At 41.0% G+C, this 72,089-nt stretch overlaps 1 protein-coding gene across 2 annotated transcripts; it reads right to left on the reverse strand.

Moving 5' to 3' along the window:
- Positions 1–19,233: 19,233 nt before the first annotated feature.
- Positions 19,234–46,430, reverse strand: PLEKHF1 (pleckstrin homology and FYVE domain containing 1). Of its 2 annotated transcripts, XM_027867787.1 has the most exons (3): positions 46,283–46,430; positions 28,671–29,933; positions 19,234–21,133 (listed from the first exon to the last, which is right to left on the reverse strand). In XM_027867787.1, exon 3 carries the CDS (start codon positions 21,117–21,119, stop codon positions 20,262–20,264), a length of 858 nt encoding a protein of 285 aa, XP_027723588.1. In that variant the 5' UTR covers positions 21,120–21,133; positions 28,671–29,933; positions 46,283–46,430; the 3' UTR covers positions 19,234–20,261. The 2 variants fall into 2 exon arrangements, with proteins under 2 accessions (XP_027723588.1, XP_027723587.1); XM_027867786.1 differs by lacking the exon at positions 28,671–29,933.
- Between the last annotated feature and the right edge of the window lie 25,659 nt (positions 46,431–72,089).

Here is a 72,089-nt window from a genome sequence, read left to right on the forward strand (position 1 = left end):
TACTCTGCCCTGGTGAGATGATATCTCCAGTATTTATTCAGTTTAGGAAATCATATACTAGGAAGGACATTTACAAGTTGGAGAGTATCCCCGGTGTTGCTTGTAATAGTTAGCAGTGAGGAAAGGGATTCAGATTTTGTGTCAAAATGTATGTGGGGGTGTAAAGCACAGAATTTTTCCTCTCACACAAGAAATTAAGCCATAGTTTCTGCCCTTCAGGAATCTGTAATCTAGTTGGGGGAACTTCTTCACATAAAGTGATGAATAACAATATAGTGCTGTGGGTCAAATAAATACTGTGGGTCAAATAAAAGTACCAAGAGTGTGGTAATGGCTTCATAATGAGTATTTTATTCTATTAGCATAGAATAGTTTATCTCCACTCCTTCCCTATGGCCAACACATCATACAAGTACATTTGGGACCGAGTATACAGTAATGGCTTTGATCTCTGTCTCCAGGCATCCCCCTTCCCTCCTCCCCACCCCCCACATAAGTCATAGATAGTACTTTGGCTCACAAGGTGATTCCACTTCTCTCAGGAGAGCTGTTGTCTCTACCAACTCACCCAGTCGGAGAGTCACTGAGCACCCCCAAGGGCACTAAGGCAAAGAGGAAGTGCCTTGGAGAGACTGTGTAGCATGTGTGGGCATCAGAACTGGGCACAGAACTGGTTTCAGTCGACTAACTGCCTGGTGAGTGCGGATGAAGTTCTGTGATCAGCTGCAGAAGCATTCCAAAAAGCCTACTGGCTTCTACTCCTTCCTCTCTGACTGTCCCTCATGCTGAATAATCTCATTGTACATCTCTACTTACATAATGGGAACTTAAAAAATTTTTTTTATTCATTTTGAACTTAAATATAAAAAGACAATAAAAAGGAGAACATTTCCATGTACATACCACAGCTTAAAAAGAGGATTCAATATAAAACCATGAATTTCCGTTTCTCACTCTTTATTTAAAAAAAAAAACAACAACTATGTAATAAATACTACTATGCATCATTTTCAAAGCTACCTGCTTTTCTGTGCTGCTTTCTAAGTTTTCTTTTGTTTTTTGCTGTGTACTTTTAAATTTTTTTCTCCCTCCCTCCCCACCCTACCCTAGAGAAGGCTACTATTAGACACAAATATATATGTATGGATGTGTGTGTGTGTGTGTGTGTGTATAAAACACCATGCTATATGTATTTCTATTTATCAGTTCTTTCTCTGGAGGTAGATAGCATCTTCCTCCATAGGTCCTTTGTAGTTGATTTGAGTATTTATGCTACTCAAAATGACTCAGTTGTTCAAAGTTGTTCTTAGAACAACATTGCTGTTACTGTGTACAACAATCTCTTGGTTCTACTCTTTCCACTCTTCATTATTTCATGCAAGTCTTTCCTTCCATGTTTATCTAAAACCCATCAGCTCATCATTTCTTACAGCACAGTAGTATTCCATCATAATCATATACCACAACTTGTTCAGCCGTTCCCCAATTGATGGGCATCCCCTCAATTTCCAGTTCTTTGCCACAACAAAGAGAGCTGCTATAAATATTTAAGAACATGTAAGTTCTTTTCCTTTTTGCCTGATCACCTTGGGAAATAGACCTAATAGTGGTATTGCTGGGTCAAAGAGCATACACAATTTTATAACTCTTCAGGTATAATTCCTGATTGCTCTTCACATAATAGGAACTTAATAAATTTCATTGATTTTTTTGCTATTTTCTTTTGTTGTATCAAAAATATTATCTAATAATTTCTTCTGTTTTGGGGGTGTGGCCCCACATCTGGAGGTGGCTAGGGTCAGCTCGGGGGTGACATAGTGCTGGCTCTGGAGTCAGGAAGACTTGAATTCAAATCTGAACTCAGATGCTTAGTATCTGTGTGTGTATTATATATACATATGCATATGTATATGTGTATATAGTATACACACAGAGCTAATGCAGGAATTTATTTTGCTTAGCTATACATTTTCGTAATGGGTTTTGTCTTTCTCACTTTCTCAGTGCAAGGGGAGGTGGGAGGTGACAGGAAGATAGGAACTGAAAATAAAATAAAATTGAATTTTAAAAATAAAATATTTTTAAAAAATGAAACACCTAGAGAACAGTTACTGATGCTTAGTAGATAATTCCAATAGCTAAGTTTGAATTTAATTGTCTTAATAATATGAGGGAGTTGGACCAGATGGCCTCTAGACTCCCTCCTAGCTTGAGTTCTAAACTCCTAGGAGCCCAGCTAAGTCTCTGGGCAGTGTGGTCCAGTGGGAAGAGCACTGACTCTGGAGTCAGAGGATCTGGGTTTGAATTTCACCTCTGACTACCCTCTTACAACCTATGTGACCATGATTGTGGTCACATATTCACTTAAGACAACTCACTTAACTTCCCTAGGTCTGAGTTTCCTCAACTGTGAATGACGAACTGGACTAGTGGCCTCAGAGGTCCTTTCCATCTCTAGAGTTATGATCTCATACGCGACTTCTCTGAGCTTCCATTGATCTGTATAAAATTGAAGGCTTGGGCTAGGCAACTGAACAGGTTCTTTCTATCTCTAAATCAAAACTCTTATGAACCGTATCTTAAGATGGGCAGGGCAGGTATTAGCTCCATTTGGTGGATGAGGAAACAGAGGCCCAGAAAGGCTCATCAATGAGAAAGCCTAGACTGGATCCCAGGACTTCAGTTTTTAGACCTGTGCCACCTTTACAGTGACAGTGTCCAGGTGAGTGGGGCAGAGGGATCCCACTGCTTTCCCACTAAGAAACTCAGGGCTTCCTATACTTCTGTATTAACTACCCTCAGTACTGGCCTTGGAAACAAACCTCAGGAAGCTGGGGCCTGGATGCCGGCCTTGTGACCATACAACCGCTATGGAAATAGCCCCACAGTTGCCAGATTTCCTTGGGAGAGTTTGGTGGATCTACAGACGACTCAGATGATGATTAGGAACCAGGCCAAGTTGTTCTGGCATTTAGAGGACGTCAGTGGTTTGTGAGCAGCATAAAGTTTCCGTGTGTATGTATCTGTGGGCAAAGACGCTAGGAGCCACCCTCAGTTTCCAAACCACAGCATGCTGATGTGGGGAAGAGGAGAGAAGTCACGTTTAAAGCACAGTTGTTGCAACTGAGAGATTCCACAGAAAGTCTCTTTCCTGGTCATTTTCTTGTATTGGGGGAGACTATGTCTTTCATATATCCATGTTAGATGGAAGGCTAAGCCCTCCTAGATGTAGGGGTGGTAGGTCCCTAGCCATCTGGGGAGCAGTCCTTCACTGAACATAACTACCCACGTCTGAAAAAAGCCTACTTTCTTTGGGCCAAGGTATTTAGGTGGCTCAGTGGACAGAGGGCTGGACTGAAGTTAGGAAGAGACCCGAGTTCAAATCTAGTCTCAGATATTTACTAGCTGTGCCTTCCTTCAGTCTCAATTTTCTTATCTGTAAAATGGGAATGGTAATAGCACTTCCCTCACAGGGTTATTGTAAGGATCAAATGAGAGACTATATGTGAAGTATTTCACCAGTCTTAGAGCACAATTTAAATGTTAGCTAGATGCAGTGTTGTACAGTGGCTGGAGGGCTGGTCCTAGCGCCAGGAAGACTTGGGGTCCAATCCTGCCTCTCACACATCCTGGCTGTGAGACCTTAGCTTAATTAAGTCACATAATGTGTCGGTACTCTAGATAATTCTCTAAGACTCTCTAAGTTGCAGAGAAAGTGTCAGCTTGCTTTGGTAGAGGGAATTACTCCTCTGGGAGTTCCCTATGTCAATGAGATCACAGGTCTGATTCCTGTCCCTTTCTCTTCTTGGGCCAGTGAGAAGTCTGGCAGGACGCTGTAATGATCCTTAGGGATTAGAAATTTCCCCTTGCTTTTGACCTGATTCCTGAGCTCTTCCCTCCTCCTACATAGTTTTCATAATGGCACGGTTTCAATTCAATCTAAGAAATGCTTATTAAACACCTACTGTATGCAGGGCCCTCAGCTCAGCCCTGAGGAATATACAAGGACCAATAAGACAAATCTCATGATGCCCTGCCACTGTTCACCTGCATGAACTTGGGAAAACCACCCAACCTCTCTGGGCCTCAGTTTCCTCATCTGTAAAAATGACAAAGTTGTCCTAAGATGGCCTACGAAGCCCCCTCCAGTTCTAGCTCTCTGATCCGATGAGCCTGTAAGATCTGGGTTAGAGTTTAATCTTTGAGGCTTGCTAGTTGTGTGATGCTGGCAAGTCAGTTAATCTCAGTTTCCTCACCTATAAAAGGGGAATAATAACACCGGTCAGGCCTACCTCACAGATTTACTGTGAGGACAAAATGAAATCAATAACATTTACAAAGTCTTTTGTAGACTTTAAAATATTATGTAAATGTTAGCTGCTGTTATTATTATCTCCCCTGTTAGACTGTGGGTGCCTGCCCTCAAGAAGCTAAGATACTATACAAAAAATAACTATAATATAAATTAGATTATAGGTACAAAGAAGAAGCTGCTGCAAAATCGAGGAGGGAGAGAGTATTTATGGCTGGGGAAGGTTTCAAGGACCATCTTGAGTCATCTTCTCCATGAAGGATGAGAAAATCTTCAACTGATAGAATGCGTCCATCCAAGACATGAGAGACAGTTCAAGCAAAAGTGTAGAGACAGGAGAGGGCAGGCTGGGCAGATGAGAGATGGCGAGTAGTCCAGTTTGGCTGAAACTTGGAGTGTATCTTAAGAGGAATAGTTGGAGATAAGGTGGGCTTCAACCTACTTCTCCAGCTCCTGGAGGCTCTTGGGCACCAGTTGAAGGGGTTTGCATGTCATTCTATAAGTAGCTTCCTAGCCACAGTGAGTGATATGCTGAAGCCAGATGGGAAATCAAGTCATTGTTTCTTAGCCCTAGCCAGAGAAACAGGTTATATTTGAGAATTATGTGGTGTTATAGAGTCTTGGACTAGATGATCTTAAAGGTCCTTTCTAACTCTGAGACTCAGTTTCCTCATCTGCAAAATGATGGGGCTAGAGCTGAAAGTGAGTTGTCCAGAGTCACACAAATAGTTTGATGGAACCTGCCGGTCTTTTCTGTTTTCAGGTAGGCTACCAGCCTGGAACAGCCCAGTGCTTAGGTATTGAAAGGTGGGTGAGCTGAGGGTGAAGGCCAGGTTACTGTGACTCACTAATCAGAAGGTACTGGCTCTGGCTATGACTTCAACTAGTTCCTGGTTCTGAAGCAGAAACAACAGTATTTCTACATAGATGACTCCTAAATCTATATATTTAGTCTGAACCAGTCTGCTCAACTCTAGTCTAAAATTACCAACTACCTATTGGATCTGTTCACTATGCCACATGGGCATTTCCAACTCAACCTGTCCAAAACAGAAGTCATCATTTTCCCCCTTAAAACTTCTCCTCCTCCAAACCATCTTATTTCTGTAAAGGCCATCACTATTGCTCTAGGCACTCAGGTTCACCGCTTTAGCCCTCATGACCTCTTCTGCCTCTCCATCACCCTTCATGCCCATATCCAATGAGGCATCAAGTCCTATAGATTCCATTTCCATAACATTTTGTGCATCTTCTCTTCTCTCCTTCAGCATAGTTAATATCCTAGTTCAGATACAGACCACTTCTCACCTAGACAATTGTAATAACTTCCTAATTGGTCTTCTTGCTTCCAGTCTCTTCCCTTTCTAATTCATCTTAATTCATTCACAGTTGCCAAAATATTCTTCCAAAGGCACAAGTCTGACCATGTCACTCCACTGCTCAAAAATTCTCAGACTTTCCCTATTGCCTTTAGATTAAAATACCAATTCATAAGTCTCACATTTAAAGCCTTCCACAATCTTGTTCCTATTATTCACCTTTATACCTGCTATCTTTCAGGTCAAATTGGCCTCTTGAGTGTTCATAGAACTCAACATTTCATCTCCCATCTATCTCAATGCCTTTGAAAAGACCATCCCTCATGTATGGAATACTCTTTTTCCCTCCTTTTTTTTTGCCTCTGACATTTGAATTCAATAAGCATTTATTAAGTACCCACCATGTGCCAGGCACTCTATTAGGCACTGGAGATTCAAAGACAAAAATGAAACATTTCTTCTCCTCGAGGAACTTACACTCTATTGGGGGAAATAAAAGGCACATAGAAAATTGAATATGAAATGTATACAAATTAATTTCCAGAGCGGGAAGACACTAGCAACTGGGGATGATCAGGATAGGCAACCTGTAGGAGATGGTACTTGAGTTGAACTTTGTAGGAAGCTGGGGATTCTGGGAAGTAAAGGTGAGGTGAGAGTGCATTTCAGCCATTGGGGTCTATACAAAGGCATGAGGGTGAGAGATGGAATGTTGTGTAAGGGGAATAGAAAGCAGGCTAGGTTGGCTAGAATGTAGAGAGTAGGAAAGAAAGTCATGAGCTGGAAAGGTAGAATGTGGTAGAATCACATCATTAAGGGCTTTAAAAACTAGAAGAGTTTTTATTTTATCCTAAAGACAAGAGGGAACCATTGGAGCTTCTTGAGCAGGTGGGTAACATTGTCAGAACTGTGCTTTAGATATATCAGTTTGGCAGATTGTGGAAGATAGAGTGGAGATGAGAGAGACTGGAAACTGTGAGCCCAGTGAAAAGGCTCCTGCAATAGTACAGACAGGAGGTGACGAGGGCCTAAAAAGTAAGGTGGTTGTGTGAGTGGAGTGAAAGGGCCAGTCATGAGATCTGTTAAAGTAGTAGATCTGATAAGACTTCGCAACTTATGGGATATGAGGGTTAAGGAAGAAGTCTAGGATGACCCCAAGATTGTGAATCTGGGTGACTGAAAGAATGGTGATTCTCCACAAATGGAATTAGAGAAGTTAGGTACAGGGATGGGTTGGGGGGAAAGGATGAATTGGTTTTAGACATATTGAGTTTGGCATGTCTATTGGACATCCAGTTAGAGATGTCTAAGATAAACAGTGGGTGATATGGACTTAGGAAAGACTGGGATTAGGTAGATGGATCTGGAAGTTGTTTGCACAGAGTTTGAACCCATGGATGTTGATGAAATCACTGAGAGAGTGTATAACTCAGTATCGAAGGGTTGGGCTGGGGTTCGGGAGGTTCAAGGTGGTTGTGGTGGTGGTAATAAGTATGATGATGTTGCAAAAGGTGACTGAGAAGGAGCAGCCAAGAGTATAGGAGGAGAACCAGGAGGGAAAAGTATCAGAAAAATCCAGGGAAGAGACATTATCTCAGAGAAGGTGATGATGGTGATGGTGTTGACTGCTGCAGAGAAGCCAAGAGGGCGAGGACTGAAAAAAGACCAAAATACATGGCAATTAAGAGATTTTTGGTAAAGAGATCAAAGAAAGAGGAAATGACTCACATATAAAAAAATTTATAGCATCTCTTCTTGTAGTGTCAAAGAACTAGAAACTAAAGGGGTACGCATCAACTGGGAAATGGTTGAACAAGTTATGGCATATGAATATGATGGAATACTATTGCACTGTAAGGAATTATAAAGGGCAAAGTTTAAAAGAAACCTGAGAAGACTTATATGAATTGATGCAGTGATCTGAGCAAAACCAGGAGAACAATTTATACAATAAAAACAGCATTGGATAGACAAACAACTTTGAGAGACTTAAGAATTCTGATCAAAGTAATGACCAACTGTGATTCCAGAGGAATCATGATGAAACATTTTACCACACCCCGACAGAGAGCTGATGCACTCAGAGTATAAATCGAGACATAGGCAATATGGAAATTTTTTTTTGCTTGATGATAGACAGATAGACAGACAGATAGATTGATAATCTATATCTACATACATGTATATATAAATGTATATATTTGTTACAAGGGAAAAAGAGAGATAAGGGAGAAGCTTTAGTTGAGTAATGGAGTTGAAAACCAGATTACAAGGGGTTGGACAGTGGGAGTGAGGCAATGAATAAAAGAGGCAATATGGAGGCTACAACCACAGCTAAGTCTTTCTAGGAGTTTGGTTGTGAAACGGAAGGGAGATATAGAATGAAAGTTTGAAGGGATGATGGGATCAAATGTTTTTTGGTCTTCATTTGTTTTTAGGATAGAAGAGATATTTAATAAGTAAGGAGTCAAGGGATGTGGAGAAATTGAAAATTAGAAAGAGAGAAAATGACTGAAAGGGGTAAGTTCCTAGAAGACATAGGAGAAAATGGAACTCTTAGCTCCACTTGATGCTCAACTGAGATGCCTTTTATGCAAAAACTTTCCTGATCTCCTTCTCTCATCTTGACCTCCAGCTAACAGTGTTCTCTCTCTCCTTAAATTATTTTGTCTTTACTTACCTTTGTACGTGTTGTTCTTCTCCCTCCTCAGCAGAATGTACAGTCCTTGAGAATAGGTACTATTGCCCTCAGTGATAAGGCAGTGGTTTGTTGAACTGAAACAAGTTGAGACCTGACCTTCAGATCAGCAGATGTCAGGACTTTAGAATAGCACTTGAGGAAGATCTGGGAGCTTTTACGAGAGAGGCCCCAGCGAGTCAGGTTAATTCAAGAATCTTGTTCCTTTCCTTCTTTGTAACTCTGGTCACCTAACCTTCTAGCTCTCTCAAAAATTTATTGAGATTCTAGAAAAGAAAGGTTAAAATAATCTGCCCTGGCTCAGATGTCCTTATCCCAAGGACACCATTGAAAAAATTGACTAATAATAATAATAATAAATTGGGCAAGATTGCTCCCAAAAGACTTTATCACCAAGAAGTTGCTTATTCCAGCTTTCTGTGCTCACATTTGGAAAGAGGGGACGATATTATCCCCTCTAAATGTCTTTGTATCAAGGGAGAACACAGAACACTTGATCTAGAAGGGACCTTAGATCATTCAGTCCAACTCTTTTATTTTGTATATAGGGAAACTGAGGTCCAGAAAGGGAAAAATGATTTCTCTGAGGTCATAATAGAGTTAATGGCAGAGTCAGAACTAGAACCTAGGCTTTCTGCCTCCCAGTTCCTATTCTTCACGCTCCAGGGGTAGGGAACCTATGGCCTTTTATTAAGGGGATTTGTTCTGTGAAGTTTGGATTTAGTCAGAGGGCCACACTTGAGGACCTAGAGGATCACATGTGGCTTCGAGGTGGCACGTTCCCCACTCTTGTACCATACTATGTGTGTACGTATATATGTTTGTATATATATATATATACACATATATATACACACATATACTTAAATATATATTTATATACACACATATACATATATTATATATTCATATGCATATGTAGGTATGTGTATATATATACTTTTCTCTTTTTTAATGGAGGGATAAAGAGGCAGCCTGTCTCTTTAAGGAAGAACTTCAGGTCAAAGGAAGAAGTGGGATATATGACATCCTGCTTGCTCTTCTGTCCCTCTTAGAAATGACTGTAGATATAACCTTTGGATAATTTGGTAAACATCTGTGAAATTCAGCAAGTCAGGAGTGAAGACAGCAACTTCAGCAGAAATAGCTCTTTGAGCAGCATATGCCTCAGTATCGGCTGGGGCACTCTGTCCAAGTAGAGAGGCTCTGATCAGATGTGGTGGAAATCTGTCGCCCACATGGGCCGGAGCTGAAGGAAGGGGCACGTTCCCTCTTTCTCCTATTGTGCCTGCTCCTGCTGCCACTATCAGAAGAATCAGGACCCTCCCCCCCATCCCCCCAAGGAAAGGGAGCTTGGATCCTTTGCATAAAACTCTGTGTTGTCACTATGTTTGTTGTGTAGGCTGCTCATTGGAAGTAGGGGGTTCCAATAATACTAATTTCATGCTGCAAGTTTTGGGAGGTAGGGGCCATGACTTATCTGAACACTATCCCCCACAGATCCTACTATAGCAGATGCTTCCAAAATGTGTGTTGAATTGCTTTTGAACTTTATAAAGGGCTTTTGCACTATGGGCTAGTAGAAAGAGCATTAGATTTGGAATTAATCCTTGGGTTCAAATCCCAGCTCAGCCATTTACTCCCTCTCTGACCAAAAGCAAATCCTTTCTCCTCTATGGATCTCAGTTTCCTCATCTGTAAAATGAGTGAATTGGCCAAGCTGATGCATAAGGTACCTTCCTCCTCTAAAGCTATGCACCTATAATTCTGGCAGCCCATAGAGTAACAGAGGTCAGGACAAATTATTAACTCCATTTTATTGAGGTGTAATCTAATAAGATCTAGAGACTGGCACATGTCTGCAAAGGGCAATAATTTCTTTGTATGTAGTGGGGCAGTGAGGGAAGGTTAAAAGGGAGGACTAGTGGCCAAGGTAATGGGCTTGCGTGCAGTTTGAGAGTTCCTTCATGACCCAATCTCAATCTGACCCAGAGAAGCCACTTCCTCAGATGTGGGCCCCATCACTGGTATGTTACTGTCTCCTTCCCCTGAGAACAGCAGAAGCTGCGATGACCCTAGCAGCCAGAAACACACATCCTGTAGTGAGGTGTGTGGTGGAAGACAGGCTTAGGGTCCCCATGTGAGTGCTGGGGTGGGTTAGTGAACAGGGGGAAGGGAAGTGAGGTAGAAAGTAACCTACTTTGTGAATGTGACCCAGAAAGAAGGGCTTTGGCTAATCCTTTAAAGACATTACTTTAGCACTTCCCTCCATTAGTTACTTAGCCTGATGGCTCCCAAGGTTCCAAAATTCCATTGTCTTTCACTCTTTTTAGTTTCTGGGTTCCTACTCTGTTCCTAGCAAGGCTGAGACCTGATAGGATTCTATTGAACCCCGCCATTTATCCATCTATCCCATTCCCATATTCCAGCACACATATATACATCAACCACCTTTACTACCCTTCCCACCATGCATACTATGAAGTTGGTTTAGGAAAGTGGATGGGATGAAGAGAGAGGAATGAATGATTAAATTCATTAATTTCAAGGCATTTATTAAGTGTTTACTACTATGTCAAGTCTGTGCTATGCACTGGGGATACAGATACAGGAGGGAGACATTCCATGACCTAAAGGAGCTTATATTCTCATGAAAGAGAAATATGCATATACATATATACATGTATATGTATAGTTAGATAGATAGATATAGAAGTCACTGAGATACGAGTGGAACTACGGAGCAGTCCATTTACACACTATTTTCAGAGGCAATGTTAGTAGAAAGGTAGGGGATGACTCAATTAAATCACTCCATTGCACCCCACTTAAAGAAACTGACAAGACTATAACCTGATATCTTTGGCAGCTAAGAAGTATTTCAGTTGAATTGATCAACTGGAGTTCTGAACTAGATGTGAGCAAGGCATCTGTATCTCTAGTCAATTAGTTCAATCAAGGCATTTCAACTAGGTCCAACAAGAAGTCCATTCATATTGGTTGATGGACTTGGTCCCATCCTGTGGGGCTTGTATAAAACCAGGCATCTAGTTTGGAATCAAAGGGGTAAGTGGCTGTTCTCTCCCTGGGGGTCTTCAGGGAAAATTCCAGCTACTCACTGGAGTTGGTGCATAGGGAATGCTTGTTCAGGTACGGGTTGGTCTAGATGATCTCTGTTTTCCCTGGAACTTGGAGACCCTGTGATTCTGTGATTTTTGGAGTCCCTGAGGCACTGGGAAGCACTAGGCACAGGGATTTCATTACCCAAGGCTGCTCATCTCGTGACAGCAGCTCTCTCATCTACAAATGGAGGCCAGGCCGGATTGTTTCCTAGAACAGGAAACATGTGTCTGGATAATCTTTCCTGGAAGTGCTGGCCAGTGTCTGGGGCCTTTGTGTCTCTCTGCTGGAGGGGATCACTCAGCAGGGAGACAGTAGGGAGGGCTGATTAGTAACAATGACACCCCTGTTTAGGGGCCTCACTTCAGATCTCCCACACAACTCCCTGTGGCATTGGGAAGACAGCGGTGAGTGAACTGCTTCCATGCAGCTCTAGGAATTGACAGCATTGGTCCCAGAAATGCTATTTGCATGATTGCTCTGGGAAAATAAAATAGCCCTGGAGATTACAGATAGGCCCATGGACAATCATCCAGGCTGCCTGTCCCCACAACCTAATCCAGAATGCTCAGTGCCATCTAGGAAGACCAGAAAACACAGGTCCCATTGAAATAGTTGGGGGATGGTTTAGTGTGTTTACTATGGGTAGGATCAAGACAGACACAAGGTTCTCAGATCCCTTCCAGTCCTAGACTCTGTGGTCCTATGGAGAGAATCAATCAAATGCTCTTGGACTCATCATCTGATTTCTTTTGGACCTTGGACCCACGGATGCCTGGTCCTGTGGCAGATCCAATGAATTATGTTATAGTATTCCCAAAATGGTGCCTGAAAGCCAACAACACCAGGCTTGGCACATACAATCCAAAAGGAGAAGTTACCTAAACTTTATAAATGGTTGTAGTGGGCCTTGTTTCATAAGAACTTGACATATGAAAAGTCCAGATTTTAAAAATGGATGAATCTGAGATTGATTGCTAATATTCAAGAGAATTCTTAGTTAGGAGCCATGATTTCCTGATTCCTACTCTAAGGTTTTTGTCCCTCCTGTTAACTAACTGTGTGTGTGTAATTTTGAATGAGACATCTGACTTATTGACCTTCAATTTCTTCTTCTGAAATTGAAGGGGTGGGACCAGATGACTTCAAAGCTCCATTCCAGTTGAAAAGCACTATGAACCTATCTTCATGGGAGAGAGTAAGGGAAAGAACACTAGCTGTGGAATGAGAGGATCTTGGTTGAAATCTCATCTTTGATGCTTATTACTTGTGTGACCTTGGGCAAATGATGTAAACTCTCTGGGCCTCAGTTTCCTCATCTGTCAAAGGAGGGGATGGAATAGATGGCCTGTGAAGTGCCTTCTGATTAAAAAAAACTATGATCCTAGCATTCTACCTAGAACGTGCCACTTTCTTTTTTCAGGACTTAGTTTCTTTTTCCATAAAAACTAAGGGATTGGTGTTGAAGGCACCAACAGTCTGTTCCAACTCTAACATTCTAGGATTCTGTGAGGTAGTTTAAGAATTGCTCATTTTTCTTTGAAAACCCAGCCAGGACATTCCCGTGGAGACAGGAGCTTATTTCTTTGGGGACCTAAAGTCTGCAAGTCAAATCAGCTCCTGGCAGAATCATCACCAGCCTTTGCTTCCCTTGTGTTTTGCGGAGGGAACAAAGTCCTGTGGCTGGAAACATCCACAGATGAGACAGTTCCTACTGTTCTCTGCACAGGGGCCAGTGGTTTTGAAAACCTGAAGCAGCCACAACCAATGGAGCTGCACATGGAAATTACAGTTGGCGGCTTCCCACCCCCACATAAAAAGAGTATTTCTTCCAAACCTCAAGTACTCTCTTTAAAAAAAAAAAAAGAATATTAATCTCCCCTGACATGGGGGAAGAAGGGGGAAGGAGGAGGGGGAGCAAAGCAAGGTTTAACCTGAAGAAATTCCCAACCCCAGCTGAATCCTCCAGCTGTTCCTGATGTGGGTGGTGTTTTTCTATTGCCACCTTCACATTTAGGGGAAGGGGTATAGTTTGCCATTACCTAAAGTTTCCTGGGGCACAGGGGCAGGAGACTCCAAGGGGAGCCTATTTCTGAAAGCAGGAACTTTAATGCTTGCTGTCCTCCAGACGCCCCATGCACCATCAGGCAGAAACGGTTGCAGATGTTTCCTAAATTATCCCTCCAAGTTCCATCCACAAGATTCCTCGAGAAGCGACGACCGCAGACTTCAGCGGAAAGGGATCTTCGAGAAACAGAGGCCCAGGAATTAGTTGTTCCCATTCCACGTTCCCAATGAGGCCAGGCAAGACTGCTGGCTTGCATGTCCCTTTGGCTTGGCAACTTATGATTAGAGGATCAAAAGATTTAGGACTGGAATGAGACTTTATAGATCATTTAGTCTAACTCCCTCACCCTACAGAGGAGGAAACTGAGGACCAAGGAGAAGTGACTACTTCCCCCTATCCCCAACACACACAAAGAGCTAATAGGCAGCAGAACTAAGATTTGAACCCAGATTCTCTGAACCCAATTTCAGTATTCTGTAGTCTGGTTCTGCCTCCTGGCACATTATCTCAGCCACCAACCTGGCACAGTGCAAACAGCACTACTCTTCAAGTCAGAGGACCTGAATTCAAATCTTATCTGTGATATTTGTCACCTGTGTCATCTTGGGCAAGTCACTTTACATCTCCAGGCCTCAGTTTCTTTAATTGTAAAAATGAGAGGCTGTTAGACAAATTGGCCCTTGAGGTCCTTTTCAGCTTTAGCTCTCTGATCCTTCTTCACTTGTCTCCCTGCTGCCCTTTGTGACGTTGGAAAGCTCCAAGGGGCAAATGGTAAGGTTGGTCCCATGAGCTCTCAGGCAGAGCAGGTCAGCTTTGGGATATGGCAATAAGACCTGCTGCTCAACCCCAGGGACCCTGGGACCATGACTTAGGAGAGGTGCAATAAATCCAGGCCTTTCTCCCTGTCTCTGGCAGAAAAGAAAGTACAGGTGGGCCTCATTTAATTCATAAATAGACTTTTTCTTGTGGAGTTTATTTTAAGAGTTTGGGGTGGGGGTGGAGGGAGCCTTTGCTTTACAAGTGTGTGCCCTACAGTGATTTGTCGAAGAATCAGAGTCCAAGTTCAACAAAATTCAGACATACCTTTGCATATGCCTACTGCATAAAGAAAAGCCTGCCTGCATCAGCCTCCCTGAATTATATAATATCTCTCTCCAGGAGATTACTGGTCATCCTTCAGGACAGGGGTCAGTACAACATAATTTCTTAAGGCTATTCCTAATCCTGGGAGGGGGAAGAATGACTTTATTAGCCACAGTGCCCTATTATTAGGGGTAGCAGAGCGGTGAGTACTACCATACTCATCCATTTCTTCCTGGGAGGAGGTGGAGGAAGGAAGAAGAGAGATGAAAGAAGAGGAAAGAGGAGAGAAGTGTGAGAGAAAGTAATAGAGGGAAAGGGAGGGGGAGGGAGAGGAAACCCAAGAAGAGGGAAGACAGTGAGATCCACAGCCATTTATTCAGGATCTACCATATACCAAGAATTGGGCATATAATACAAAACCCAAACAGTCCCTTGCCCTCAAAGGAGGGTTTGACTGTTGGGGCAAACAACACAAATATATATATACATATATATATATAATTGTAAATGCAAAATATGTTTGTAATACAATGTTATAACTATATTTATAATACAGAGGTGGAATCATTTATAAATATAAAATATACACAAAGTGTATCTTAGGGAATTTGGTAGGAAAGAGGCACTAGGGGTTGGGAATTTGGAAAGGCCTTATGTTGGTACCTGAGTACAGCTTTTAAGAAGGCTAAGGATCCTTATAGGTGGAGTAGAATGGAGCATGGGAACAGCATATACAAAGGCATGGAGAAGGGAAATGTGTAAGGAACAACCAGAAGACAGTTTTGGCTGAAAGGTAAAGTTCATGAATGGGAGTAATGTGTAATAAGATTGGAAAGGTAGCCCAGAGTCACACTACAAAGGGCTTTCGTTGCCAGGCAGAGGAGTTTGTATGTTATCCTGGAGGCAATAGGAAGCCCCTCCCTGAACATTTGCAGCAGAGTTATGACATGGTCCGATGTGCTTCAGAAACAGCCGTTTGGCGACTGAGTGGAGTTCGGATTAGGGGGCAGGGGTTGTAAAGACAGAAGGCTATTGCAGTAGTCCAGGTGAGGGGTGATGAGGTGATTAGGGCCCTAACAAGGATGGTGGTTGTGTGAATGGAGAGGATTAGTGAATGGAGATGGGATGAACAAGATGTAGAAACTGAAATATTTGACAGCTAAGGAGCTCCTCCTCCTGAACACTTTCTCTTGAGTTTTCAATCGTACAGCTTTCTCTTGGTTCTCTAGCTCCTGCAGCCTGTGCTCCAAAAACGGGGGCAGCCCAAGACTCTGTGCAGGGTCCTCTTCTATCTTTAGCACAGGGTTTCTTAACCTCCTTTGTGACCCTATTGGCAGTCTTGCAAAGCCTATGAATCCCTTCTTAGAATGTTTTAAAATGCACAAAATATATAGGATTACAAAGAATCCCAATTATATTGAAACTCAGTTATCCCAGTTTTTTTTTAAAAAAGTTCACAGACCCCCAGACCAAGAACTATTGCTTTAGGTTATTTCATCAGCTTCTATAGAGTTTAAACATCATTTCCACAAAGATGACCCTCAGATCTATATATCCAGCCCTAGTCTCTCTCCTGAGCTCCAGTCTCTTTATTACCCACTACCTAGTAGACATTTACAACTGGATGTCCCACAAGGATTCAAAGTCATCATGTCTAAGAGAACTCATTTTCCATCTTTCCCTCTTCCTAACATTCTGATTTCTTTCGCAGCTTCAACATTATTCCTGATTCCTCATTCTTGTTCATCCCATACATCCAGTTTATTGTCAGGCCTTGTCAATTCTACCTGTAAAGTATCTCTTACTCCCATTGCCCCTCCCTCCATTCATACGGCCCCTCATCACCTCTTCTCTGGATGATTGCAGTAACCTCCTGATTGGTTTCCTTGCCTAATTGGTCTCCTCTATGGGAGCCTTTCCAACTCATCCTTCACACAGCTTCCAAAGTGACATGTACTTAGAACATTTCTAACCGGGTCACTCCCTTGGTCAATAAACTCCAGTGGCTCCCTATTATTTCTAGGATTTAATACACAAACTTCTCTGCTTGGCATTTAAAGCCTTTTAGTCTATCTCTAATCTACTTTTTCAGGTTTATTAAATTACTCCCCTTTGTACACTGTACAGTGAAGGCACACTGGCCCTGCTGTTCCTGACACATAACTGTCCACTTCTCATCTCCATGCTTTTGCCTAGGCTGTTCCTCATGCCTGGAATTCACTTCCTCCTTAACTCTGTCTCTTAGAATCCCTAATTTTCTTAATATGGTCATCTTAGTGCAATCTTCAGCATAAGGCCTTTCTTCATCCACCCAGCCACCTGTGTTTCTTCCACTAAACTACCTTGTATTTATTTTGTATGTTTTCTCTATCTGCTGATACACGTGTGTGTGTTTTTTCCTCCCAAAGAAGTTCTTTGAGGGAAGGAGCTGTTTTTATCATTGTCTCTGTATCCCCAGCACCTTAGCACATGGTAGACACTTAATAAATGCCTTTTGATTGATGGTTGATTGATGAAGGAGAGTGAAGATTCCAGGATAATTCCATTGTCTGGAAGGATGGTGCTGCTGTTAAGGAAATGAGAGAATTTAGGAAAAGGGATGGTGTTGGGGGAAAAGAAAATGAGTTCTGTTTTGGACAGATTGAGTTTGAGATGTTTATAGGAGTTCAGGAGAAACACTAAACCTGGCTCTATAGATCTGGGCATTATCTAAATAGAGAAAATGAATGAGTCTGTGGGACCAGAAGAGATCACCGAGAGAGGGGATAGAAAGGGCCCAGGGCAGAGTCTTAGAAGGCAGGATGTGAAGAAAGATCTACCAAAAGACATGGAGGAGCAGACTGAAAGAGAGAGAGAGAACCAAGAGAGAGCAGTGTCAGGAAGGCCCAGAGCAGTGAGGGTAGTCAGCAGTATTGGGACCAGAGACGAGAAGGGAAGAGAGGTGGGGAGGGGGATAAGAAAGAAAAAGAGAGAGATGGAAAGAAAAGGAGGAAGGAGAGAATGAAATATAGCTAGATGGGAAGGCCAAACGACTATATGTGGAGCCATGTGGAACACCCTCCAACCCACAGGCTTTATTTGCCTGCCAAACCAGGCCCTCTGTCTTGTGAGTTTCCCAAACCCTGAAACCTTTATCCCCATTTGGAGGTTTCTGAGTCCCAAATGGAATCTGGCTCCTGAAAGAAGTTGCTGAGGCAGCTGTTACCACAGAAACTTCCCACTCACCCTTGGGGCCCTAGTTCCTCTGGGGAAAGCTTGGGCTTGGTTCTAAGGAAAAGGGACATTGGGATTCCCAGGGCAAGATATTTCCTCATAAGCCAGATGCTGGATGTTGGGGGCAAATTCCACTTTGACCCCAGTCCATAAGGAAAAGGGCTTTTTTATTGGATTTCTAAGGGAAGGAAGAAAAAAAAAAGGCTTTGAGAATTGCTGCTTGTCAAGTTCTGAATGCCACAAAAAAAAAAATTAAAGGTAATGAGACAGCTGCTGGGCTATGTCACATTTGCCCAATTCCCCACTTTATGTCTTCTCTCCTCCCTATCCTCCTCTGAATCCCAGAGGATTGACTTCCCAGGGGTCATGGCTCGTTGGCCCAACAGCAAACCATTTGGGCCAATTAGAGATATTAGTCTGGACAAGAGAAAGCCCCCATGTTAAAAGAAGCAGAGGCCCAGGGAGAAGCAGGAAAGGGCTCCTTAACAATCATTGTTCCCAATAAGGCTCCAAAATGGTGAGAGTCTGAGGAATACTAAAGAAAACATTGCCTCCCATTTTCTGCTGGTTTTTCTTTGCCCTTCCTCTGAGGGCCCATTTCTTTTATTAAGTTCCATTTTCCCTGTGGCCAAGGAGAAAAAGCAATCTTAAAAACTCATTTACACTGAGCTGTTGGGGGCTAAATATTTCATTTCTCCCAAGGATAGCTGGGTTTTTAAGAGGAAAAGGACAATGTTTAACCCAAAGGAATGAATCTTTAAAGGTGAAATTTCAGTCATCTCTTCACTCACCCATGGGGACTTAGTCCCACTTACAGGAAGGGGTAAGTGGGATTTATAGTGGTGGTGGTTAGATAGGGTTATCCTCCCTGTGCCTTCTCCACCCTTGGCCAAGATGAGTTCTATGCCTGAGCCAATGTAGACAGGAGGGAAAGAGCAGGGGTAAGATTCCCAAAATTAAATGGCCAGAAACATCCATTCCAGGCCCTCTGAGACTGTTCCCTCCAAGCCAAGAGAATATATCAAAGTATGGTTTTAAAATAAAATAGCATTCAGCTGAAAGGGATGCTGAAAAATTTTCCTTCTTTCAACTCATCAATTAGACAGTTTAAACCAAATAAGACAGATTTACTGAATCCAGCCAGGAGAGAGCAGACCTTGCTGAGCTTAGGACAAGGATGGAGAGCTTTCCTTCAAAGGAGACAAGCCAAGGAAAACAGATTTCTGGTTCAAGAGACAAGTATGTCTCTACATCTGCGTCAATGCCTTATAAGCATCTCCCTCCCAATCATGCCTTTCTTGGTGAACGTGGCCCCCAATCTTGGCCCTTTCCTCCTCACTCCCCCTTATTTCCCCTCCCCCCACTCCACCCTCCCAGACTGGTAGCATGAAAAGAAAGAAAGGATGATACATGGAGGAGGTATGAGATGCAGGAGATGATTATTGTGAACTTTGAACATTTGGGCTGATACAACATATAGGAAGTACCACAGTTATGTCAACGTTGATACAGCTTCCCTCTCAGCTCCTTCAGGATGCTGTAGGGCTGCCCCTACCCTTTTCTAGACTATAGAAATGTGGCTTTTTCAGCATTGTAATGCCCTTTGGGCTGGAGAGGTCACCATTATGTCCAGACGAACACCCAGGGGATAGGACTGACCAAGATACTTCTGGTCTCTCTGGGCTACGGTTTTTCTAATCAAGTGGCACCTAGGAAATCTCTGGGCATCTGGCTTCAGGTGTCACCAGGGTTCTTGGGACCCACATTGGTGTCTTAGGCCCCTCCCAGCACGGTGCCTGCACACGAGGAAACGTTTCTGATCAGTTCCTACACACTAAGAAGCTACACGTGCAGCAGTGGTGTTGCTGGGGGAGGGCAGAGAACTCAGACCAGAGGATTTAGGGGCCATATAGCCAATGCTGAGAAGTGGGAGTGGGAGACTGAACAGGGAAGTAGGTTGTCCTTGGGACAGCTGGTTCTCTTGGATGTAGATGATCATGGGCTGGAGCTCCAAAAACAGATGATACTTGCTCTTTGTCAGTCTCCTCTGGGCCTTTCCCTGCCTCAGGTTCTGAAAGTCTTTTGCATCATGCTCCCCTGGCTCAGCTGGATGAGAGGCAGAGGCTGTAGCCTGAGCCTATGGGGGTGGGAAGCTCCTAATACACCCTGGTTTCCCTATCCAGCTAAATGGGAAGAGCTTGACCAAAGGGTGCAGGTCTCTTGGAGGACGGGCACTGGGAGGGCTTTTTTTTTTCCCCACTGCTCACTCTTTGCTTATAAAGCAGCACAACAGAATTCAGAATCTATTCTAACCTGTTCTGTAGTGTCCAATTTCCAAGCCCTCACGAAAGAAGTCTGAACAAACAGGGACAACGGGACCACATACTTTTGTAGAGAAAAGAAACTGTTCAGGGGAGCCTGGTTCCCTGAATGATTTGTGGACAAAAGTTAGCTGTGGAAGGATGACCATTTAACCCCAGAGGCATAGAACTCCAGCCCCGTAGGCCAGGAACCAGCTGAGCCCCCATCCTTCTCCTCATCGGACTTATCGCTTTCATCCTCACCACTGGATGCCCCGTAGGTTGTCCCCTGTGAGTGAGCAAGGTCCTGCTGGGGTTGCCTCCGCCCTTCCTCCTCTGGTTCCCCCTCCTCTTCTTTCCGCTTCTCTGCCACCAGCTCCCGATAGCAGAGGCCACAGACCCGAAGGGGCTTGGATGAGAGGCGGGGCATGAGGAAGCGTTCCCGGGAGCAGTCCCCACAGACTACGAAGCCACACTTGCGGCAGTGATGCCGCCGGGTGAGGGCGGAGAACTTGGTCTGGGTGCAGCGCATACATATGTCCGTGGCTTTGTCTGGTATCCAGGGAGCAGCATGCTCGGTGGTGGGGGGGCGGCCTGTGGCCCTCAGCTGGCGCCTCACACACTCCTCGATGTGCCTGATCCACTCCTCACGCTCGGTGACAGAAGCAGCTGACACCACAAACGATTTCTTGGAAGTCTTGATCATCCAGCGGTTCTTGGCATTCCAGGTGCTGGGCAGGGTCTCCAGGGTCACCTCCTCCAGAGGGATGATGTGCTGGCTGCTATACTTGCGTTTGTTGATCACGATGCTGCCATAGACCAGAATGTCATTGAAGAGGAAGAAGATTCGTGGCTTGGCCTTTTTGCGGCACTCTTTAGTCAGGATGCCCTCACCAAGGAGCACCCGACCAGGTAATGCCAGAGGCTGCCCTGATGCTCCAAAGCAACTCTCCACGGCTGCGATTCTCTGGCTGTTGATCTCTGTGTTCACCAAGTGGTCCACCATCTTCTCAATCTTCCCTAGGCATAGGTGAAGAAAATAAGAGAAAAAAACAACAACTAGTCAGTATTGTAGCAATAGCCCAGGTACCATGTCAGCGTCAATGTGAACAATAAATCAGGCCACAAGCATTTATTGAATACCTATAATGTATCAGGCACAGTCCCAGGTACCAGCATGAATGCTGAATGAGTGCTCACTGGGTATAGGATACGACTTCCAGGATGCCTTCAATGGTTAGCTCATTAGAGCATGATGGTACCATATGGCTCTCTAGGGGGCATTTCATTCATTCAACAGTTGTTTAGTTAGCAACTACAACTTACAAAACCATATGCAAGGTAGAGGACACAATGATGTAAAAGCGGAATAGGACTGCTAGTACCTAAGTCCATTCATTCATCCACTTGCACATTCAACAAATTTAACTACTTTATGTGAGTTGGGTTTGTCTTTCAACCTAGATTGTAAATCCTCTGAGACTAGTATCTATGCCCTCTTCTTCTGTGTACACTTTATATATGTAGTTGAATATACATAGTTATTTGTATATTATCTTTCCCATTAGAATGTGAGCTCCTCAAAGGAAGAGATCATATTTTTTTGCCTTTTTTTTTTGTATCCCTCACACTTAGCATAATGCTTGGCACATAGTAAACATTTAATAAATACTTGTTGACTGAGTGTATCCCCTTCAACACTGGAGATACAGAATTACAAAAGACATCAAAAACCATCCAGATGAAACAATGAACAACTTTAGCAAAGTTGCAGGATATAAACTCACATGAATCATCAGCATTTCTATTTATTACCAACAAAGTCCAGCAGGAAGAGATACAAAGAAAAATACCATTTAAAATAATCATAGACAACGTAAAATCCTCGGGAGTCTACATGCCAAGACAAATCCAGGAACTATATGGACACAATTACAAAATACTCACTACACAAATAAAGACAGTTTTAAACAACTGGAGAAATGAATCATGAAATCCACTATCACTGAAAGATAAAAAAAAAATGCTGGAGATGCAGAGTGTAATTGAGAGTCATATGGTGGGTGTAAATAGACTGCAGCCTGTTGCCAGTGATGATCTGTGTGCAAGAAGTTCTGTAAAAGATAGCATACAAAATACATATGATTGGATAAGGGTGTAGGCTGATCACTTAACAAGCACAAGGGCTTGTGGGTAGGCCAAAGCAATATAATAAACATGATAATTCTATCTAAATTAATTTACTTCTTTAGTGCCATACCAATCAAACTACCAAAGAATTATTTTATAAGCCTAGGAAAAATAATGACAAAATTCATCTGGAAGTATAAAAGATCAAGAATATCAAGGGAATCAATGAAAAAAAAATTGCGAAAGAAGGAAGATTTCAAATTATAGTACAAAATGGTAATCATCAAAACAATTTGGTACTGGCTAAGAAATAGAGTGGTGGATCAGTGGAATAAATTAGGTACACAATACACAGGAGTAAATGATAATAGTAAATCTAGTGTTTGATAAACCCAAAGATCCAAGCTTTTGGGGTAAGAACTCAACATGTGACAAAAATTGCTGGGAAAACGGAAAGCAGTTTGGCAGAAATGAGGCATAGACCAACATCTCATGCTGAATACCAAGATAAGGTCAAAAGGGATAAATGATTTAGACATAAGGGGTGATATCACAAGTAAATGTGGGAAACATGGAAAATTTTACCTATCAGATCTAAAGCCAAGATTAAAAGGAAAGGAGGAAATTGGGAAAATATATTTTCAGCAAGTTTCTCTGATTGAGGCCTCATTTCTCAAATAAAAAGGGAACTGAGCCAAATTTATAAAAATAAGAACCATTGCGTGATTGGTAAATGGTCAAAGGATATGAACAGGCAGTTTTCGGAAGAAGAAATCAAAGCTATCGATAATTATGTGGAAAAAAATGCTTTAAATCACTATTAATTAGAGAAATGCAAATTAAGATAACTCTGAGGTACCACCTCACACCTAACAAATTGGCTAACATGATAGAAAATGAAAATGACAAATGTTGGAAGGATGTGGAAAAATTGGATCACTAATGCACTATTGGTGGAGTTGTGAATGAATTTGACCATTCTGGAAAACAATTTGGAGCTATACCCAAAGGGCTATAAAACTGTGCATATCCTTTGAGTTAGCAATACTACTACCAGGTCTGTTTTGCAAAGAGATAAAGGAAAAAGGAAAAGAACCTGTATGTACAAAAATATTTATAGCAGCTTTCTTGTGGTGGCAAAGAATTGGAAATTGAGGCGATGCCCATTAATTGGGGAATGGCTGAACAAGTTGTGGTGTATAATTGTGATTGAATACTATTGTGCTCTAAGAAATGACCTTTCTTCACATTTTTTCACTGATTTCCTTGATATTCTTGACCTTTTATTCTTCCAGATGAATTTTGTTATTATGTTTTTGGGTAGTTTTAGAAAAACCTGAGAAGACTTATATGAACTGATGCAAAGTGAATTGAACATAACCAGGAAAACATTGTACACAGTAACAGCAATATTGTAATGATGATCAGCTGTGAAAGACTTAGCTTCTCTGATGGATAAATACTATGATCCAAGATAATTCCATAGGATTCTTGATGAATAATGCTATTCACCTCTAGAGAGACAACTGAAGTCTGATTGCAGATTGAAGCATAATTTTTTCACTTTATTTTTCTTGTTTCTCTTTTTGCAACATAGCTAATATGTAAATGTTTTCCATGATTTCACATGTATAATTGATATCTTATTGCTTGCCTTCTCAATGGGCAAAGGAAATAAGAAAAAAAGAGTACTAAAAATAAATAAATAAATAATGATTTTTTTTTTAAAAAGGTCATCTAGTCTAATACATATCTGAAAAAGGATCCTATCTATAAGAAGCAGCCATCTAGCTTTTGCATGAGAAGGGATTCACTACCTTCTGAGACAGTTCATTAAGCACTTGGATAGTCCTCATTGTTAGGAAGCTTTTCCTTCCATCAAGCCTAAATCCACTTTTCTGACAGATCTATTCTGTTTTTCATGTGTCTATTCTTACAGTGATCTGGCCTAATTGGATCCCATGACAAGCTTTCTGCAAACTCATTTTTCCCTTCACCTTTATTTGCTGTTTTATGAGGTTAATACAATTAATAATAAGTAGAAGACACACACAGTACTAGCCCTTAAAGTGTCATGGGGAGATACTGGAGATAAAATTAAGTACAGCTCCTCGGGGAGCCAAGCAGAACAAAGCTAATCCTCTTCAACAAAGGTAGTCCTTCTATTACTTGAAGGCAAGTAACACACTCCCTTTGCCTTCTTCCCCCCACCCCATTCTTCTTTTCTCCAAGCTAAATATCCCCAGTTCCTCCAGCTGATCCTCTAATGCCCTAATCTTGAAGCCCTCCACCATCCTGGCTGCCCTCATCTGGAGACTCCAATTCATCCAATTTGACAAGCATTTATTAAGTACCTACTGTGTGCAAGTCACTGTGCTAAGTGCTGAATTCTGCTAGTTGTGTAAGTTTGTAGAGGGAGAGGGGACAATGTGTGAACAACTAAGTACATACTTAAAAATCTGAAGAGGGAGTGAGAGTAATACTTAAAGGGATCAGTATTACCTTCTTACAGGGATTCCAAGAGACAGAGGTGAGGGAGTACATTCCAGGCATAGGGAGTGGGGAGAGCAGTCTGTGAAAGGGCATGGAGATGGAAGATGGCACGTTGGGTTTGGGGAACAGCAAAGGCCAGAATGGCTGGAATGTAGAATGTCTGGAAGGGAGTTGTATAAATTAGCCTGGAAAGGTAGGCTGAAGCCAGATTGGGAGGGATTTTTAATGTCAAGCTGAGGAATTTGTGTGTTATCCTGGAGAAAATGGGAAGCCTTTGAGCATGACTTGAGCAGGTCTGTGACACAGTCTGATAGAAATTTTAGGAAAATTATTTTGGCAGCTGTGTGAAGGACAGATTTGAAATGGAAGAGATTGGAAAGTGGACATCAGTCAGGTGGCTGAGGAAATAGTTCAGGTGAGAGATGGTTAGGGACTGAATACCAATGGTAGTTGTGAGAATAGAGAGGAGATGGATGGTAGAAAAAATGTTATGGAAGCAGAAACTTGACATATGAGATGGCTTGTTAGAGGGCCTTCAAGTCTACATTTTGATTCTCTAAATCAAATGCTTTTTAAAAAATCAACAGATAACAGCTATATGAACACAATAAATAATAAACTTGCCAACTTATTGGATATGAATTAGCTAGAGGGTGCAGTGAATAGAGATCTGAACTTGGAGTCAGGAACACTTGAGTTCAAATCCTGCCTCTGACACTTATGAGCTACATGACTCTGGGCAAGTCAATTAACCTCTCTCAGCCACAGTTTCCTCATCTGTAAAATGGGGATAAATAATAGCACCTACCTCACAGAGCTATTATAAAGATAAAACAAGCTTTAAAGTGTTGTCATTGTTACTGTCATTATTAGTGTGGGAAAGAGAGAGCTGAGGAACAGGCTAAGCTTTCCAAACCCAGGTGACCAGAAGAACAGTGATGCTTTCTATAGAAACAGGGAAGTTTGGAGGAGGAGAGTGGAGTTGAAGGAGAATATACTAAGTTCTTTTTTTGATATGGTGAGTTTCAAATACCTATGAGACATACAATTGGAGATGCCCAGAAGGGGGTAGAACATAGGATAATGCAGGACCAGGAGGCAAGAGCTAAGGCTCTCTATACAGAGTTGGGAGTCATCTTCACGGAGATGGGCATTGAATGCATGGGAGCAGATGCAAGCACTGAGACAAGGACATGGAAAAAGAAGAGGAGAGGTGGGGGATGCCAGTGTTAACAATGTCCTTCCTTCTTAGGATGTGGTGCCCAGAACTGAACACAATGCTCTATCCGGGATCTGACTGAGGCCGGGTACAGAGTGAATAGAATCTCCCCAGTCTTGGACACAATGTTTCCCTTCATGTGGCCTAAGATTGCACAAGCATTTTTTTTTTTGGTGGCTAGGCACTCCATTGACTTATGTTGAGCTTTCAACCCACTCAGAACTCTGTATTGTTTTTCAGATGAATTTCTTTCTGATGTTGCCTCCTCTATCTTGTACTTGGGTTCAAAAACAACAACTTAGCAAGTATAAGGCTGCCTTAATCCAGTTCATCTCAGCTTTCTCCCTAGTACACTTCAAGGCAAGGACGACTTGTCCCTTACTTATTACTCATTGTATTACCTCATAAAACATCAAGTAATGGTGGACAGAAAAACAAATTTGCAGAAAGCTTGTTATAAGACCCAATTAGGCCAGATTATCATAAGAGCATTTAAAGATATAACTGGAAGGAGGAGAACAGATGAATAAAAAATGGAATATGTGTCAACATTTCTATAAGAAACTAAGAAATTGTTCTCTTCATTGAAGGAAACGGAACAATCACTTTTTGGGATGGTAACATTTCAGGCCCCAATGTGCTATATTAGGAGGTGGAAATGGCACCAAAGAAAAGAAAAACAGCTAGACCAATCACACCTGGAAAAAATCTGTGTTGGAGGCACCATGTTTGAGGGGGACTGAGGAAATCTCAAGATAGCTAAGAGAGGAGAAAATGATAAATGATTGGAAGAAAAATCATAGATGGCTTTATTCTCTCTTTTTAAAAAGTGTACCAAGAGAATAACAGTAAATTGTTAAAGTATGCCTACTCCTCATCTCTATAAAATCTTTATGAGAATAACACACACACACATATTGAAGGTATCAGTGACGAAACTATGAGAAGGAAACAAGAAAGCTTTCACTCTTCAGTAGACCACATCTTTACAGTTTTGCAATTTGAAGAAAGGTTTACACTGTTGACTGAAAGGTGCAGAGAAAACAAAATTCTACTGTGTTTTTTGTTTGTTAGTCTTGAAAAAGCATTTAATTTGGTAGGAAAAAATCTAGTCTTATGGGCACCCCTCCAACATAATGTCTTCCCTGCATAAGTTAAGCTAATACAAGATTTCTTGACAGATGTAGCCAAAGAAGTAACTATTCAACAATTCTCTAAATAGCAATACTAATACAATCAGTATTTCAATGGTTTCTATGGCCTTGATGATATCGATATTTCCTCCAGCCCTTCAGATCCAGATACAAAGATCTTGGCATTTCGCCACCCAGACCAAGCCTTGCCATGAGATCACTTGGGACTGGCTCAGGTGTTAAGCCTCCTTCCTCAATTCCCCACCCATCAGAGCATACCCTCTCTTGCTGCTGAGGGGGGAGAGTTGAAGGCTGCCCATAAAAACACCTTCTTTCCTTGATCGCATATTCTGATTCCTCAAACTCATCTATCTCCCCCTCCCCCTTTGTCCCCATTCCCTTCCATCATACTCTCTGAAAGCCATTTCATTATTAACAAACCTCCCTTCAGATCAGACTTCTTCCTTTTAGTTCCTTCCATCTTTTTGACATCACAGAAAGTTGGCTCCTCCCAGGAACACTGCATCTCTGGCCACTGTCTCCTAATACTGGATTCAACTTCTCTGATTCTCCTCCCCCACAATACTCTGAGTCACATGGAAAAGTAGACGAACTCCTTGCTCCTCCAATGACTTCCAGATCCATCCCCTTCAGCCATTGCTCAACCATCTCTCCTGCTTGGAGGTTCATTCTTTCTAGCTAAATCACCCTGGCAATATCCAAGTGGGGGTTATCTATTGGCCCCTAGGTCATTCCTTCTCAGTTCCAAGGAGTTTAGTTCCTAGCTCACAGTCTTTATTTACATTCCAACCCCTGACCTTATGCTTAGGGTTTTCAGTATACAAACATCCTGATTTCCCAGTTCATCATCCTCCCTAACTCCCACAGTGGAGGTTGCGGGGCATATTCTTGATCTCAGCAAACACAAATGCTACACCTCCACCAGCCAGAACCTCTTCTAAATCTATTCCTTGTCCTCACTTCAACCTCCGGTCACTCTACTCGTCCTAGTTTTCCCTATCCATCACCCCTGTTCTGTTCTCACTTTTTTCCTTTTGCAATTTTAACATCATAGTTAACCATTTTAACCTTATACTCTTGTCTACCCTTAGAGTCCTTGATTCATAATCAATCAATCAATAAACATTTATTAATTACCAACTATAGGCCAGACACTATGCTAAGTGCTGGGGATACAAAAAGAGGCAGAAGACAGTCCCTGATCTCAAGGAGCTTAGAATCTAATGGGGGAGAAAACATAAAAGCTCATACATACAAAGTAAGCTATATACTTAAAAATAATGAACAGATGAAAGGCACTAAAATTAGGAGGGGTCAGGAAAGGTTTCCTGTAAGGTAAGAGGGTAAGATTTTAGCTGGGACTTAAAAGAAGCTGGGAAGATCAATAATCAGAGCAGAGAAGAGCTTTCTAAGCATGGGGGATTCTTGTCACCATTCATGTCTTTCTAAACCCCAAGCCTGGTTTACATCTACCATCCAGGTTCTCTAATCCCAATCACATACTACTCAACATTATATGACTGGAAGAAATCACAGAACTGCCAGGCATTGTAACACATACCTGTAATCCCTGACACCAGGGAGGCTGAGGATGGTGGATTGCTTGAGTTGGAAAGTTCTGAGCTGCAGTTGGGCCAAAGCTAAACAAGTGTCCTCACTAAGTCTGGAACCAATATGGTGAACCTCTGGAAGCAGAGGCCACCAGCCCTTCTAAGTAGGGGGTGAACCGGCCCAGGCTGGAAACAGAGCATCCTAGTTAAAACTTCTATGCCAATTAGTACTGAGGTCAGGCCTGTGAATGGCCACTGCACTTTCCATATGGAAGAGAAAAGGAGACCTAGTCTCAAAAAAAAAAGTCACAGAACTGTACTGAGTCCACTACCAACTGACGTGACTTAATGTCCAGATACATCTTACCCTCTAACTCTTGCCTGATTGACTATCTCACTTCTCATAGTATCTGTTTCAAGCCCTCTTTTTTTTCTTCACACTGTCTACTCCACTTCAACCCCTTCCTTTCAGAGGACTTCATCCCTACTTTGATGAGAAACTTGAAGTAGTCATGAACTTTTTCTTCTCCCCAATTCTATTCTTCAACACCTCTCAACATTATTCCCTATTTTCTACTGCTTTGCACCAGTCTCATAGGAAGATGTGGCCTTTTCCCTTCCCAGAGTCAACCCTTTTACTTAGTCCCTTGGTTCTATCCCCTCCCATCTTGTCCATCTTGATCATTCCTTTTTCTAATATTCAGTTTCCCTTTATTCAATGGCTCCATTGCTGTTGCTTATAAACATACCCAAATCTCTTCCATCCTTGAAAAAAAAGCCCTTCACTTGATGCTACATGCCCCACCCCACTCCACCTATCATTTTATCTTTCTCCTCTCTTTCACAGTCAAACTCTTAATAAAAGCAACCTACACTCATTGCCTTAATGTTCTCACCTCCCAACGCCTTGCAACTTAGTTTCTGACCCAACCACTCAACTAAAACTGCCAATTCTCTCTTAATGGCTAAATCCAGTGGCTCAATTTTTGTTTTTGTCCAGTTCTAATCTCCTTAACCTCACTAAAGCTGTTACTTTTCTTGGATACTCTCTCTTTTCTTTGTTTTCATGGCACTGTTCTCTCCTGTTCTCCTATATGCCTGCCCCTTCTTAGGTCTCTTTGCTGGATACATTTATAAATACAGCATAAATATAAAGTGAATAAACATGGATAGTATTTTGTAGTAGTTAAAAATATGAGGTAGTTGAGGTGGGGCACTAGCAGTTGAATGGATCAGGGAAAGCTTCCATGCAGAAGATGGTGTTTGACTTGCATCTGAAAGGAAAAATAATGGACTCTGTGAGGCAGATATGAGGAGATAGTGCATCCCAGAAACATGGGATGGGCAGAGCAAAGGACCAGATATGGAAGATGGAATGTTATGTGTGAGGAACAGAGAGAGAAGGTCAGTTTGGCTGGATCCCAGAGTAAAGGAAGGAGAACACTATTTAGTGAGGGTGGAAAGATAAGTTGGGGCCACATTGGGTATGGCTTTAAAAGCTAAACAGAGGAGTATCTAGAGGCAATAGGGAGCCATTAGAGTTGATCGGGTCACATTTGTGCATAAGGAAAATTACTTTGACAGCAGTGTGTAAGATGGATTGGAGTGATGAGAAACTTGAGGCATGGAGACTAATCAGGAGACCATTGCAGTAATCTAGGTGAGTGGTGAGAAGGTCTTGAACTAAGGTGGCAGCTGTGTGGACAGAAGGGGTCAGATGCAAGAGATGCTGTGGAGGTAGAAACAATTTGAAAGAATTTGAATATATGGTATGAGGGAGAGTGAGGAGTTGATGCTAATGTTAAGATTAGAAACCTGGGAGACTGGAAGAATGTACCTCAACAGAAATGGGGAGGCTTGGAAGAGAGGAAGAAAGCTAATGATTGCATACAGTAGGCGAGGTAGAAGAAACACTACGGAATCACTCCAAGTTTGTGAACCAGATGAGTAGAAGGAGTGGGGCTAGGCGTGGGAAAGATGATAATAATACAGCCTTTACGATCTTGGAAACATAGAGTTAGTTTTGGGTGCCTACAAGACTTCTGGTTGGAGATATATAGCAAGCAGTTGGTGGAGTGGGCCTAGAGCTCAGAAGAAAGAACAGGGTTGGATATGCAGGTCTGGGAGTCATTTGCCTAGAGCAGATAATTGGAGCTGGCATTGTGCTGATTGTACCAGGCCCCAGTACACTCCAGAGCCTCTTTAAAGGATTCAGCTTAGTAATTCACACAGTAAAAACCAAGTGGGTGAAGAATGCTTATTGTCCACATCACGATATATAATTGGATGGACTAACCATAGCGTTAGTCCATCAGGATACATATCTTGGACACACACAACAGAAGGATAATTAGCTGGGACCAGAACTGAACAGAAGAAAGGAGGCTAGATTGCATTTGGGAAATTAGGCAGTGCTTTCAATGATCCCAAGCTGTTCCTTGAAACAAAAAAAAACTTTTTAATCCCAATATTTTTTCCAATGATGGATGTGAATCATGGAATGCCACTATCACTGAAAGATAAAAAAATATGCTGGAGATACAGAGTGTAATAGAGAGTCATATGGTGGGTGTAAATAGACTGCAGCCAGTGCTGATCTGTGGGCAAGCAGTCATGTAAAAGATAGCATACAGAACACATATGACTGGATAAAGGTATAGGCTGATCATTTAACAAGCACAAGGGCTAACAGGGGGATAGTCCAGTACAAATGGTACTCACATGATGTAAAAAGACCTGGAGAAGGGCCTTCTATACATTGGATGGCTCCTTTCCCTCTCCCCTGCCCCAACCATGAAGAATTTATGGGAAAATATGGCCAAGAGTCATGAAGGAGGAAGGGCTAGGGATGGATTGTAATGAGCACAGTTGGAGGAAGTACCCACATTGATGAGATCACAGAACCATGAAATGACTGAAATAATAGGTAACATTATTGGCAAAGAAGATAAAAAAGGAAAATGTTGATTGCAGGAAGGAAGGGGGAGGACAGGCATCCCAGTCTGTCAGGAGGACTGGCTTTACTGGTGATGGAGCTGTGAATTGGTCCAATTGTTCTGGAAATCAATTTGGGATTAAATTCTCCCCCCTCCCAATCACTAAATTGTGTATACCCTTTGATCCAATAATAGCACTACCAGGCATATGCACCAAGGGGATCAAAGACAGAAGGAAAGTGCCAACACGTACCAAAATATCAATAGCAGTACTTCTTAGTATAGCAAAGAAATGGAAACAAAGTGGATGCCCATCCATGTGGGAGTGGCTAAGCATATTACAGTATGTGAAAGTAATACAAAGTTATTGTACCATAAGAAACGACAAAAGGGACTGATTTGGACTGGCAAAATTTGCATGAATTGATGAAGAATGAAGTACGCAGAACCAGGAGAACAATTTATACAATGATTTTGAGAATGAAAAAGAAAATAACTTTGAAAGACTTAAGGACTGTGATCAATACAATGACCAATAATGGCTCAATAATAAGGCATGCTTCCTACTTCTTGAAAAAGAGATGATGGACTGAAGCATGATATACATTTTCAGGCACTGTCAATGTGCAAATTTATTTTTCTAGAATATACTTAATGAAGTACAGGAAATCTTGGGGGGGGGTAGAGGAAACACTGTGGAAGGAGTGGGAGAAAGCAAAAAAAAGGAAGAAAAGAAAGAAAAATATATCAATAAAACATTTAAAAATACAGAGTTAGAACGAAATTCAGAATACCTGTCCTATATATAATTAATTAAAAACTGTATATAATAGCAATTCAGTTTCACAGTTTCTCTTTCTGTTCTTTGTATAATGAAAGGTTGATGATATTTGTTAAATTCATAATAAAAAGTATCACAACATACTTATATAGCACTTTAAAGTTTACAAAGTATTTTACTCGTAACAGCTCAGTGAGGTTGTTAGTTTCATACTAGCAGACTGACATTCAGAAAGGAAAAGTGATTTGTCTATGGCCATATAGCTAATATGTAAATACATAATATGAGCCAAGATTTTAACCTACTCTATCTTATTTCCAACTCTAGGCTTTCTCCACTATATTATATCAATCAATCAGTCAATTAACAAGCATTCATTAAACAACTACTTTGTGCTGGCCAATGTGCTAGAAGCTGGGGTGACACAAAGACAAAAAAAAGTGAAAGGATCTCTCAAGGAATTTACATTCTATCAATGAATTCTTTTTCCATTTGTATCCCACTCCTCACCCCACCCCCACCTTCAAATACCTAAGGCTCTGCAAAATCTCCCCATTTGGATTTTTATTGCCAAGACTATCAGCCACAACCAGTTCGCCAACATTTCAATCTGGGAAATGATCTTTGGGAACCAGTTATGTTTTAGAAAGAACTAATTTACACCTCAGGTATCCTGTGACATACAGAACAGATGAATTTGAAACAAGTTGGCTGTAAAACAAAATTCTGTATAGCAAACCTCACTTTCTTAGAAACTTCCTTTGAAAGTGTGAGGTGAGCTCCCCAGGGGCAGCAGCAAATGCTTTCTTACCCATACTGACAGCTTATTCTACTAGGCAATGGGTTTCCAACTTGTCAACATGTCAAGTGGGCTTAACACCTGGAAAAGTTTTTTTTTTTTAAATTAAATTAAATTAATTTATTTTTGATGGGCTACACATACATATTAAAAGGTCAGAATGCAGCTAGGAAGATAATGACCTGGCCCTCTGGCCCTCGCTTTTAAGTGCTTGCTCAGCTTTATTTATATATCTAAAATAATTTTTGGGTCCCCCCCAAAAAACTATATGTGGTGATACCCACAAAGTTCTGTGGCATTCCCATGGCACAGTTCCCTGAAATGAGTTTGAAAGGAAGGAAGGAAACAAGCATTTATTAAGCAGGCACAATAACCCTGGGAGTTAGGTGCTAGTATTGTCCCCATTTTACAGTTGAGGAAACTGAGACAAAGGTTAAGTGACTTGCCCAGGGTCACATAGCTAGTGTCTTGAGACAGGATTTGAATTCAGGTCTTTCCGAAACCAGGCACTGTGCTCTATCCACTGCTCATCTTAGCTAGGTTTGGGGGCACAGGATCCCAAATAAGAAATTAAGGAGGGATCCCCCAAGGTATTTCTAACCCTAAGTCAGAGTGAGGACTTTGATAGGGGTTAATCTACCCTTAGAGAGGAAAAAATGGAATGTGAAAGTAATGGACTAGCATTCTAAAGAACTTAATGATTGGGTCAAAGAATCTCCCTAGGGGAAGGAAATGCCTAATTTAGCCAAGGCTAAAACTGACACACCCTTGGCTATGGGGAGAAAAGCTGTGGAGTATTCTTGTTTAGTCCAATAAATGGGTGTGTTAAGGTTTTGCTTTCTAAAAGAGTACTAGCAATAAATAAATACACTTTTTTTTTAAAGGCCTCTGTGCTTGAAGCAAAAAGAGCAGAAAGCAGAGGAAGAGAGTAGCTCCAGTAGCCTTCTACATCTCTAAGCCTGGCAGCGATCACGGGGCAGCAGGGAGCAATGCCAGGCATAGACTGCATGCCATACCCACATGTACCACGTAGATTCTGCACACCTGGCAAAGACCTCCAACTATGAAAGACATAGTGGGATCAGCAAGATGATGTCACCAGAAGACGCCATCGATCCTTCTTCCAGACTTTCCCCTCTCCAGGCCAGTATGTCAGAAGCATGACTTGCTTCTCTACTTGTGTGTCTTGGTCACGTATATTCTCTATATGGACCCACTCATGGGTGTGACCTGGTCACACACATTCCCTACAGGTGTGTGGCCACTATTCCCACTGACGGTGTTTGTATTTGTGGAAGAAAGTGCCCCAGGTCAACGGGAGAACAGCTTTATTGTTACTTTTCTTACTCCATCTCTTGACTCTGGGTATTTTCACTGGTTGTCTCTCATGCCTGGGATGCTGTCCCTCTGATTTTCCTCATTTCTTTCATGCCCAGCTAAAATCCACCCTCTACAGGAAGCCTTTCCCAATCCCTCCAAATTCTAGTGCCTTCCCTCTATTGATTATTTCCAAATTATCCTGTTGGTAGCTGTTTCTACATAGTTGTTTACATATTGTCTCCCTCATTAGACTGAGCTTCTTGAAAACTGGGACTGTCCTTCACCTTTCTTAGTATTCTCAGCACTTAGCATTTGTTCAGTCATTTTTCAGCTGTGTCTGACTCTTTGTGACCCCATCTGGAGTTTTCTTGGCAAAGATACTAGAGTAGTTTGCCATTTCCTTCTTCATCTCATTTTACAGATGAGAAACTGAGGCAAACAGGGTTAAGTGATTTGCCCATGCTCATATAGCTACTAAGTGTCTGCAGTGGGATTTGAACTCAGGACTTTGGGCCTGGTGCTCTATCCACTGAGCCACCTACCTGCTGGAACTTAGCGAAGTAGGCACTTAATAAAATGTTTGGCTGACTGATTATTTTCTTGAAGGCCTTTGATTTGAATTATGTACTCCAGCTAACTAGTAAATGTAAACACATCCATGGGATTTCATGAGATGTGGTTTTAAGTGGGTACAGACTTACAGACTATCTTAAACCTGGGGTAACCTTGCTGGTTGTGAGTTTTGGCCCCGGGTGTGTCCCCAGGTACTACAGATCTAAATTCTTGTTGATTTAGGTAAATCTTAAGGGTGTTAGATAAGTCAGTGTAGTAGACAACTTGGAGGAGGGAGGATGTAGAATTTTTGAGGCTTGAGGTCAGGGGTGGGGGGGAAACAGAGAAGGGGGGGAGGGAGGGAGAGAGAGAGAGAGGGAGGGAGGGAGAGAGGAAGGAAGAGTAAAAAGAAACCTTATTGTCACTGGCCCACTTGCCTAATTTGGGTGAGAACAGACATGGCTTCTGGTGTCTGCATTCTCAGAATCCAGTGCCAGAGGAAGGCATGGGAGGAAATGAAGATAAATGTGTTTTACTCAAGCTTTACCCACTATGCATGACTCAGTTCCGATCTTTGAAGAGGAAGCAGGTGAACTTCTCACTCCCCTTCTCAAGCATACATATATACAATCTCTAGCCTAGCACAAGACAGAAGCTTTTTTCTGGCCACTGAGCAGTCACTTAGTCAAGGTTCTGAGGAAGGAGAATAGATCTGCTCCCTGACAGAGGAGGCGTCACTTCCTACCCGCAGATGGAGTTCATGCTAATATTATTTCAACTATTGTTTCTAGAAGTTGCTGGTTTTGGAATGTCCACAAATACCAAAAATACAGATATCCCATAAGCAATGACAATTGGTTTATCTATGATCACCTGCGGCTCCCCATTAGTGACCATCTGGATCCCAGGCTGCTACCGAGTCAGAAGAGACTCACATATGAAGAGGCAGTGTAGATTCAGGTCGAGAGCCATGGATTTTGAGTCAAGAGGCTCTAAGTTCAAACCACAACTGCTACTTTCTATCTGTGTGACCCTTTACTCTCTCTGAGCCTCAGTTTCCTCAACTGTAAAATGAGGAGACTGGATTAAATAAACTCTAAGGTCCCTCCCAGCTATAAGTCTATAAACGTATGTGTATGCATACAATGTATGTGTAGCATCTTATTATGCTACAGAGGAGTGCTTAGCAGTGCCTGGCACATAGTAGTTGCTTAATAAATACTGATTGGTTGGTTGGTTGATTGAAAGCAGTGGAAAGGTTTTTTTTAAATTTTATAATCTATAACCTTCCTTTTCTCCCATTAACAAAGATGAGAATATTAATACTCCTTAAAATAATATTTCGCAAGTGCTTTCATGTACCTTGGCTCAAATCTGCTTAAGCCTTCAGAATTTGAGACAGGGTGAATCAGACTCATGCAGATGTCCAGTTCTGATCTAGCCTTGTGGAATGAGACCAAACATGTCTGACAACTGTGATAGAATGTTTAATTTTCCAAGGATGGCTACAGAGTTCTTGGTGAAGGGCAAGACCCCACACCTTTCTCCATGACTTCCCACTGAACTCATGCCCAGATTATACAGCAGATTCTGTTAATAGTTAAACTGGGTGAGTACTATTCTCAGTAATGGCCTCTGGATGTTATCGAGAAGGGAGTGGGGGGAGAGGAAGAGGCATAAAATTATGGAGCAAAGGGCTGAAAAACAAGACTGGAGAGGAGACAATGACTCAGAACAATGAGACAGAAGAAAATGAGCATGGGGAGCTGACTAGGTCTAGGGTGGAGGGGAAAAGGTGAGAGGATCGTAACATTCAGTCTAATTCTTTGGCAGGCCCTTCTGAAAAGGTTCTGAAGTCTCCTTGAGCTCCACGTAACGGCAGCCAGGAAGGACCATGTAGATACCGTATTTTTTTTTTAAACCACTGACCAAAGGGCCACAACTCAAGGGCCAAAACAATGAAAGGAGGGGGTGAGGGGAAGAGACATGGGGATGAGTGTCTAGCTGATTACATGGGTCAAATATCATTACAAAAGAAGTCTCAGTATATGAATTTCAAAAACCCCAGGTAACACCTACTTACCTGAACAGTACTGGATAAAACCAAATTCCAGCACACACACAAGACTCCTAGAGCTAAGCATCCTGTGATGATCTAATCCTGTTGGACCCTGTGATTTCATTGGAATAAGGAACTCCCCAAAAAGGAAATTCCCTTTTTTTCAATTCAAATCAGGAACTGCTCAGCAATTTATAGTCTTAGACAGTTACCTGGGGCAATGAGAGGTTTTAAATGACTTGAGCAGAGTCCTATGGCCATCATGACTAGAGCCCAAGTCTTCCTGGCACCAAGGTTGGCCACCTATCCCCTGCACCATACTACATTCTTTTTTTTTAAAGACAATTGGGGTTAAGTGACTTGCCCAGGGTCACACAGCTAGTAAGTGTCAAGTGTAGACCGGATTTGAACTCAGGTCCTCCTGACTTCAGGGCTGGTGCTCTATCCACTGCACCACCTAGCTGCTCCACCACACTACATTCTTGACCTAGATATTGTTCCATTTTATTCTAGTACAGACTAGATACAGATTTCAAATCCATCAGTAAGTTGCTAGCCAGCTAGGGCATTTAGTAAGCACTATGTGCCAGGCACTGTACCAAACACTGAGGAGTACAAATGCAATCAAACAAAATGGCACCTCAAGGAGCTTACCTTCTACTGAGGGAAAGCTATACAATAGGGGTTCTGAAAGCAAGGGTAGGGGTGTTAGTACTGTGCTGCCCCTGCTGCTGGTAGAAAAGAAGAAAGCATTTAGAGTTAAGGGTGCATGGGGAGAGAAGGCGGCTGAGGAGGAGGTTCTAGTGTCTATATGGAGACAGGAGGTATCAAGTAAATATCCCACTCAATGGAACCATGTGTCTCCAGTACTGTTCATTGCCCAGTGCCCATTTTAAACCTTGGTCAAGTGTATTCTGAGAGGCAGTGACGTAACTGAGTTCAAGGAGTTCCCAATGTTGGGAAAGACATGATAATTCATTGTAGAAAGTCAGGGAGATTGCTAATTTAGAGCTAATAATTCAACAAAAAACATCAATGCATCACGCTCTCTGTGTAAGGCACCATGCTAATCAGCAAGATGCTAAATCTACTCCACTGCCTTCTAGTTCAGTCATTTGTACACATTTCATGCCTCCTGTATACCTGTTTGAGTACATCAGGAGGCAGATATAGACTTGGCCCCACAGGCCTTTCTTTCTTGTTTTCAATGGCTTTAGTTTGCATCAAAAATGCCATTTTCCTTCTGTTGTCCCAACTTAAGGTAAACCCAGTCTGCTAAAAAAGGCTTTATGTTGCAGAACCTCCTATCTTGTATAAAATGAATGAGTTATCTCAAGAGGTAGTGAGTATCCTGCCACTACAGGTGTTCAAATGGAGACAACAGGGAAGCCATAGATGTGATTCTTGTTCATGTATGTGTTAGACTCTGAGGGCCTCCTTCTAACCCTGGCATTCTATGACTCTAGGGCAAGCTATGTGTGACCTGAAGTTTCCCTTTCCTTCAGGTCTGAGAGACTCTCTTATATACATGATACCTAGAATAGCTATGTTCTTCCCTTAAAGGAAGAAAAGAAACACTAGGAAGAGAAAACAATACCATCAGTCAAGACTGCCAGAGACAGAGGTGAAGTCCTCCTCTAGTCTTGAGTGACCCTTCCAGACCCAGTGCTTACTCTGTTTCTCTGAAGGGGAAGGAACTTATCTGGGAATTGTTCAGGGGACCTACAGCTCCCTTGGAGGAAGCTACCTGTGCCAGAGACTCACCAATTCTGTTCCCTAGGTCAGAATCCAATTTCACACCCACGATGCCATGATTACCCTCACTTAAAGCCCAGCTCTGCTTCACTCAGTGGGTCTCAGTGTGTTTTGAAGATTTTTCTTCCTGGTAAATACAGTGCAGTATAGAAAAATGGAAAGCTCTCATTTTTCCTTACCAGTGAAGTAAAACGCTGTCATTTAGGGATGGAAAAACAAAGAGCAAATTAAAAAGTCACCACTTAATTTGGGGTCTGATTGCTGAGGGACGGAAAATAATAATAATTGCTCTTTCTAGACTCTCTTTAGATCACTGTTTCTTAGACTTCGAGGGGGAAAGAGGCCACATCTGGGCATTATCTAATCTTCCTTTCCTACCAGTGAAAATCTTTGGAGTGGAGAAAAAAAAGTTCCCACACGGATATTAAATAGGTGCCTTTAAAAACAACAACTGGGGGCAGCTAGGTGGCGCAGTGGATAGAGCACCGGCCCTGGAGTCAGGAGGACCTGAGTTCAAATCCAACTTCAGACACATAATACTGACTAGCTGTGTGACCCTGAGCAAGTCACTTAACCCCATTGCCTAGCAAAAAAAAACAAAAACAAAAAACAACAACTATCACAACTCAGTAATTAATTTTCAATGGCATTTTAATATGGAGCCAAAGTTGATGGAGCAAGGTGTAGCCATGGCCTGTCTAGCCCCAGAGGTGAGTGAGCAAGAGAAAGGCAAAGTGAGTAGTAAGGGGTATGGGAATTTCTCAGGGAGCCTTAGGTGCCTTTGTTGCTTCCTTCCATTAAATGGACTCCCCACAGAAAGGGTGGCTTAGCAAGGCCAGTAGTCATCATCAAGGACCAGCCTCCCCAGCGAGTAGTCAAAAAGAATTTTACAGAAATAATATTTGTAAAGTGCTTAGCACATAGTAGGGGCTTAATAAATGCTCATTCCCTTCCTGTCCATAAAAAAGATAGCTCCTTTTTATGATCAGAATGGGCTTAGAGATAGAAGGAAATCGAGTGACCATTAAGTAAAATCCTTTCATTTTATTTATAGATGAAGAAACTGAGGCTGAGAGAGATTAGTTGACATGTTTGGCATCACACACAATAGAGCAGCAGAGCGCTTATCGGGATTTGAACCCATGGTCCTCTGAATACAAATTCTATGTTTTTTCTACTACACCTAATATTACTTCTCACATCAATCTGGGTCATCAAATATGTGGTGAAGAATATCACAGGCCCTCCTCAGAGCTGATATAGATCTATAGACCTAGGGCAGTTTTTGCAGCTTACTCTTTGTAAACTAGTCATCTCTCTCTGTGTCTCTGTCTCTCTGTCTCTCTTTCAGGACTTGTGCTTTGCTCCTTTTTGGAAAAAAAAAGAAAATGGTATTTCCATCTCTAATCCCCCATTTTAAAAATAATTATTATTATTCAGTTGTGTCTGACTCTTCGTGACCCCATTTTGGGATTTTCTTGGTAAGATTACTAGAATGGTTTGCCATTTCCTTCTACAGTTTATTTTACAGATGAGGAACTCAGGCAGAGTTAAGTGACTTGCACAGGGTCACTCAGCTAGTAAGTGTCTGAGGCTGGATTTGAACTCATGAAGAGGAGGCATCCTGATTCCAAGCCCAGTGCTCTGTCTATTACTCCACTTAGCTGCCCCTTTATAATAATAGCTGGCATTTATATAGTTCTTCATGTTTTGTAAAGTACTTTACATTATTATCTCATAAGTGCTTTATGTTCTTAACCAATTTGATTGTCATGTAATGATGTGAGGTAGGTGTTATTATCCCATTTTACAGAAGAAGAAACTGAGGTCCAGAGGGTAACTTGCCCAGAGCCCCATAGCTAGGAAGTACTAAGACAGGATTCAAATGCAAGACTTTTTAACTCTTGAGTCCAGCTCTGAATCCACTATGCCATGTAGTCTCTCCAAATGGCCCAAATTAACCTTCCTTGGCTCCAAATATGATGACAACTATTGAAGGAATGAAATTCAGTTGAAACTCTTCAGCCTCGAGTTTCAGGGCCCTCTCTAATCTGGGATACCGTATGTGTCTAGCTTACTATTTCACATGACCTCTCTACAAGGCCTCTCTCATCTCAAATCCAGCCTTCTTTAGGAGAGACTGTTCCAGTATGCCCAGCTGCCAGTCCCTTTTTTCTGAGATTACTTTCCATTTACATGACACCTATCTTAAATGCACATAATTCATTTGTAATGTTGTCTTTCCCATTAGAAAGTGAACTCCTTAAGAGCCAGGACCTTATTTTTGCCTTTCTTTTTATCCCAAGCACTTGGAACTGTATACCTGGCATATAGCAAGCATAATATGTGCTTAATAAATGCTTCTTGACTGACTGACTGACTACCTAGGCCAGTCTCCCCAGCTGACTCACAAAACTATGCCTCTTTTGTTCTTACCTTTGGACTTTTACTCGCATTGCTTTTTCTGCTTGGTCCCCTTCACTTAGCCAAATTCCACTCAACCTGCAAAGCTCAACTCAATCTAATCCATGAAACGTGTGTATGCCACACCATTTAAGACTCCATTCTAATCCATCTTGGGTTGTTCCTTACTGTTTCACACATACAAATCTTATCTCTGTCACTAAATTGTAAACTCCAAAGGGACAGGAACCATGTCTTACACTTCTCTTGTATCAGCCATAGCACTTAGCCAGATCGGGGCCCTTAATTGCTGCTTCAAGTGTTTTACAAAATCAGAAAATCATGGGATTTAGAGATCATCTTATCCAGACATGGCGAGAAACTTGTCCAAAGTCAGACAAGGAAACAGATCTCAGGTCTTCTGACTTGAAATCTAGCATTCTTTCCACAACATCAGCTGCACTTATCACCTTCTGCTAGGATTAGTCATCTGTATATATATCTTGCTCCCCTTACTGGACTGTAAGCTCCTTGAGGGCAGGAAATAGAGCTTTCATTTTTTGTTTTCTCAAAAGAGGCAATGTGTGGTACACTAAACAGTACAAGCAGGTAGGCTTAAGAAATAACCATAAAGATCACCAAATAATTAATTTTTATATATGAAGGAAATTGAACCTCAGAGAGTAACTTGCTTGAGGTCTAAACACATTACCACTATATCATACCTCTTGTTCAAGTGCTGTCTCTGACAACATAAGCCTCTCTAAGCCTTGGTTTCTTCATCTGTAAAACAGATGCAGAGAGGCATTGTGGCCTTGTGGGTAGAGACCTGGTCTCTGAGTTAAGAAGGCCTGGGTTCAGTTCTTGCCGCTGATACATACATACTGGCTGTATGACCGTGGGCAAGACACTTATGGTCCTAGCACCCCAAGCAGCATTGTAAGACTCTTAAGTTGCAGAGTAGGGGCCCATCTGTATTGGAAGAGGGAATTCTCTATAACAGTAAGATCACAAGTCTCCTCTTTCCCTAGATAGGCATTATTAAACCTGAAGTCCTTGGACAGATTTCATGGGTCCTGTGAACTTGGTTGGGAAAAAAATCCAAAGGCTAGATCTTTATTTTTTACTATGATTGGTTTCCTTTGTAATCTTGCCTATTTTATTTTATGCATTTAAGAACATTGTTCTCAGAAGAGGGTCCACAGGCTTCATCAGACAGCCAGAAGTCCATGACATGAAGAAAGGTTTGGAACCCCTGCCCTGAGCTCTGAGTTCAATCCTTAAGTCCTTTCCTAGGGCCAGGGAACATTTAATATTGCTCTCCACTTGGACCTGGTGGTTCTGAATGAACCAATGCTCCAGTCCTAGGATACTGTTCCTCTTTCCCCTTGGCCTGTCAACAAGACCACACTTGCCATGCCCCTAACATGGCTCTGTCACAGCTTCTTTCTACCCAATGCCAGGACCAGCTCATCAAGGGCAGTTGGCAGGGCAGGTCATATTTACTCAGCAGAACAGGACCCAAATCACAAGGTCTTGGCAGTCCCGCAGGGCTGACGTGTACAATACAATGCAGTTCCAGGGGCCAGCAGGATACACTAACTTCCCTGGCTGTTGGAGCCCAGATGGAAATCACAAGCCCTTAGCTAGCCAAACAGTGGGAACAGCTGGAGCCAAGCCTGCTCACAAACACCCAGCTTGGGCCTGAATTTTGGGTGTGGCTAATGAGTGGTAGTCACTGGGAGAGAAGCAGCTAGGACTTGGCTCTTTTGAGAAAGACACCTGGGGTGAGAAGAGGGAAAAGCACCTTTTGTTTACATCTAAGCAAGAAAAGTTGTGACAGAGTTAATTCAGGATACCCCAACTCAAATCTCCAACTATCTGGATACAGAGGAAGTAACATGGTGCAGTGGAAAGAGTTCTGGGTTTGGAGTCACAGGAGCTGGGTTCAAATTCTGAATCTGGCACTCGCCACAGAGTAGGACCTAGGGTGAGGTATGCGTCCTCTCTAAGTGCCAGGTTCTTTGTTTAAAAAATAAAGGGATTAGACTAGCTGGTCTTTATGGTCCCTTCCAACCCTAAATCTGTGATCCTAGGATGGTAGATTGCATCTGAAAAGTGTGAACCAAATGTATTATGACCATCAATGAATAACTCTCTTCTGCCTCACAGACCCAGCCTGAGAAGCGAGTCAGTGGCCTGGAGGACGTGCAGATCTCATGAACACAGAGTTCCTCACCTCTTCATCTCAGGTCTTCTATTTGTCCAAAGACGATTACAGAGTTCTATAGAACTGGGAGATCATGTAGCTCAACACTCCCATTTTACAGATAAAGAAATTGAGGTAAACTTGAAAAGTGAATCAACTTGCCAAATGTCATAGTGAATTATAGTGAATTGGGCAGAAACTAGACTCCAAATCTTCAGATATCCAATCTCAGGGGCTTTCCACTGCCCCACGTTGAGATGATCACATCTTTTCCCTCTATCCCTCCTGGGAGGCCAGGACACAGAGGTAGGACTTTATCTATTAAGAACTCTCTTCCATCCTCCACATGGTGGTGGTCAGCCTGCCATATCACAGGACCACAAAATATCAGAACTTCAGATCATCCTGAATCGTCCAGTTCAATTCATCCCTAAACAAGAATCCCTTCTACAAGAAACATGACAAGAGGCCATCTGGCTTTTGCTTAATGACCTCTAGGGTAACCCAGTACTTCTGGAGGCTGCTTCCTGTATTTCTGGATGGTTTGAATTGTTGGGAGGTTTTTCCTCTTGTCAAGCCTCAGTTTGCTCCTATGTAACTTCCATATATTGCTGTTAGTTCTGTCCTCAAATGGTAGCCCTTCAGATATTTGAAGATCGCTATCATGTCCCCTGTGACCTTGCACTCAATGCTAACAGGTGTGGATTTACCCCATAAAGGCCCTGGGTTTGATTTCTCTGGAAAAACCCCTAACCTCTTCTGTACTGTCTCTTCTGCTCTGTCATGAGCAAGGTCATCCATCAGTCAATAAGCATTTATTAGGATGTACCAGGCATCTTGCTAGGAGCTGGAAATACAAGGACAACAATGAAATGGTCCCTACCTTCAAAGACATTATAGTCTGCAAAGTAGGCCTGTCCTACGACATGCTGTATGACAAGGTAATCTAAAATGACAAGGCTCTAAAATCTACAGGTTTGACTTCTGACAGATAAGTAAAGAAAGACTAAGCCTAGGGGTAGACAGAAGCCTTATTATGCTATCAGCAAATCATTTGATTCACCAGATAGGTTATAGCATCACTGACTCATGGGGGAAGAAGGACTACAATTGATTTTACAAAGTGCTTTGAGATCTCAGTGGCCAAGGACTATGCTACAAATTATTGATGCTGTAACCTTCCACTCACTACCTGCGTGGGAGTCTCTTTTTTGGTATTACCCTGGAGGTGAAGAGGATAAAGAAAAGGCCCCAATGGTCTTCCTTTGACCCTAGACTCCCATGACTCTGAAGGCTAGATAGAATTTGCATTTAATCACCCCATGACCAGAACACAAGGGATTCAAAAGCCCCCTCTACACCCCTCACTGACCAAAACTACATCCCCACCAAATGGATTACTCATCCAAGGCCAAGGTAAGGCTATTCTTTTCAGATGTTTTTGCCCCAAAGCCTACAACTTTCCTCCAAAAAGGCCATTACTAGACCCATAGGGCTGAGTTTCTTTATCTGAAACCTGACTCCTCTTTTCTGTCTCCAACTGTGAAGGTGGCCTTGTTTTCACTTGACCTAGCCTCCCCAAATCCTTCCCTAGGGTTGTAGTTTTGGGGACTCCACTCTACCAGCTTTTCCCAGTTCTCGTGTGACCATGCTTAGTAAATTATAGATCCAGGTCCTCTGATTCCAAATACTGTGTTTTCTCCACTATACCATATTTCCCAGTGCTACATACTATAGTATAATGATTATAACACAGACTGCCCTCAAGGAGTTTACAATCTAATGTATATGTATGAGGGAAGTCAAGTACACAAATAATTATGATACAAGAAGCAAGATAATTGCAAAGGAGAAGTTTAGATTAATTGTGATGAGAATCTGACAGAGGTCAGGGAAATCTGTTCCAGAAATTAGGATGGTGTGAGCAGAAGCCCTGACATGAATCAGGACAAGAACAGAAACAAAGACAGCCCAGGTTGGCTGGAACATGGAATGTGTGAAAGGGTACTAGTATGAGACAAGTCTGGGTAAGTAGATTGGAGTCTGCTTCTGGGGAGCCTTAAATGTCAGGTGTTTATATTCATATAATATCTCTATTCCATGGATAATAGGGAGCCACTGAAGGTTTCAGAGAAGGAAAGTGCCATGATCGTGATAGTGCATTAAGAAGATTAACCTGACAGTGTGTGAAGGATGAATTGGAGTGGGGACAGACTGGAGATAGGAAGATGAAGGTGGGGGCTATTAGGATAGTAAAGAAAAGAAGGGATGACGGTCTGAACCAGGATGGCTGCCGGGACTCCCAACCGGAAGAGCCAATGAGAGAGCTATTATGGAAGTAGAATCAATAGGCTTGGCAAGTAATTGTATATGGGGGTAAGGGAAGGGAAGCATCGAAGATGACTCTAACACCATGAGGATGGAAGGATGGTGGAGCCATCAACAGAAATCAAGAAGTTAAGGGGCAGGCAGATTAAGAGGGGGATAGCTCAGCCTGGGGAGAGGCTAGAGAGCAAAGTTTAGGGGGGCACAAGGTGGGGAGCATAGGACGAAAGAGGTCAAGAGGACAGGGAAGAGGGAGCAGAGGGGGGACAGGCGTCTGGGGGAGTCAGAGAACAGGGTTCAGGGGGCACACCAGGGGTGTTTCCCCAGCAGAGATACAGAGCCAGATCTGAGCTCAGCAGCTCCAAATGCAGGGTGGCAGAGCATCTCTGGCGTAGGAAGAGGGGCAAAAAGGTTGACTTGGGGTAACTGTCTAGGAGAGGATTGGAAGTGGCCTGAGCCCAGGGCAGAGACAGGGGCTTTTTACCTTATCCCTTCAGGGTCCTGGTTGGATTGCAATTGACCAGTGCCGGCCCCGGGCCGGACCAGGACGGGAGACAGGGAAGCGCGGCGTCAGGAGCAGCCCCAACTCTGGGCCGGACCGTCCCAGGATGGAACGTTCAGGCTCCCAAACATTCCACTCACCCGGGCTTCGCCCTCGCTTCCTAGCCAATCAGAGCCTCCCTCCATGGTTAGTCTGCGCCCCACCCTCTCTCGCCACGCCCCCTTTAGGGAGTATCGGCCAATCGGTGCGCACAGGCCTGCCGGGGCCTGAGGGGGCGGGGCCAAGAGGACCTTGGGTCTATGATAATACCGCGGAAATTTGGGCTGTTTAGGGTTCGGGGCTGCAGTCTCGGGGAACTGACTGCCTCTCTCCCCTCGTCTAGGCTCAGAGTTCCTCAAATCACACACCCCCAATTTCCTGTTTCTTGCCCTCAAAGCTCCAAGGGCAGGCGCCTAAGCTGAGTCCACCCTGGAGTTTTTGCAGGCCGGGTAGTTTTTACAGATATACACCTCCTATAAACATCCCCCTTAGCTTTCCTTCATCCCTCCTCCCAGGGGCGGGGCTGGGAGACCAGAGAAAGGAGGCGGAGCAACTGTAATCTACGTGTATCTCAGTAGTTGAGTGATGCAAGTGGCTTGTTTGGCCAAAGTATAGATAAATTACTTTTAGGCTTGGAAATAGCACTTTTCAGCCCTTGCCTCCTCCCAGTTCACCTCTCCCCTCCACATACCTTCCCCACTCCCAACCCCCCCAGTAATTCTGCGCTGAACAGAAACTTGCAGTAACAGCAAAATGTCCCCAAGACTTTCTGAGCTCATTTCCTGATTTCCCCCTCCAGGAATGATTCGTGAGTAAGCCCTGTGGAAACCTGCCCTGTCACCATAAATAAAGGAAATTCTCTCCCTTGATGATAAAGCACCTGGAATAGTAAAGAGCCAAATTCAGGCAACACTTTTAGGCTCCAGAAGGGACAGGACATAGGATTAAGAGGATTTAGAGAATCACCTACTCACAGGGTCAGACTTTAAAGTTGGAAGGGACCTCCAAAGTGATATAGTTCTACCCCATTCTGAGGAAACTGAGGCCTAGAGAAGTTAGGTTACTTGTAAGTACATACTGTGAATGGAAGAGGCAGGATTGGAACTCTGGCTTTCTGTCTCCAAATCCCTTCTATTGTATTTCATTGCCTCTTTTCAATCCCTCACACCTTTTTATGGATGAGAAAACTGAGGCTCAGGAAATTAAGTGACTGGCCCAAGATCCTAGGATAGGCCTAATTAGAGCTTAGGCCCTCTAGATTCTCTTTCTACTATCCTGTGATGCCTTAGTGGGCTTTTGTCATAGACAGGGCAGAGGGGGAAAAAGAGTCAGAGTAAAGGGGGAAAAAGAAAAGGAATTTTGCCTCTTCCTTCCTTCAAATTTCTCCTTCATAGAACCCAGAATATTTGGAACTTCCTTTGCATTTGTGTAACGCTTTCCTAGGGCAGCTATATAGCACAATGGATAGGGTGCTGGACCTAGAGTCAGAAAGACTCATCTTCCCGAGTCCCAATCTGGCCTCAGACTTAACAAATGTTCTCCTACCACATTAGATGATGAAATCCTTGAGAGCAAGATCTGTGTATCTTTGTATCATAGGATCATAGATTTAGATCTGTGAGGGACCTTAGACACCATTTAGGCCAACTCCCTAATTTTGCAGATGAGGAAACTGAGACACAGAGGTGTCAAATGACTTACTCAGGGCCACATAGCTAGTGACTGTGGAGGGATATGAAGCCAGCTAACCTTGACTCTAAAACTAGCACTGTTGCCACAGTGACCATCCATAGGACATGAGTACATAATAGACATGTAATAAATATGTTGAATGTAATAAATTATAATAAATTTGTTGAATGAATAAAAGAGTTGAAAGATATGTACTTGATGGGAAGACATAGAAAGAAGGATGGCCACCATCATCATGAGCAACAGTTCTTTGTTTCTGATTTAATATGTGTAGAACCCTCATGGGGGTAGGAAAGATAACCAAGGCACCATCCCTCAGGAGCGAACCCATGATCTGTTTGGGAGATCAGGACATATATTTTAGTTATGTATGAAAGTACATCTAAAATACTAGGCAGTGCCAATGCTAAGTGCCAAATGTTGGGTATAGCCAGTAAGTGCTATAGGAATTTGAGGAGACAGAGAATTCATTCAGTTCTGGGTAGTCAGAGATGGCTTCACAGAGGAGTTAGGATTTGAGGTGAGCCTTGAATGAATGAATGAAGCATTTATCAAGTGCTTACTATGTACAAAGCATCGAGCTAAGCCCTAAGAAAGTCCCTGTTCTTATTTTATTTTTTAAATTTTTTTAGGCAATTGGGGTTAAGTGACTTGCCCAGGGTCACACAGCTAGTAAGTGTCAAGTGTTTGGTCTGCGGCCAGATTTGAACTCAGGTCCTCCTGACTTCAGGGCTGGGGCTCTATCCACTGCGCCACCTAGCTGCCCCCAGAAAGTCTCTGCTCTTAAGGAGCTCACATTCTAATGGAGGAGACATTGAAAGTTTCAGCTGTAAGTCAGGTGGAAAAGTTCCATGGTCCTTAGGGTGCAGAGGCAAAGCAGATGGTAATAACCCTTCTTTAATATCATTTCCATGGTTAAAATTATTTCATTTTCTGATGTAGAATCATTTGACAGTGCCAAGTACTGTGGTGCCAAGAACTTTTTTTCCCCCTGGGGTAGCTGTGGATGCATCACCTGCAGGAGCAGTTGCCAGGTTACATCCCCACAGGGGCTGCTTCCTGGGATGATAGCTCAAGGCACGAGGCTAGAAGCACCTCTGTTCCAAAGGCTCATGGGTTCAAGGTACTATGCTGTCTTCATCAAGGTCTGAGAGGAAACGGTGGTCACGATGGTGGTGGTTTGACCTGCCTGGCACATGCTATCTCCCATTACCTTTTTAGGGTGCCCTGTTGCTTCCGTCAAACTGGCAGTTGGTAGGGATGGCTGGTCACTTCATCACAGGAGCCACCCCCTCATGTAATTGCTGCAAGGAAGCGGGACCAGTGGTCTTGAATGATGCTTAATGTGAGATAATACAGTGCCATACAAGTTCCCTGACTACTTGTGTAGGGTATTGTGTGTTGGTGATTTTATGTTACTCTTCCTCTGTATTGGGGGGGGGGAGGGCAACGAGTTGAAGCTGCTTCAACGGGATTTGGACAACTAAAGCTAGATAGATCTCATCTGGAGATTCACCATGAAGTATAAGTATAATTTCTGCCCCAGCAACCTCTGCAGTGTTTGGGCTTTCACAAAATGATGGAACCCCTTAAGGGAAATGGACAGGATTTTTTTAAAGGGTGCTAGGATTTGACAAAGTTTTGCTTGGAGGCTTGCAATATACACTCAGGATGTTCCCAAGAATGTTATCCTCAATTCTTGCAAGGAAAAGAAAGTGTGTAGGTTGGGAGCAGACCTGGGTGTAGAGGCTGGTGTTAGTTCCAAATTAAGGAGCAAAACCCCATGACTCCAGAAAAGACAGGGGATGAGTCAGCTTCAACCACAAGCTATGGAAAAAGTGAAATCTTCCAGTCTTCTTTTACCCCTTAATGTGAGAAAAACTTTATCTAGAAAAATTTCCCAAGGACCTAGAGGCCAAAGAAAATCCTTCCAGATAGGTCCAAAAAAAGGTGTAAAATTAATCCTGAGAATGCAAATTGAGAACCAGCTCAGAAACCCCCAACAGTTAGTAATTTGGGGGTAATACATGACAGGACCCATGATTAGGAATAAGGGAAGGCAGGCTATGACTATTCTTCCTTTGTTCTTCCCCCAAAGGGTAAAAATTACAGCTTTATAAGGCTTCTGGAAACTCTGCTCCTATGACCTTGAATAGGGTGCTTTGTTGGGATTCAGGTTTCCCATCTGTAAAATGAAGGTGCTGAACTAGATGATTTCAAAGACCCTTTCCAGTTGCAATATTCTATGATTTTGTGAATCCCAAGTCACTAGGATGTGCTAAGACCATTTCTAGGTAAATTGTCAGATAGGGCTAGATGAAGTGAAACCACTATTTCCAGGTAGCTACAGTTTTACTCAATTTGGAAATCTTTTTTCCCCTAACTCCACTCTGCCAAACACTGAAACTGCAACAATTTCTTCCTTCCTTCTTTCCCCTCCTCCACTGCTAAATACCCTTTTTTATTGTCTTTCTACTACATCATACTGTAGTGGAAATAACCCTGGAGACCTGGGTTCAGTATTCTAGCTTTAGCTCTTTTTTTTTGTTTGTTTGTTTGTTTTTTGTTTTTTTTGGTTGGGCAATGGGGGTTAAGTGACTTGCCCAGGGTCACACAGCTATTAAGTGTTACGTGTCTGAGATAATAATTGTAAAGTGCCTGACATATAGTAGGTGCTATATAAACACTAGCAATTATTATCAAGTTCCTCTGGGAGAGTTCCTTCCTTACAAGTTCTATCCTGAATTCCTACTTCTTAGTGCTGAAGGGAATGTTAAATGTGGTTTCTCATTCTTTCTTTCTTTCTTCCTTTCCTTTTTTGTGAGGCAATTGGGGTTAAGTGACTTGCCCAGGGTCACACAGCTAGTGAGTGTTATGTGTCTGAGGTCAGATTTGAACTCAGGTCCTCCTGACTTTAGGGCGGGTGCTCTATCCACTGCGCCACCCAGCTGCCCCCATTTCTCATTCTTTCTTCTTCCTACTCTTCTTGGTCCCATAGAGTGGCCACTAAGTCCCCAGTTTCCACAGGCCAACTCTGGCTATTCTTAACAGAATGCTTTCATCTCTAACTGGCATCTCTCAAGTGAAATGTAAGGGCAGAGATCTCTCTGGGTCCTTATTTCTCCAGGTTATTGCAGATCTCTCCCACAGGCCCTTTCCCCTTGCCTTTGCTGGTCTTTTCTTCTCTCATCACATTCCCGCTGCTCCCCTCCCCCCATCTTTCTCGTTGATGTCTGTGAATATTCTTTGAGGCAAACTCATTTCATTTTACTTAGTTATTCAAATGAGAAAATGGAGGGGAAAAGGTTAAAGATTCTTGGACACACTACATTTCTACCTCAAATCAAAAAATTTGCAGGACCTTGAAATTATTCCAGGTATTATAAAAAAAGTTTGCATACAATATAGTACAGCTAGGTGGCACAGTGACTAGAGTGCTGGGCCTGGAGTCAGGAAGACTCATCTTCCTGAGTTCAAATGTAGCCTCAGATACTTACTAGCTGTGTGACCCTGGCCAAGTCACTTCACTCTGTTTGCCTCAGTTTCCTTATCTATAAAATGAACTGGAGAAAGAAATGACAAACCACTACAGTGTCTTTGCCAAGAAAATCCCAAATGAGGTCACAAAAAGTTGGACACAACTGAAACTGAAATGATGGAACAACAATATACCATATTAATACAATAATAATAATAATAATAGCTAGCATTTAAATAGCATTTAAGGTTTGCAAATATGACCTCATTTAATCCTTTTAACAACCTGGGGGGGTTAGATGTTATTATTATGCCCATTTTACAGATGAGAAAACTGAAGCTGAAGAAAACTGATTTAATGACTTGCGCAGCTTCAAATAATTAATTAGTGTCTGAGGCAGGATTTGAACTCAGGTTTTCCTGTTACCAAATCCAGCACTTTATCCACTTTGCCACCTAGCTGTATGTGAATAGTACATTCACATAAGTATACATGTTCTTCAACATTCAATTGCCATTCTTTTCAGAATATACCATGTCACCTGTGTCATTGGGAACCTGTGTGTTATATGGATAGTAACCCTAATACTTATACCTGGGGAATTATATGTTAGGTAAGTCAATGGCCAGATAGTTTGGGCACTTCTGTGATCTATTGTCACTTGGTCCCTTCATTATCTGTTGTGGTGGAGAGGCTTTCAAGTACATTGACTGACCAGTGGCCCAAGTTCTTGGCTCATGAAACCTGCGGACAAACAGCACTTTCTACTGCTCCTACGTGGATATGTGTCATATAGGTAGCCTCTAGTGGAGGCTTTACAGACAGAAAAGACACTGCCTCTAGATTTCACATCTCTCCTCTGGCAAGGCAATGATTTCCTACAGGTCAAGGTCACATCCCTCATGTCCTAGTGATTTACCCAAATGCTCATTTTTAATAGGATGCTTACCCAAGCCAACTCCACCTTGATTCACCTCCCAAGACAGCTCTCTAGCTGCAACCTGTGGTTGGACCTTCTTAGGACCAATTCTTGACTCTAAAGCTATTCACTGACAGATCAGCTGACTTTCTTGTGGGCAGGAGTGGTTTCAAATTCATTTATCTTTGTAGAGCCCTGGCCACTTCCCCATGATATTTTGTCAACTGGGAGGCTCCCCGTTCTCTCAATTACTTGATCTGGTGTGGCTTTCCATTGGTCATTTAACGTATGTTTTCTAGTGGCATTAATATTGTGTAGCAGGACACTCTTGGAGTTCTTGACAACAAACTTGAGCACACAATGTTGCTTATTCTTTTCAGTGTTGTACTGTGTCAAATTTAGTCAGGTAGTGAAGCTTCTTTCTTTGGTAAATTTTTACACTTAAATTTTACACTTAAATACAAAATGAAAAAAGAAAATAAAAACATTGCTGTGTACAAAGCAGACCGTAAGAGAAGATTCGGTATAAAATAATAAATTTCCATTTCAAGGAAACCTATATAATAAACACTACATATTGTTTTCAAAGCTGCCCAGCTTTTCTTTGCTTACTTGTTGGTTTTCTCTTGTTCTCTGCTGTGCACTTTTTACTTCATTTTTTTCCTTCTCTCTCCCTCCTCCTCACCCTAAATAAAGTTATAATTAGTGTATATATATATATATATATATACACACACACATACCTACACATATATGTAAGACCATACTATGATTATTTCCTCCTATCAAATGTTTCTCTGAAGGTGGATAGCATCTTCCTTCATAAGTCCGAGTCTTTCCATGTTTTTCTAAATCAACCTGTTCATTATTTCCTACACCACAGCAATATTCCTTTCTGGATTCAAATAGCATTTTCCTTCATAGGATCTTTGAGGTTAATTTAGGGATTAGTCAGAATGACTTGGTTGCTTGAAGTTGTTCTTAAAACAATACTGCTGTTACTGTATACAATGTTTTATTGGCTCTGTTCATTTTGCTCTTCATTATTTTGTGGAGGTCTCTCCATGCTTTTCTAAAATCATTGAGCTCATCACTTCTTATAGCAGAGTAGTATTCCATCATGAACACATATTACAATTGTTCAGGCATTCCTCAATTGACAGGCATCCCCATAATTTCTAGTTCTTTGCCACCACAAAGAGAGCTGCTATAAATATTTTACAAAATGTAGGTTCTTTTCCATTTTCCCTAATCATCTTGAGCAGACTTAATAGTAGCATTGCTGGGTCAAAGGGTAGAGGCAGTTTAATAACTCTTTTCGCATAATTCCAAATCTCTCTCCAAAAATGGTTAGATCAGCTCACAGATCCACCAACAATGAATTAAGGTCCCAATTTTTCCATATCCCCTCCAACATTTGTCACTTTCCCCTTCTATTGTTTTAGCCAATCTGAGAGGTGTAAAATGATATCTCAATGTTGTTTTAATTTGCATTTCTCTAATCAATAATGATTTAGAGAACTTTTCATATGGCTATAAATTGTCTTTTTTTTAAATCAGAAAACTGCCTGTTCATATCCTTTGACCATTTATCAATTGGGGGAATGACTCTCATTCTTATATATTTGAGATATGAGACCTTTATTTGAGGAACTGTCTATAAAATTTCCCCCAGTTTTCTTCTATTCTTCTGATTTTGGCTGCATTTGTTTTATTTGTATAAAACCTTTTTAATTTAATGTAATCAAAATTGTCCATTTTACATCTCACACTATCTCTTGTTTGTTCATAAATTGTTTACCTATCCATAAGGCTGATAAGTAATATGTTCCATATTCTTCAAATTTTCTTGTAATATCTCCCTTTATATCAAAGTCATGTATCCATTTTGACTTTATCTTGGTAATGTTGTAAGATATTGGTCTATATCCAATTTCTGCCAGACTGCTTTCAAGCTTTCCCAACAATTTTTACCAAATAATGAATTCTTATCTCAAAAACTTAAGTCTTTACACTTGTCAAGCACTGGGTAACATATTTATTTGCTGCTGCAGATTGTATGTCTACTCTGTTCCACTAATCTACCTTTCTATTTCTTAGCCAAAACCAGGTGGTTTTGATGATTATTGCCTTACAATATAGTTTAAGATCTAGTACTGCTAAACCTCCTTCCTTTACATTTTGTCCATTTAGTTCCCTTGCTTTCTTGACTTTCTGTTCTTCCAAACAAATTTTGTTATTTTTTCTAGCTCTGTAAAATATTTTTTAATAATTTAATTGGGATGGCATTGAATATATAGATCAATTTTGGTAAAATTGTTATTTTTATTATATTGGCCCTGCCCACCCATGAACAATTAATATTTCTCCATTTATTTAAATCTGATTTTATTTGTGTACAAAGTTGTTTATGGTTTTGTTCATATAGATCCTGGGTTTGTTTCGGCACGTATATTCACAGGTACTTTATACTGTGTAGAGTTTTTTAAACGGGGTATCTCTAGATATCTCTTCCTGCAGGATCCTGTTGGTAATATATAGGAATGCTGATGATTTATGTGGTTTACTTTATATCCTGCTACTTTGCTGGAATTATTATTTCAATTAACTTTTTATTTGAGTACATCTGCAAAAAGAGATAGTTTTATTACCTAATTCCCTATTCTGATTCCTTCTATTTCTTTTTCTTTTCTTATTGCTGTTGCTAGGATTTCCAGTACAATATTAAATAGTATTGGTGACAGTGGGCATCCTTGTTTCACATCTGATCTTCTGGGAAGGCTTCTAGCTTATCCCCCTTACAAATAATGCTTGCTAATGGTTTTAGTCAAATGCCTCTTATCAATTTAAGGAAAATTCCTATGTGCCTATATTTTCAAGTGTTGTTTTTTTTTTTAATAGACATAAGTGCTGTATGTTGTCAGATGCTTTTTCTGTATTTATTTATATTCTCATATGATTTTTATTATTGATATAATCAATTATGTTAAAAGTTTTACTTATGTTAAACTATGCTTGCATTTCTGATATGAATCCTGCTTGGTTGTAATGTGTAATCTTTGTAATATATTGTTGTAATCTTTTAGCTTGTATTCTATTTAGGATTTTTGCTTCCATATTCATTAATGAAATTGGTCTATAATTTTCTTTCTCTGTTTTTTCTTTTTCTGGTTTAGGTATCAGTATCATAAAAGGAGTTTGGTAGGTCTCCTTCTTTGCCTATTATTCCAAATAATTCATGTAATATTGGAATTAGTTGGTCTTTAAATGTTTGATAAAATTCACTTGTAAATCTGTCTGGTCCTGGTGCTTTTTTCTTAGGAAGCTCATTTATGGCTTGTTCAATTTCTTTTTCTAAAATAAGTCTATTTAGATATTCTATTTTCCTCTTCTGCTAATCTGGGCAATTTGTATTTTTGTAAATATTCTTCCATTTTGCTTAAGTTGTTAAATTAATTGGGCAAAATAACTCTTGATAATTGCTTTGATTTCATCTTCTTTAGTATTATATCCATTATTTTCATTTTTATACTAGTAATTTGGTTTTCTTTTTTAAAATCATGTTAACCATTCATTTATCTATTTTACTAATGTTTTTAACAATACCAACTCCTAGTTTTATTTGTTAATTCAATGGTTTTCTTACCCTCAATTTTATTATTTCACCTTTAATTTTTAGGATTTCTAATTTAGTGTTTAATTGGAGATTTTTAATTTGTTCTTTTTCTAGTTTTTAAAATCACATGCCCAGTTCATTGTTCTTCTCTTTCTCTTTTTTATTGATATAACCACCTAGAGATATAATTTTTCCTCTGATTATTGCTTTTACTGTATCCCATAGGTTTTGATATGTTGTTTCATTACGGTCATTTTCCTTAATGAAATTACTAATTGTTTCTATTATTTGTTCTTTAACATTCTTTATGATTAGGTTGTTTAGTCTCCAATTTAGTTTTTTTCCTATGTTTCCATGGTTCATTATTAAATATAATTTTTATTGCATTGTGGTCTATAAAGGAAGCATTTAATATTTCTGCTTTCCTGCTTTTAGCTATAAAATTTTTGTGTCCTAATATATAGTCAATCTTTGTAAAGGTACCATGTGCCACTGAGAAAAAGGTGCATTCCTTTCTACGTCTATTCAGTTTTCTCCAGATATCTGTCATATCCAGCTTATGCTAAAATTCTATTCACTTCCTTAACTTTTCTTATTTTTTTTTATTAGATTTGTCTAGTTCTGAGAGGGGAAGATCAAAGTCCCCTGTTATTATGGTACTACTATCTATTTCCGCCTGTAATTCATTTAACTTTTTAAAAATTAGATGCTATGGCATTTGGTGCATATAAGCTTAATATTGATATTGCTTCATTATCTATGGTACCTTTTATCATAATGTAGTTTCTTTGTCTATTTTAATTAAATCTATTTTAACTTTGACTTGGTCTGACATCATGATTGCTACCCCTGCCTTTTTTGCATTGGCTGAGGCATAATACAGTCTACTCCAGCCCTTTATTTTAATTCTATGTGTATCCCTCATTTTTAAATGTGTTTCTTATAAGCAGCATATTTTTGTATTCTGGTTTTTAATCCATTCTGCTATCTATTTCCATTTTATGGATGAATTCATCCTATTCACATTCAAAGTTTTAATTACTAATTGTGTATTCCCCTCCATCCTATTTTTTTCACTATTGTCCTTCTCAGCTTCTCTTTTTACCCTATCCCTCCCCTAGTTTACTTCTAACCACTACTTCCCTATTCCATGCCCTTTTAAAGAATCTCTCCATTATTCTCTCCCCTTACCCTCCTTTTCCTTGTTCTACCCTCTAAAGATTCTCTTCTCTAAAGATCCCTCCCTTTTCTTCTTCCCCCATCCTCCTAAATCTTAATCTATGCACCCTTCTATGACCCCTCCCCCATTCTGTTCCCTCACTCTCTTATTTCTTTATAAATTTAGAAGACTTTTATACCCATCAAAATGTATATCTTGTTCCCTCTTTAACCTAGATCTGATGAGAATAGGTTCTAGCACTACCAGCCCTTCATCCCCACCTGATTCCTCTCTATCAGTTCTTCCTCTCGTGCCTCATTTGTATGAGATAATTGCTCTTTTCCTACACAATTTTGCTTTTCAGAATCACCAGATCATACTCAGCTCTTCCCCAGTCTTTCTTTTGAATTACCTGATTACTAATGACTATCTTAAGCCTACAATTTACATTTCCATGTATAAAAAGTAAGCAGTTTGTCCTTATTGAATCCCTTGTAATTGGTCTTTGATGTTTACTTTATATTTCTCCTGGATCTTGTGTGTCAACTTTTCTATTAAGTTCTGATCTTTTTGCAACAAAATCCTGAAAGTCTGTCAATTCATTGAATGTCCATTTTTTTTTTTTCATTCAGTATTATACTTTACTTTGCTGGGTAAGTTATTTTTGGCTACAGCCTCAGTTCTTTTGCTCTTTGATATATGGTGTTCCAAGACCTGTGGTCTTTTAATATAGAAGCTACTGGGTCTTGTGCAATTCTAATTGTGGCTCTGCAGTATGTTAATTGTTTTTTTTTTCTTTTTGCTTGTAATATTTTCTCCTTAACCTGGGGTATTGGAATTTGACTATGGTATTTCTGTACATTTTCATCCTAGGATTTCTTTCAGGTGGCAATTAGTGGGTTTTTTTTCTATTTCTACTTTTCTCTCTTATTCTAAAACTTTAGGGCATTTTTCTTTAATTATTTCTTGTATTATTGTAACAAGATTCTTTTTTTCATTTGTAGCAGGTTTGTCTGATTATTCTTATGTTTTCTCTTCTTGATCTGTTCTCCAGATCTCTTGTTTTTCTTATGAGATGTTTCACATTCTCTTCTATTTTTTTATTCTTTTAATTTTGTTTTGTTGTTTCTTGATATCTTATAATGTCATTTGCTTCCCTTTGCCCAATTCTAGTTTTCAAAGAGTTGTTCTCTTCCTTAAGATTCTGGATCTCCTTTTCCAGTTGGTTGACTTTCTTTTTATAATTTTCTTGGTTTTCTTGGATTGTTCTCATTTTTTTTTCTAATTTTTCCTCAATCTCTCTTATTTGATTTTTAAAGTCCTTTTAAATTTCTCCCAAAATCTCTTTTTGAGCAGATGACCATATGATGTTACTTTTTGGGATAGTTGAGGTTTTTTTGCTTTAGTATCCTCCTCTGAAAACAAACTTCAGTCTTCTCTATTCCCATAGTAGCTTTCTATGGTTGGGTTCTTTCTCCTTTGCTTGCTCATTTTTATCTTTATTTTTTATTTTTTAAAAAATTTTAGAAGCTTGTTTTTATAATCCTGGGGTATGGGGGAATGGTGCCTCTCTGGCTTCAGGTCTTTCTTACTGTTATTTTCTGAGCTTTGTCTAGGGCCCAACCTCAGCACTCTTTTCCCCCCTTCAAGCCACAGCTGGGGCTCTCAACCACACTATGCTGGAAATGCTCTTGGCTCCCTGAAGACTCTCCAGTGGCTGTAACCTTCAGCTCTCCCCTGGGTTCTGGAACGGAAACCAAGAACTCAGATTTTCTGTAGGTGCCCACAGCCAGTAGCTGCCCTGCCCCACTGCTTCTCCACCCACCAGGTGTGCGCTGGCTCCTTCTTGTCTTCAGCTGTAGCCCTGGGACGCATCTTAGCAGTACAGCTGGGCCTGGCATCCCTCAGCAGCAGAGGGTCCTTCAATCTCCCTCTCTCTGACTGTCTGTGAGGTGAGAATTCCTGTGGCTGAGGCCAAGGCTACCTCCCAGCTGCCCCCAGGGCTTGTTGTTTGTTGTTTTGGGGGAGATAGCCTGGAGGTGTTTGCATGTCACTGGGAACCTCCATCCTGGGGTCTTTCCTCATGTCTTCTCCAGTTGTCCCAGGAGGACCACTCCTCTTCTCCACCTCTTGTTTATTTTTGCAGCTATACTTTTGCCCTGGGGCACTATTTTGTCTTGTTTGAGGAGGAAATCTAGAGAACTTGGAATTTTCTGACCTACTCCCACCATCTTCCTGGTAAGGCTTTTTTCTACCAGTCTCTCATTTGCGTGATATAGTGGTCATGCCTGTTTAGATTTTTGTTGTTGTTGTTCAGTCCTTTCAGTCATGTCTGACTCTTTGTTAACCTATTTGGAGTTTTCTTGGCAAAGATATTGGTGTAGTTTGCATTTCCGTCTCTGGAACATTTTTTTTTTAACAGACAAGGAAATTGAGGCAAACAGGCAAACTAAGTGGCTTGCCCAGGGTCACACAGCTAGTAGGTATCTGAGGCCAGATTTGAATTCAGGGAGATGAGCCTTCCTGGCTCAAGGCCCAGTGCTCTATCCTCTGAGCCACCTAGCTGCCCTATCTAGATTATGTTTTAGGTAATAGCAGGGGGCCTGACAGAAAAAAGGTCTTGACTGTTTATGGACTGGGGTGTCAACCCTCTGCATTTTTCTGGTGTTAATCCTGCCTTGCATTTTGTCTCTTATTATCATGAGTATTTACGTGGGAGCTAAGGATCCTTTCACTATTTTTTTTACAGTATTCTAGAATTTGAAGCTTGGTAGATGTAGTAGAAAGGATTTGGAGCCAGAGGACCCGAGTTCAAATCCTGACTTGACATTTACTACCTTTGTGACTTTGGATAAGTTACTTAAAGTTTCTAGGTTTCAGTTTCCTTATCTGTAAAATAAAGGTATTGGACTAAAGGACCTCTAAGATCCTTTCAGCCCTAAACCTATGATCCTATGACTCTATGACATAAGATAAATTTTGACGTTCTCAGGGGAAACCCAGCACTAGTGCCTAACAAATATTTGCTGACTGATTGGTTAGAATCAAAATGAGTCAAATTCTGAAGTTCCCAGGGGAGACCGTGGAGGCAGAAAAAAAAAGCCAAATTTTAGCATTTTGTAGGGACTTTCTAGGAGGAGGCATGAGCCAAAGACATGCCCTAGGAAGAAGATCCCCAGAATGAGTCTGGTCCTTGTGAGTGTAGAGTATCAATCATTGGCCATGGCTTATATCACCATATTTAATATGGCACAGTTGCAGCTGAGGATCTCCATGTAATTGGAAAGGTATGGGTCAATAGTTCTTAATTCCACCTAGGTCAAGCACTTATCTGATTACTCACCATTGACACTGGTTCATGTGGTTGGCATCCACTGTGCCCAAAACTATCACTCTAACTTGGAGTGTTTGAGGCTGGAGTCTCAGAAAGGTCTCCTCTATCAAATGCTTTTCTAGCTGCCATTTGCAAATCAGCACCTACTCATTTGACCATCCTTCATCCATCACTATGTGCTGATCACCACCACCACTACTACCATCATCATCACTAGCATTAATATACCACTTTAAGGTTTGCAAGGGGCAGCTAGATGGTAAAGTGGATATTGAGTACCAGGCCTGGAGTCAGCAAGACTCATATTCCTGATTTCAAATTTGGCTTTAGATACTTACTAGCCATATGACCACAGGCAAACCACTCTATCACTTAACTCTATTTCACTCAGTTTCCTCATCTGTAAAGTGAGCTGGAGAAGAAAATGGCAAACTACCCCAGTATCTTCGCCAAGAAAACCCCAAATAAGGTCACAAAGGGTCAGACATGACTGAAATGACTGAACAACTAAAAAGTTTGTAAGTCACTGTATATATCTTAATTCATTTGATCTTTACCACAACCCTGGGAAGTAGGTACTGTTATTATCCCCATTTTACAGATGAAGAAACTGAGAGAGATTAAGTATCTAAGGCAGAATTTGAACTCACATCTTGATTCCATGGTCTGTGATGTCCACTGTGCCACCTAGCTACCCCATCCAAACAGTGCCTTTAATCCTTCTTCACCACCAAGGATCCAGACAGAGGGAGGCTGCCATTGCTTTCTAGAGAAAGTACTCTTCCTACTTTCATCAATAACACTTCCCTGGCTTTGGCTATAGCCCAAGCATCTCACTGAGACTGTGGTAAGAGATGGACAATGGAATGAAGTAGATTTGGGTTGCAGTGGATTAGAGGGGCCTCTTTCACAATAGAATGTCTATTGTCATCATTTCTGTCCATTCTCACAGTGCTGACACCAACCTTTATGGAGGACTCTGATGGAGAAAGAAGACTGATGTAGCTGCTTGAAAGCCATGGTTCCCCTCACCATGTGACCTGGGCTAGAAAACAATGTGTCTGAAAAAGATCTTGGGGTTTAGTGGATTCTAAACCCAAGAGTACTTAGCCCAGCATCTGCACATAGTAGGATATTAACAAATGTTTGTTCAATGAGTTAATTAATCAATGGATTAATGTGGGTCAACAATGTGATATGGCAGCCAAATAAATCTAGTGCAATTCCAGTTTGCATAAAGAGGGGCCCAGTGCCCAGAACAGAGCAGTGGAAAGCTATCCCAATCTCCCTTGATGAGGCCACACCTTGAATGTTCTCTTTAGCTTTGGACACCACATTCAGTAGAGATATTGTTAAGGTGGAGAACACTCATAGGAAGGGGAAAAGCAGGGAGAGGGGCCTGGAGAGCTTGCCATATCCGGATGTTTGAAGAAACCTGGGATGTTTAGCCTAGAGAAGAATGGTCTTCATGGAGCATGTGATCCTAATCTCCATGTATTTGAAGAACTCTCTGTAGAAGACAGAATACAATTGTTCTACCTGATGCTAGAGGGCAGAACTAGGAACCAGGGGAAGTTGCAGAGGCTGATTTAGCTTTATAAGGAGAAACTTCTTAACAGAAATTAGAGCAGAGGTTCTTAACTTTTTTTTTTTATGTCACAAACCCCTCTTCTCATCTTTGGCAGTCTGGATCCCTACTCGTAATAATAGTTTTAAACGCGTTAACTAAAATAAATAGTATTACAAAGGTTGCCAAATATCTTGAAATAAAATTATCAAAATTTAACCAAAAAAAGTTCATCATGCCAGGTTAAATGCCCCAGATTTAGCATTACCCCAAAATGGAATGAGATGCTTGGTGGTGGTGGTGGTGGGGGCAGTGAATTCCTCTCAGTTTATTGAATATGGATACCATATCCATTTGGGTGAGATAGATTGAGGAGTCAAAGATCACATCTAACTTCTAACTTAAGAAGTTGGTGGTACCCTTAATAATAATAGGGAAATTGGAAAGAGGGGAAGGCTTTCAGGGTGAAATGAATTCAATTTTGTTCATGGTGAATTTAAGATGTTTATGTTTCCAGCTCAAGATGCCTAATAGGCAGTTGGAGATGCAAGTCTGAAGGTTGGACAGAGGTTAAGGCTAGATAAATAGATTTAATAACCATCAGCATAAAGATGATAATTAAATTCACGAAAGCTGATGAAATCACCAAATGACAAAGTATAGAGGGAAAAGAGAAGAGCAACAGGGGGGGCAGGGAGGGGGGCAATCATCTTCAGGCGGTGTAACCTGGACAAAAATTCAACAAAGGAGACTGGGAAGGGTCAATCATATAAGTAAGAGAATCAGAATAGATTAGTGTCATGGAAACACTAGGAACTAGTATAAAGTACCAAGGAGAAGGTGCTTAAAGGGTCAAAGGCTGCAGAGAAGTCAAGAAGGATGAGGATTGAAAAAGACCATTAGATTTGGCAATTAAGAAGTCATTTGGTAACTTTGGAAAAAGTAGTTTTGGTTGAATTATGAGATTGTAAACTAGGCTGTAGAATATTAAGAGAAGAATGGGAAGAAAGGAAGTGGAGACACTAGCTGTAGATGGTCTTCTCAAGGAGTTTAGCCACAAAAGGAAGAAGAGATATGGGATGATAGTGGGAATGGATGGGTCAAGTGAGGGGTTTTTGATGATGAGGGAGAAACGGGTATATTTGGAAACAGGAGAGGAGAAGCTAGTAGATAGAGAGAGATTGAAAATAAGTGAGGGAGTATGAATGACAAAGGGACCAATCTGTTGGAGGAGACAGGGTGGAACGGGATCACTTGTGCATGTAGACCGGTTTGACTTGGCACTGTGTTAGGCACTAAAAATACAAGGACATAAATGAAACAGGTGCTACCCTCAAGGAGCTAACATTCTAATGGGGGAAACAACATAGATATATGTAAGTATAATAGTATAATATAAATAAATGCAAGCTGATTTTGAGAAAGAGTACAGGGAGGGATCAGGAAAGGGTTTTTGTAGAAAGTGGCATTTGAGCTGAGTCTTAATAAAAGTATCCTTAAGCACATACTTAAAACATAAACTAAACCCATCACTTTTACTCTATTCTCTAGGGAGATAGGAAAGACTCCCAGGAGACTTGTGGGACTGTTGAACAGATTTCACTTTCCTCTCAGTCTGTGCTGTCTAAACAATGATTCTAAGTCAGCTCTTCTGGCCAGTCAGACTGTATCTTGGGCTTTCTCAGTCCTTCCAGCTACAAAAAGGATCAGGTCAATGGTCATCACCTCCTCTAAAATGCTGTTTAGCTTTAAGAATCACCTCTGGCTGGGCAACTTTCACCCACCTCTGGATTTTCTGACCTCCCAAAAATCATGAGGGAGCTTCTGGTCTGGAAACATCCATTCCTCAGGATTCCAAGTGGCAGAGGTGAGGAGGGAGTATATTCCACGTAAGAGAGAGGGAAGTGAGGTGTAGTGTCATTTAGGTAGAACCGGTGCTGGTCCAGAATGACTGGATGGAAGAGTAAGAGGAGAGGATTGATGTGTAAGAAGACTAGAAAGGTAAGCAAACTAGAGGAGCAAGGAATAAAACACCTTTTGAAACTGTGACTAGAGTGAGTTCATGATCAGACAATAGATAAAGAAAATCATAGAAGACAAAATAGAAAACTTTGAATACATAAAATTGAAAAGGTTTTACGGAAAGTCATTGCAGTTAAAATAAGAAGGGGAGTAGTTAACTGGGGAAAAATCTTTGTAGCCAGTTTTTCTGATAAAGGTCCAATATCAAAGACAGATGAGGAACTAATTATATATATACACATACATATATATGTATGTATATATACATACATACATACATATGTATGTATGTATATATATATTTATATATATATGCATGTGTGTATACAAAATGACAGTTATTCCCTAATAAATAAGGATATAAGCTGGCAGTTTCAAAGGAAGAAATCAAATCTATCAATCACAATTAAAAATACTCCAAATCATTAATAATTAGGGAAACGCAAATTAAAACAATTGAGGTTCTATCTCACACTTATCAGATTGGTATAGATGACAAAAAAGGAAAATGCCAGTTGTTGGAGGGACTTCAGGAAGACAAGCACCCTTGCACACTATTGGTGGGAGTGTGAATTGTTTTAACCATTCTGGACAGCAATTTGGAACCATACCCCAAAAGTCACTAAACTGCATATACCCTTTGGCCCAACTATACTTCTAGTCCTATACCTCAAAAAATATCAAGAGGAAAAAGACTCATATGTAAAAAAAATTATAATAATTATTTTTGTTATAGCAAAGAACTAAGAACTAAGGGGATGCCCATTAATTGGGGGATGGCTGAATAAATTATGATAGACTAATGATATAATGGAATGTTACAAATAATAAGGGAGTAGTTTTAGAGAAACCTGGGAAGACTAGTATGAACTGATGGAAAGTGAAGTGAGCAGATCCCAGAGAATAATTTATATAGTAACAGAAACATAGTAAAGACAAACTTTGAAATACTTAAGAATTTACACCAATGCAATGATGAACCACCACTCCAGAGGACCAATGATGAAGTATGCTACTTGCCTTCTTCTTTTTTTCAATTTTAGCTTTATATTATTTTTTTAAACTTGAAGAATACTTATTTTGCACTTTTGGAGTGCCCTGATGTTACGTGTTTTTATCTGTGTCTAATACTTTTTCCCCCTTTTTAAAAATTCTGAACTTAAGAAATAATACAAGCCTTTCCATAACAAAATAGAATAGAAAAAAGAGGATTTTATATGAAACTGCAAATCTATTATGTACAATTTGCTTTTTCTTTTAAGTATATAATAAAGTTACCATGTAACTTTCTTTTTTCCCATCTTTCCCCCTTTGCCCTAGAGATGGCTACCATATGAAACTATACTATACATACTATACTATAACCATACCATATATACTTCTATTTATCATTTCTTCCTCTGGATGCAAATATTATCTTCCTTCATAGGTCTTTTGAAGTTAATTTGGGTATTTGTAATAATCAAAATCACTTAGTTGTTCAAAGTTGTTCTTAAAACAATATTGCTGTTACTGTACACAATGTCCCCTTGGTTCTGCTCATTTCACTCTTCATTTTTTTATGCAAGTCTTTCCATGTTTTTCTAAAATCAATGAGCTCATCATTTCTTATAGCACAGTAATATTCCATCACCATGTGTTTAGTCATTCCCCAATTGACAGGCATTCCTGCAATTTCCATTTCTTTGCCACTATAAGGAGTTCTGTTATAAATATTTTAGAAGATATAGGTTCTTTTCCTTTTTCCCTAATTATCTTCAGAAATAGACCAAGCAGTGGTATTGCTGGGTCAAAGGCAGTTTAATAACTCTTTGAGTATAATTCCAGATTGCTTTCCAAAATGGTTGGATTAGTTCACAATTCCATCAACAATGAATGTGTCCCACTTTTTCTATATCCCCTCAAACATTTGTTGCTTTGCCCTTCTATTATTTTTAGCCAAATCCGATAGGTGTAAAATGGTATCTCAAGATTGTTTTGATTTGCTTTTAATGATTTAGAACATTTTTATATGACTATAAATTGTTTTGATTTTATTGGAAAACTGCCTGTTTGTATCTTTTGACCATTTATCAATTGGTGAATGACTTGTATTCTTATAGATTTGAAAAAATTCTTTCTGTATTTGAGATTTGAGACCTTTATCTGAGATACTGTTTATAAAATCCTCCACCCCCAATCTTCTGCTTTCCTCCTGATCTTGGCTACATTGGTTTTTTGTATAAAACCTTTTTTAATTTGATATAATCTAAATTATCCATTTTAAGCTTCACAATGCTCTCTAGCTCTTATTTATTCATAAATTGTTTACCTACCCATAAGTCTGATAAGTAATATGTTCCATGTTCTTAAAATTTTCTTATAATATCTCCCTTTATATCTAGGTCATGTATCCATTTTGACTTTATCTTGGTAAATGGTATAAGATATTGGTCTATGCCCTATTTCTGCCAGACAATTTCCAATTTTCCCAACAGAGTTGATGGACTCAAGGTAGAGAATGAGATATACATATTTGGACATGGAAAATGTGTGAATTTGTTTGGTTGACTAATTTGTTATAAGAGTTGTGTTTTTCTTTTTCTTTTAATTTGGAGGGGATTTGGGAAGGAGAGAGGAGCTAGTGGTAGAGTTGCAAAAAAAAAAAGAAGAAAGAAAAAGAGTCAAAGAGTAATTGAAGCTTTTTTAAAAAATTCATAGAACAGGAAGAAGTTCAAACAGAAACACAAATAAGCAAGACAACTTTGAAAGTAACATGTTGAATTTATTATATACTTTAAAAAGCAAGCTGTATGTAACAGAGATAATCATCTGTTATACTTTGTATATGGAAATGTTCTCTCACGCTTTCTGTCTTTGTCTCTTTTGGTATTTGTTAAGTTCAGAATAAAAGAAAAGTTAAAAAAAATAAAGGGAAGGTAATGCTGAATCATTAATAATTAGGGAAATGCAAATTAAAACAACTCAGGTTCTTCCTTACACTCACCAGATTGGGGAAGATGACAAAAACAGAAAATGCTAATTATTGGAGGGCCTTCAGAAAGACAAGCATCCTGGCACAGATGGGACCTCGAGTCCCTGGCTGTTTCTTCTGCTTTGTGTTTCTTTCCCTGAGCCCAGGTCAATGATAAACAATTCTGAGAAATGGATGTTTCCAGACCAGAAGCTTCCTTTTGATTTTGGGAGGCCAAGAATTCTAGAGACGGGTGATGGTTGCCTGGTCAGAAGTGATTCTTGAAACTACAGACTTTTTAGAGAAGGTAATAACCATTGACCTGATCCTTTTTGCAGCTGGAAGTACTGACAAAGACTAAGATGTGCCCCAGCTGTCATCTGGGTCTGCTTGAGGCTGAGTCTGCAAAAGGCTAGAACTCTTTGTGGGAGAGGGGTGCTTCCTGGGTCTTGAGTAACACTGACAAACTTCTCTTCAACTTAGATCTCTTCTTCTCACACTTTTTCCATCTTTTGCTCACAGAAATTTGCTTTCTCTAGGTAATGATTCATCCTTGACTGGGTCCATTGGCGAGATATAGATCAGGATGACTGGAGATGGCCCTGAATGCAGTGGGAGGCCTTGGCCTTTTTAAGCTAAGGTCTTTAACAGGTCTCAGTTTGACTGAGGCAACAACCATTCAGTGATTAAGTCTAGGTAAGAAATGAGGCAGAGAATGGCCTCTTTACCTAGTCAAAAAAAAAAAATCAATCTGGGAGGGGAAGACCCTCAGGGTTTCTGACCAAAACAGAAACAATTGCTATCTACATTCACTCTGAGCTAATCAGTGCCCAAACAATGACCAAGTACTTATTGTTAACCAATTGTCAAGAGTGAGAGTCAGAGTGAATTGGGTTTGAGGCGAGGTTTATAAAAAAAAAAGGTTTCAGTGATCAAAATTTATATTCCTTTGGGCAAAGCACCTGCAGGTAAGGGTATGATACCCTATGTGGAAGGAAGAGAAAACAAGAAAGGAAGAGAGAAAGAGAGAAAGGAAGGAAGGAAGGAAGGAAGGAAGGAAGGAAGGAAGCAAGCAAGCAAGCTGTGTTGCCCAACTGGCCAGTTCCAGTTGGGTCCCCAGTCCTATTTCTACTCACAGAGGTAGTTGTTTGTCCTTCAGTCTAGAAGAGGACCATGACATCAGGGCGGTGACCTATGACATGCAAGTGAATTGGATTTAAGGAGAAAGTGAGGCTGGGGACATTGCACAGCCCTCTTCACTTAAATCCAATTCACTTGCATATCATGGTGTCACCGCCCTGATGTCGTGGTCCTCTTCTAGGACGAAAAACAAGCAACAACAATATTCTTGACTACCTTTTCCAGTAATGGTTGCTCCTTCTTTTGCACTCCCCCTTCTTCCTCTAAACACACACTGGATCAGGAGAAAGAATCATCAGTCAGAAGATCTGACTTGCACATTTTCAGACAGTGCAGACTGAGAGGAAAGTGAAATCTGTTCAGCAGACCCACAAGTCTCCTGGGAGACTTTCCTACCTCCCAAGAGAGCAGAATAAAAGTGAGGAGTTATAGTTTATGTTTTAAGTATGTATTCATGCATATTTATGAGTCTTTTGTATTTTAAACATTTCTTTTGTGGTGGAGGAAATAAATCATTTTCCTTTACCTGATGTCTATGATTTTGTACTGTGAGTGACTTTTTTTAAAAAGGGCCCTGTTCATCCCTTTTGGAGAGACCATAGATATGAGACATTCCTGAGCTTTAAGAGATTTTTCTCCAGAACTTTGTGGTCCAGGCATAATGAGCCTAGCAATGAGAGAAAAGGCCTGGGCTCCTCTTTTAAAAATCCAAAATTCCAAGACTGAACCTGGGTCTGCTTGAGGCTGGCTCTGCAAAGGGCTGGAAATCTCTGTGGAAGAGGGGTGCTTCCTGGGTCTGGAGTAACGCTGACAAACTCCTCTTCAACTTATACCTCTCTCTCTCATCCTCTTTCCATCTTTTGCTCACAGGAAATTGGCTTTTTCTAGGTAATGATTCCACCTTGACTACCATTTCCAGTAATGGTTGCTCCTTCTCCTGTACCCCCTTTTCTTCCTCTTAACACATTCTGGATCTGGAGAAGGAATCATCAGTACCCCTTGTTCTCCACTATCATTTCTTTCAGTCTACTTCCATTATTCATAATTCTCTTTTCTACTGAGATTTGCTCCTTCAGTTAATATGACCATCTCTGGTTCCCTTAGTAGAATGTGAGTCAATGGAGGGCAGGGACTGTCTGATTTATTCTTTGTATCTTTAGGCCCTCCAACAGTGACTGGCACACAGCAGACACTTACTTGAATAGTATAGAATCTTTGTTGCTGTCATCTACTAGTCCTGTTCCAGGTTACTCTTCTACTTTTTCTCAAGGATTTCAATATCTGACTCACAGTCCTTTTTATCTCAATTCCTGTTCTCATACTTGAAGACTTCAATCATTACATTGATGATATCTATTTGAACATTCTTGGCCTTCCAGTTGATCAATCTCCTTAGTTCCTATGAACCATTTCTACTCTACCTCAGCCACAGTTATTCATCAGACCTTACTCTACCCCAAAACTGTCCTGTTTCAATGATCTTGAAAGTTTCCTTCCCAGAACCTAATGTCCTGTACTGCTGTCTTCCTCTCTGCGTCATAAAAGACTCTGCCCCAGTATTCCTAAAACCTATTCTTCATTCTCCATGAACTCTAGTCCCTCTATCCTTACCTTTTTTTTTCTTTCTATTATCCATATTCTGTCCTTACTTTTCTGGATTCCTTACTTATAGTTAGCCAGATTAGCCTTGAATCCCTTGTTCCTTTTGCTTTTCACTCTTGACACTCTTACAATCCTAGGTCATTCCCACTATCTTCATTCCCCAATTTAACTCCTCAGTTGCTGAAGGAAGTCAACAACTGTGCTGATTGAGTCCATTAAAAATTCATCTCATCTCATCTCAAATGGGCTCTCAATGCCACTTGACATTTCTTTTATTCTTTTCTGATTGCTACCCTAACCTCTAGTAGCTGTTCCAGACATTTTGATCTCTTCTCAAGCCACCAGTGCTACTGTCATCCCAATGCATCTTTTTTTTTTTTTTTAGTTAGGCAATGGGGTTAAGTGACTTGCCCAGGGTCACACATCTAATAAGTGTTATGTGTCTGAGGCTGGATTTGAACTCAGGTCCTCCTGAATCCAGGGTCTGTGCTCTATCCACTGCGCCACCTAGCTGCCCCTCAATGTATCTTAATAGATGATGATGACAAACAGCATTTATAGGGCACTTTAAAGTTTTCAAAGCTCTTTACAAATGTCATCTCATTTTATTTTCACAACAACCCTGGGAGGTAATTACTTTTAACATGCCCATTTTACAAATGAAGAAACAGGTAGACTGAGCATAAGTGACTTGCCCAGGGTCATCTCCCAATTTACTATGAAAATTAAAGCCATCCATGGTGAGCTCTCTTATTATCTGTACTGTAAGTGTCACAGTCTTCCCCAGCTTTATCCATTCTTTCCTTCTTTGCTCCAGCCTCAGAGAAAAAGGTGGTTTTTCTCCTTGCTAACTCTAACCCCTCTACTTGTGCCCTTGATCTCAACCCTTCCCATAGTAAAGCAGCATGGTATGATGTATAGAATGGTCAGACACAACCAGAATGTTGCTCAGGTTCCTCTGATCTCCTTCTAAAAAAGAAAGTGTAAGAATGACAGCTTCAAATTTGTAGGGCTTTCCTTTGAACATACATTGACTGTCTTATAAATCTTACCTGTGATTGGCAGCTAGTAGTTGCCATCAGTCAGAGAAAAGGCCTCTTAGCTTCAGGCATTCTCTCTGACTGTCCCCCATGCTGCAATGCTCTCCCTCCTCCACTGTAACTACTGACCTCCCTGGCAGATCTCTGAGGAGGACTGAGTTGAAGTCAGGTTAGAAAATGAATAACACCACGAGTCACATGCTTATCACCATCATTGCTTAGAACACTAACAACTATTGAGCCATCTTTTGTCTCAACTCTTACCCAGCCTGTAATCATTGAATGGGCATGTCCTCAGACAGACTGAGATCTGGGAAAGACTTTAATTTAGGAAGGGCAAGGTTATCCACTGCATCCTGGGCCATCGATTGATGATGAGGCTGAAGGCTTTGTGAAGCTCTGCCCCACTCGTATCCAATTCACTTGCAAGTCAAGACATCACTTTGATGAAGTCATTGGTTCTCTTCAAGAAGGAAGGACACAACAACAAAAACAACAACCTTTACATCTCAACTAAAATCCCAACTTCTACAGGAAGCCTTCTCTAACCCCTCTTAATTCTAGTGCCTTCCTTCTTTTGATTAGTTCCTATTTATCCTACATATAGCTTGCTTTGTATATATTCGTTTGCATGTTGTCTCCCCCATTAGATTGTAAGCTCCTTGAGGGCAGGGACTCTCTTTTGCCCATTTTTGCATCCCCAGCACTTAGCACAAAGCCTGGCACATAGTAGGTGTTTAATAAATGTTTATTGACTATAAATAATAAATAATATATATTTATAATATGATTACATATTATTATAATATAATAATGTATAATATGTTATAAAATAATAATAAATGTTTGTTTTACTTATTCTGTCCCTTTTGAATAAGGTATAACCTTTCAGAACCTTTCAGTGATGACTCCCACCCTAACAAATCTCAATGTCACCTGTGGGGTTAAATTTGCTTCCTTACATTAGAATCTCTACTTCTCTGTGTAAGGGTGGGATCACAGAGCACTCCAATCCTTTTAAGCTATGTTGCCTTAACTAGGTGAGAACACATTTTCAATCAATCAGCTCCAATCAAGGGCCTTGAATTAAGTGTGAAAAGTTTTTGCAAGCTACCTGGTGAAGTAAAATGACTCCAGAGTAGAGTTTGCCTCCATTTGTCCACAGGATTTCCTTATTAGCCTCTGGGTCCTGTATAAAAACATGGTTAGACAATGTCAAAAGTCCTTT

This window comes from Vombatus ursinus, unplaced genomic scaffold, assembly GCF_900497805.2.
Source record: "Vombatus ursinus unplaced genomic scaffold, bare-nosed wombat genome assembly UNPS02014786.1, whole genome shotgun sequence".
In the NCBI taxonomy this organism is placed as follows: Eukaryota; Metazoa; Chordata; class Mammalia; order Diprotodontia; family Vombatidae; genus Vombatus; species Vombatus ursinus.

Bases quoted from the DNA above. Each gene is read 5' to 3' on its own strand.
- PLEKHF1 (XM_027867786.1), bottom strand. From the start codon at position 21,119: ATGGTGGACCACTTGGTGAACACAGAGATCAACAGCCAGAGAATCGCA.